Below are 72,089 nucleotides of genomic sequence, written 5' to 3'. Positions count from 1 at the left end.
ACTCAGCCACCACAGCCCCACTGCGCCAGCTCCTGCGAAAGGATGAGCCCTGGGTGTGGTCACAAGCCTGTACGGAAGCTGTTCGCCTCCTCAAATCGCAGCTCACGTCGCCTCCAGTGTTGGCTCACTTTGACGTCGCCAGCCCCACCCTCATCACCTGTGACGCGTCCGCTGCAGCTGTGGGGGCAGTGCTGTCACAGATACAGAATGGAGTGGAGAAACCAATCGCCTTTGCCTCCCGAGCCCTTAGCCCCACCGAATAGAAGTACTCAGTAGGCGAGCATGAGGCGCTGGTGTGCATCTGGGCATGTGAGCGGTGGCACCTGTACACGTATGGCCGTGCCTTCACCCTGCGAACCGATCACCAGGCTCTCACTGCCCTGCTGTCAACATCCGGCACAGGCCACAGACCACTGCGTCTACACCGCTGGTCTGACCGCCTCCGCCAATACAATTTCAGTCTCCAGTTCACACCAGGACGTGACAATGTTGTTGCAGATCTGCTCTCCCGCACTGTCTCTGCCCCAACCCCACTCGTCGGGTCTGAACATGTGGAACAGGATATCGTCCAGATGCTGCACACGCCTCTCTAAACCACAGTCTCTCTCCAGGAGCTCAAAGAGGCCTCTGAACAGGATCCGGCCCTCTCCCAGCTGTGCACCTTCATCAGAGATGGCTGGCCTCGCAAGGTGCCTGAGGAACTGTCTGCCTACTCCAGAGTTAAAGAGGAGCTCTTCTGCTGGAATGACTCCTGTGTTGCATGTGAGCGCTGCACTGTGGTCCCAAGTGCCCTTCGTGCACATGTTTTATCCATGGCGCATGAGGGCCACTTGGGCATAGTGAAGCTCAAACAACGATGCCGAGACCTAGTGTGGTGGCCGGGTATCGACAGGGAAATCGAGGCCCTGGTCAAGGACTGTGCAGCCTGCCTTGTAAGTGGCAAGACTGGCCACCGAGCTCCCCCACCCCTGCAACCCCTTGCCTGGCCCTCTCAGCCCTGGGAGCACCTGCAGCTGGACGTCTGCAGGGAGATCCATGGTGTCCCCCACCATCAACGGTTCCTAGTGGTGACCTAGGACCTGCACTCAAAATGGCCAGAGGTCACTGCCGTGGGCTCCGTCGCCTCTCGGGTCATCATTGATATCCTTGAGTCCCTCTTCCCCCGCTGGGGGCATCCAAAGGCAATCACCACAGACAATGGCCCCCAAATGGTCTCTTCGGAACTCTCCTCTTACCTTGAGAGCAAGGGCATCCGTCACATTCACACAGCGTACTACCACCCCGAGTCAAATGGTGGGGTGGAGCGTTTTAACCAGACACTGAAAAATGGCCTCAGAGCACACCTATCCAAGGGGTGTGTGTTTGACAAGGCCCTCCTCCACACACTGCTGCACTGCAGAGCCTCCCAGCATTCCACTACAGGGGTCTCACCCGCATCCCTCATGCTAGGCCGTGAGCTCATGCTGCCCCTTGGCAGGCTCCGCCCCTCGCTAGCTCAGAGCCCTGCTCCACCGGCTCAAGCCACAGTCGCTAGACAGCAGGAGAAGATGAAAGTCCGCTTCGACCAGTCGAAGAGGGCCAAGGCGCCCAACATCTCAGTCTCCGATTGGGTCAGAGTCCGCAGGCCTCACCGCAATAATAAGATGGCGTCATTCTGGTCCTCCCCTCTCCAAATCAGCCGCCAACTTGGACCAGCCACTTTCTGCCTCACTGACGGCTCTCGGTGGCATGCCAGCCGCCTTCGGAAGGTGCCAACACCCCCCCTGATGCGGGATTATATGGACCTAACCCCCAAGCCTTACCCCCAGAGTGGCGGGATGCACATGTGACTCAGCCAGCCAACCCCCAAGCAGATGTTGTGCCTCAGCCTGCTCCTCAGCAGTCCCCACTTCGGCCTGCTCTTCACCAGTCCACACCTCGGCCTGTTCGTACACGTTCTTGCCCTGGCCACCTACAGGACTTTGTCACTATGTTTCATGTTTGAAATTCTGTGAGGGGGGAGGAAATGTTATGTCTGACATTGGTGATAGGTACTCGATTGCCTTGGCCTGAGCACATGGAGTTTGATAGTGCTGTTATCATTGTATTGTGTACAGGTATTCGATTGCTTTGGCCTGGGAGTGTGTGTGTGGTAGCCATTAAAAAAGCAACATGAACTGAACTCTGCTTACGCTCTCTGGATTATCTTTGCAAATGCAACAAACACACTTCTTTTCCTTTCATGATAAGGGATTGTCTGTTCGGCAATGCTCTCACCTTTAGAACACTCTCACTCCCTTCACCAAGCAGACAGTATACTGCTATTTAAAGGGAACAAATAGGGCATCTCTTTGAAGGGGCCTGACTGAGTCTTTATAGAGTGCTCACTTTTATTAAAGAAATTCTGGGTGGATTTTCCACCAAGTGGACTTTGGGCAGCTGGCTAGAGGAACACACTGGTTGGCTGCCCAGTAGTCCTGGTCTATTTTAAGGGCTGGGCCTCATTAGCATTGAGACAGTGGTCTGTAGCCAGAGATTGAGTGCCTCAGGTTTAGTCCTGCCGGCTCTGAGCCATTGAGATATTGGGCGGAATTGCCAGCCCCCGAGCCCAAAGAAGGTAGGTCCTTGTGGGGTGGGCCCCAATGTCTGAGTGGGGGAGCCGGAACGGCAGCGACTCGGGCTGGTCTTGTGGAGACTGGAGGAGCACTCCTGCTCCTCCTGGCCCACAAAAATAAAGAGGAACTTACTTTTGGACTCCTCTTCATTGCAAGAGGATTTGAGTACAGGAGCAAGGATGTCTTACTACAGTTATACAGGGCTTTGGTGAGACCACAGCTGGAGTACTGTGTTCAGTTTTGGTCTCCTTACCTTAGAGAGGATATACTTGCCAGAGAGGGAGTGCAGCGAAGGTTCACCAGACTGATTCCTGGGATGGCAGGACTGTTGTATGAGGAGAGTTTGGGTCGACTAGGCCTGTATTCACTAGAGTTTAGAAAAATGAGAGGGGATCTCATTGAAACGTATGAAATTCTGACAGGGCTAGACAGACTGGATGCAGGGAGGGTGTTTCCCCTGGGTGGGGGGTCTAGAATGAGGGGTCACAGTCTCAGGATACAGGGTAGGACATTTAGGACTGAGATGAGGAGAAATGTCTTCACTCAGAGGGTGGTGAACCTGTGGAACTCTCTACCACAGAGGCTGTGGAGGCCAATTCACTGAATATATTTAAGAAGGATATAGATAGATTTCTAGACAAAAAAGGCATCAAGGGGTATGGGGAGAGCGTGGGAATATGGTATTGAGATAGAGGATCAGCCATGATCATATTGAATGGTGGCGCAGGCTCGAAGGGCCGAATGGCCTACTCCTGCTCCTATTTTTCTATGTTTCTAGAGCAAGAGAGACAGATATTGCAGGTAAAATGAGAGAAAAAGAGTGAGACAGGGACAGAAGAAAAATAAAAATTTGTAAAAAATAAGTGTACAAAATACCAAAAGAAATTCAGGAAATGAGAGTTCAATCAAAACAAGGACAGGAAAATTCTAATAAAAACGTCAGAATATACAAGTAACCAGTTTCATTTTTTCCCCTGCATGTTTTGGTGGCAGTTTCAACAATAAACCATTTGTATCATAATAAAATTTAAAAGAAAAGCCCCATTTCCTCTTGCGAATCTGTGAATGAGACTGTGGCTGGAGCTTGCTCACACTCACTCACTCACACACTCTTGCTCTATCTCTCTATTTTCTTTTGCAGAAAACTCAAAAGTTACTAAATTGCTTGGGATGAGGGCTGCTTTTGTGCTTATTGAGCTGGCTGCATGGCTCATTGTGGTGTATTTATGAAGAGCTGTCACGGATTTGACAGGGTGATGAATTGGCCTGCGCGTTTCCTCGGTGCTGTGACTGACTACAGCATAGGGCCCCAGAGGTGCCACACTCCACAATCAATTTCCCCACAAATAAACGCCTGATCCCTACAGGAATTAGAGCATTAGGGAAAACAAAGAGAAAAAAGAAATAATCCTAAACATCTAAGTAAAAGCGTGTTTTTTTCCCCCTAAATACCCTAACCTGAAATGCTGGTTCAGAATATCAAAACCACAATGGTGATTTGAAGTTGAAATATGGAAAGTGTGTACTGCTATGGCAGCATATTTTGGGGCAAAATGGTGATATTTGAATCAATTTTATGAAGAGAAAGAGTGAAAAATCGCTTCTGCTAAATTCATTTCATGGAATTTTCAAATGGAAGCAACTGCCCTCAATAAGATCAGCCCTCGCAACCTTTACTCACCGATACTTCAGTGCAGAAAATTAACATTATTTTCCCTTTTTAGATAACTTTAGCAAATTTTAAAGTCTTCTCAAACTCATGTCCTTCCAAGTAGTTTTATTGTGTGGGGGAGGGGGGAAGATGTGAGAAAATGTTGTGGATTGAGATGACCCAAGGTACTGCAAAAGGAGTTGGCAATGCACAATTAAGGAAAGAACTTGCGTTTATACTAACCTCAGGATGGCCCAAAGCGCTTTACAGCCAATGAAGTACTTTTAAAGTGTAGTCATTGCTCAAATGTAGAGAAATTCAGAAAGCAATTTGTGCACAGCAAGGTCCCACGAACAGCAATGAGATACATGACTAGATGGTATGATTTAGTGATGTTTGTTGAGGGATAAATGTTGGCCAAGACAGTGGGGAAAACTCCCCTGCTCTTCTTCGAATAGAGCTATGGGATCTTTTACATCTACCTGAGGCAGATAGGGCCTCAATTTAGCATCTAATCCAAAAGACGGCACCTCCGACAGTGCAACATTCAAGAAAAACAACAACTTGCATTCATATAGTACATAGTAAAACGTCCCAAGGTGCTTCACAAGAGCCATAATCAAACAAAATCTGACACCGAGCCACATAAAGAGACATTAGGACAGGTGACCAAAAATTTGGTCAAAGAGTTAGGTTTTCAGGAGCATCTTAAAGGAGGAGAGAGAGGGGGAGCCAATGTAGGTCAGCGACTACAGGGGTGATGGGTGAATGGTACTTGTGCAAATTAGGATCTGGGCAGCTCAAGTTTACGGAGGGTGCAAGGTGGGAGGCCGGCCAAGAGAGCATTGGAATTGTCGAGTCTAGAAGTAGCAAAGGCATGGATGAGGGTTTCAGCAGCAGATGAGCTGAGGCAGGGGTGGAGATGGGTGATGTTACTCGCTCAGTACTGAACTAGTGTTAGCATAAATTTTGTGCTCAAGTCTCTGGAGTGGGGCTACCATTGAGCCAAGGCTGATGTATGGGTGGATTTTAGATTCTGTACTCCCATTGCAGAGCTTCTCTTGCTGAGAGCTGACTGTCTGGTCAGGTGCTTCCAGCGAGGAGAGGGGCACGTTGGAAAATCACCCCGAGTTTTTTTGCATTCAATTTAATAGTCAGAAAATCAGGGATTGTGGTCCTGAAAATTTCCCAACCAGTGACCCCTGCAAGTGCCATTCCACACTGGGAGCGCCCAATAGGGGAATCAGCCCTATCAGAAATTTCTCATGGACTTTAAAAATGTCCTGTTTTAATGAACAGAAAATCCATACGATGTGCTGACTTTCATTCCCAGGTTCGTCATATGCACTCCTGCCATGCCCGGAGTGCAAATGTATTAAGTCTACCCTATATGATCCATCAAGAATGCTCCTTCCACAGACCATGCATGACCCACCATGGACGCTACTCCAATCATTACTGGGGTGAAATCACATTGCACATTGCTGGTTTCAAATATACTCATATAAAATTCTTATGGCTGCCAATTTAATAAAGGTGCTACCCATTTAAAGTAAACAGATTAAGAACCAAAGGCAACATGAAAGAACCAAAGGCGACATGAAGAAAAACTTTTTTACACAGCGAGTGGTTAGGATCTGGTATGCACTTCCTGAAAGGGTGGTGGAGGCAGACTCAATCGTTGCTTTCAAAAGGGAATTGGATAAGTACCTGAAGGAAATAACATTGCAGGGCTATGGGGAAAGGGCGGGACTAGCTGAAGTGCTCTTGCAGAGAGCCGCCACAGGTTCAATGGGCCAAATGGCCTCCTTCTGTGCTGTAACCATTCTATGATTCTATAATTATTGTTTTCGCTAAAATAGCGGACATAGGAATTTACATGAATTGCCAAGAAATTGGATTAGACCCGAAACTGGGCGGTATTAAGGGCCAGTGCTATTTGCCTGTGCTTATTGAAAGTGGTCCAGGCAGCACGCAAAATTTGTGCTGCCTGCTCAGGATTGCAGTGCTGATCTCAACGCTAAATGTGTTGCTGATTGGCTTAGCACTGAGCAGGAGGACTAATATTAGGTGCAGTCTAATGACCAATAATGTTTGGCCCAGACTCTCTGCACTACTTAAAGAGGAGGTGCTTTGTTGTAGCAGCATCTCATTGTCAGTCCGGCTGAAGGCATGGCTCAGCAATATAGAGAGAGAGCACAAATGTTTTCGGATGCTGCACTCGAGGCCTTGATCGTGGCAGTTCAAAGAAGACAGGCTGCACTGTTGCCGTAGGTTGGCTGGAAACCATCCAAGGCTACTTGCGGAGGCTTTCTGTTGAATAATTACTTTGCATCAGTACTTACAGTAGAAGAAGACCAGAGCACGCCAGAAATCCCAAGGAAACTAATATTAAAAATAACAACAGAAAATGCTGGAAAAACTCAGCAGGCCAGGCAACATCCGTGGAGAGAGAAATAGAGTCAACGTTTCAGGTCGAAACCCTTTGTCAAGACTGAAAAAGCACAGGAAATGAAACAGATTAAAAGGCCAGATTGGGGGCTGGGAGAGAACAAAAGAGAAGTGAAGAGACATTAAGAAGTATTCAAAACGAGGCGAGATGGTGATAGGACTAGTGGAGACAAAAGATGGCTCTAGATTAAGTGTGAAATGCGCTGGCAGAATGGGAGACAACTGCCGTGTGGGGGAGAGAAAAAAAAGGGGGGCAGGGCCAAAACAAAAGTGTGGATAAAAAATAAGTAAAAATGTAACGGGGGCCGAGGTTATGATCTGAAATTTTTGAACTCGATATTGAGTCCGGAAGGCTGTAAAGTGCCTAATCGGAAGATGAGGTGCTGTTCCTCGAGCTTATGCTGAGCTTCCATGGAACAATGCAAAAGCCCAAGTATGGTGAGGTCTGAGTGGGAATGGGGCGGTGAATTAAAATGACAGGCAACCGAAAGCTCGGGGTCATCCTTACGGACTGAACGTAGGTGTTCCGTAAAGTGGTCACCCAATCTGCGTTTGGTCTCCCCAATGCAGAGGAGACCGCATCGTGAGCAGCGAATACAGTATACTAGATTGCAAGAAGTACAAGTAAATCACTGTTTCACCTGGAAGAGGTGTTTGGGGCCCTGGACAATGGGAAGGGGGGAGGTATAAGGGCAGGTGTTGCATCTCCTGCGCTTGCACGTGAAGGTGCCGGGCGAAGGGGAAGGGGTGCTGGGGGTGATAGAGGAGTGGACTCGGGTGTCTCGGAGGGAGCGGTCCCTATGGAATGCTGAAAGGGGAGGGGAGGATGCGTTTGGTGGTGGGATCACGCTGGAGGTGGCAGAAATGGCGGCGGATGATCCATTGAATGTGGAGGCTGGTGGGGTGAAAGGTGAGGACAAGGGGAACCCTATCGTGGTTCCGGGAGGGAGGGGCAGAGGTGAGGGCAGAAGTGCGGGAGATAGAACGGTCACGGTTGAGGGCCGTGTCAACTAAGGTAGAGGGGAATCCTCGGTTGAGGAAAAAGGAAGACATGTCGGAAGCACTGGTGTGGAAGGTGGCATCGTCGGAGCAGATGCAGCGGAGATGGAGAAACTGGGAGAATGGAATAGAGTCCTTACAGGAGGCGGGGTGGGAGGAAGTGTAGTCCAGGTAGCTGTGGGAGTCAGTGGGCTTGTAGTGAATGTTGGTCAATAACCTATCCCCAGAGATGGAGAGGGAGAACGGAGAAGTCGAGGAAGGGAAGAGTCGGAGATGGACCATGTGAAGGTGAGGGAAGGGTGGAAATTGGAGGCAAAGTGAATGAAATTGTCTAGTTCAGGGCGAGAGCAGGAAACGGCACCGATACAGTCATCGATGTACCAGAAAAAGAGGTGAGGGAGGGGACCCGAGTAGGACTGGAACAAAGACATATCCTACGAAAAGGCAGGCATAGCTAGGACCCATGCGGGTACCCATAGCAACACCTTTGATTTAGAGGAAATGAGTGGAGTTAAAGGAGAAGTTGTTCAATGTGCGAACAAGTTCAGCCAGGTGGTGGTGGATGGGGACTGGTCGGGCCTCTGTTCAAGGAAGAAGCGGAGCACCCTCAGGCCACCCTTGTCGGGGATGGAGGTGCAGAGGGATTGTACGTCCATGGTGAAAGGGAGGCGGTTGGGGCCAGGAAACTGGAAACTGTTAAAGAGGCGGAGGGTGTCCGAAGAGTCGCGGATGTAGGTGGGAAGAGACTGGACAAGGGGAGAAAAGATAGAGTCGAGATAGGAAGAGATAAGTTCCGTGGGGCAAGAACAGGCTGAAACAATGGGTCTACCAGGGCAGTCCTGTTTGTGGATCTTGGGAAGGAGGTAGAAGCGGGCTGTGAGGGGTTGGGGAACTATGAGGTTGGTGGCCGCGGGGGGAAGCTCTCCAGAGGAGATCTTCTTATCGTGTCCACGGACAGTCTATACATAGCCCAGCCAGAACTGGACACATTTTTGCGCCTTGTTGTTGAATTCGGCAAGATCTGCAACAGTGCAGGGTTCCTCTAACGGTGGGCATTGCAGGAGATGTTGCATAGTCTGTGCCTCAGTTCCACATTCACAAGTTGTCGGGCTGGTTAAATATCCCCATTTGCTTAGTGACACCTTTGAGCAACCTACACCGGTCCTAAGTCTGTTAAGGCACTTCCAGGTTGTCCAGTTGCAATTAGCTCCTGGGGGAAGGCTTTCATCAAGTAAAATTTCCATCGCTGGGGGTTGTTCAAGACTGGCAAGCCGGTCTTTCCACAAGGCGATGTGAGCTTCAGATGAGGTTGATTGTAATGGAACAACACTGTTCATGAAGCTCTTTCTTGACTTTAGGCGGCTGGGTGTAGGTGTATGACAATGCAGAGGGTGTCCCTCATCTGATGTTTGACGGAGTCGTTCTTTCTTGCTGGCTACCGTTCTTCTTATATCAGGGGGAGCGATACCCGCCAGGATATATAGGCTGTTGGTGTTTGTTGGTTTTAAGCAACCTGTGATAAATCGGCAGCTTGCATTCAGAACGGCATCCATCTTCTTGGCATGAGTAGACCTTTCCCATGCAGGGCAGGCGTATTCAGCAGTGGAATAGCAAAGAGCAAGTGCACTGGTTCGCAATGTTTTCGGGCTTGTTCCCCATCTTGTGTTCATGAGCTTATTCAGGATGTTGTTTCGTACTCTCACTTTTGCCTTTGTCTTCTCAATGTGGTTCTTGAAGGTGAGGCATCGGTCAAGGGTGACTCCTAAGTAGATAGGGTGCTCGCAATGCGTCAGTGTTGCTCCACACCAGGTTACTTTCAGCTGGGGTTTGGCTTCATGGTTTCTGAGGTGGAATGCACAAACTCAGGGGTCAAGGTAGAAGCGTTCACGTCGCGGCCCTGTTTCAACCAATTCTACCACCACCACGCACAGCATGCCTGAAGACGGAAGTAGTCGTCGATGTCAGAAACACGGGTCTTTTTCAAGACCGGCATTGACTGTTATATCTGCTAACATTGAAAGGTTCTCTATAGCTAAACAAAACATCCTCCAGAGGAGATGAGGTCAGTGACAGTCTTGGCTAATATTAAATCAGGGACAGGGACTCAATAAAATTAACGTAAGTAAAATAACAGTAATGAAGAAAATAATGGCACTAAAGAGTGACAAGTTCCCAGGACCAGATGGTTTCCATCCCAGGGTTTAAAAGGAAGTATGTGAAAACATTACAGATGCCCTAATTATACTTCCAAAGTTCTCTTGATTCAGAAACAGTTCCTTTAGATTGGAAAATTGTGCATGTCACTCCACTATTTAAGAATGGCGAGAGAAGGAAACCAGGGAATTATAGACCAGTTAGCCCAACATCTGCTGTCAGGAAATTGCTAGAGTCTATAATTAAGGATAGGGTGACTGAACACCTCAAAAATGTTCAATTGATCACAGAGAGCCAGCATGCATTTGTGAAAGGTAGGTCATGCCTGACAAACCTGATTGACAGGGGAATGTCTACGGATATTATTTACATGGACTTCCAGAAGGCATTAATAAAGTCCCACATAAGAGTCTGTTAACTAAGGTAAAAGCCCATGGAATTGAGGGCAAATTATTGACCTGGTTAGGAAATTGGCTGAGCGGCAGGAGACAGAGCGAGAGGATAATGGGTAGGCACTCAAATTGGCAGGATGTGACTAGTGGTGTCCCACAGGGATCTGCGTTGGTGCCTCAACTATTCACAATATTTATTAATGACTTAGATGATGGCATAGAAAGTCATATATCCAAATTTGCCGCTGACACAAAGATAGGCAGTGTAGATGAAAGCATAAAATTACAAAGGACTATCGACAGATTAAGTGAATGGGCAAAACTGTGGCAAATGGATTTCAATGCAAGCAAATGTGAGGTCATCCACTTTGGAATGATTAGTATATGGAAATTGACAACCTACCTCTCCTGAGGGGGTTGCGCACACGTAGCCTAACGTGCTCCAGTCAAATGCGGAAGTCGGTGGGTTGGTGCCGGCTTCTCGATACGCTGTCAAATTCATCGGATTTAACCCCCACACCCAAACCCACACGCTCTTCCACATTAAAATTCAGCCCATTGTCCCTTGGAGGTGATAAATCAAGCTCCTGATTGGTGGTTGAAAGAGTTATTAAAAGGTTGGAAGGTCCCCATGGCGACACTTTGAAAAACAGCAGGGAAGCGAGTTCTTCCAGTCTTCTGGCCAACAATACTCTCTCAACCATTAGATTCATTGGTCAATGACCTCATTCTTGATTGTGGGTCATTGCTGTTCATCTACATATTATACAGTAAATGCACTTCAAAAAGTAATTCATTTGGTTTAAAATGCTTTGGGACATCCTGAGGGATGTGAAAAGATGCAATAGAAGTGCAAGTTCTTACTTTTCACTGCAAGTTTCTAACAGATTACTCTCCATGAGCATTTTGCTCTAAGTGTCAGTTGACCGTAAATATATAAAATGCCTTTGTAGGTAAATGTACTGCCTGCTGTAGTACTGAAACACACAAACAGGAAGTGCCAGGTTTAATCCCCAGTCTGTGCCGAATTAGCTGATCTCAGCCACAGCAACTGAACAGGCTCTATAGACCTGATTTTAACACAGGTCATGAGGGTACGTCTGGCCGGGGGGCGGGGGGGGAACAGGGTGGGAGGGAAACCGCCATGATGTAATTTTAACCCAGGCCTCATTCTCAAATTCGAGGACAGACTCCCGCCTTAACCCGGTCAGCAGGCGGGAGCGGGATTTCAGGCATCAGGGGGCCACAACCGGGAACCCACGGGAACAGTCCCCAGCGTAAGGTGATGGGGGAGGAAGTGCGGAGGCAATTGCAATTACGATCGGGAGGGGAAGGGAAGCACAGGGCAGGGGAGACTCAAGGTTTGTGGGGCCCGGAGGACCACTGGTGCGCTTCTTGGCCCACAAGGAAACCTTAAAAAAAAAAATCAAAATTTAACCTGACCTGGGCCTTTTCTGGCCACAATTCCACCTGCTGCCAGCTTGCCCTGGCAGCTCTGACACAGAGTGCTACTGGACCAATCGGCTGTAAGATCCCGTCAGGGTTCAAATGACACCATCGGACCCCAGCATTTAAATATTGATGAGGTACGCGTCTGCCTACAGCGGAAGCCTTCCCGTGACTGAAATTTGGTGGCGCTCAAATGGCGGTGGGCGGGAAGGCAGCAGGTATTGCACGAACGCCATTTTAACCACCTGCCCACCCTATTCCCGCCAAGTGGGCAGGGTTAAAATTGGGCCTTATGATTCACCTTAATACACCTGAACTTGAAAGTGGTAAAATCGGCCAGAGTTCCTATTCCTGATGGGAATCTAGTGACGCCCCCTGCTGGAATGTGTGGATGTGAGATGAAGACGTGATCAGGCCTGGCTATGATACAGAATATGATAGCTCTCTATGCTTGAACATGATGAATGGTTACTTAAGTGAAGTACCAGAGTGTTGCCAGTGACTGTTGAAATCTCAACACGAACCCCAACAGGAGTCAAGGGGCTAATCCAGTAACATAACCACTATGCTACCTACCTTATGTGCTGCTATTTCTTTTTCTCAGCCTTTCTTTTCAGTATATCCAATATAAACTCAATTTTCACAGCCTTACAGGACTGCCCTTTTAAACCCTAAGTAAGCACAAAACACACATATATTCACACTCACTTTAACACATACACATTCATGCTGACATATACACGTCGCTTATGCACACACTCTCACACATTCACACTGACATTCACAACCCCCCCCACTCACACACACGTTCACGCATATATATATTCTCACACATTCAAAAGGCACATGCCTACACACTCTCATGCACACTCACACAAAAACACACAAATGCATATACACACCCTCACACATAGATATGCCTGCACTTGCGTGCATGCATACACACTGATGCAATCACTGTATCTTGTCCGAGGTAATGGAAAATGTTACTTTGTGATCCTTGACCCAGCAAGAGCCAGCAGCTTCAAGAAAGAAGGGAAGAAAATGGAGAATTATTAGGAATAATTTAGCGCCTTGACATTCTTAGAACATTCCAAAGTGTTTTGCAGCCAATGAGGTACTTTTGAAGTGCAGTCATTGTTCTTACATAGGCAATTGCAGACAGCATGGTCCCACGAGCAGCAATCAGATAAATTTCCTGTTTTTGGTGGTGTGGCTGGGGAATGAATGTTGGCCAGGACACTAGAAGAACTCTCTGCTCATCTTCAAATACTGCTATGGGATCCTTACTGTCAACATGATCAGATAGACAAGGGCTAGGGGGAGTGTTTGCTAGTGCTGTGGGGGAGGGCTTAAACTAAATGGCAGGGGGTTGGGAACCTGTGCAGGGAGACAGAGGAAAGGGAAGCAAGGATAGAAACAAAAGACAGGAAGGAGAAAAGCAAAAGTGGAAGGTAGAGAAATCAAGGGTGTAAATCAAAGAGGGCCACAGTACATAATAATTCTAAAAGGACTAAGAGTGTTAAAAAATCAAGCCTGAAGGCTTTGTGTCTTAATGCGAGGAGCATTCATAATAAGGTGGGTGAATTAGCTGCGCAAATAGATGTAAACGGATATGATATAATTGGAATTATGGAGGCATGGCTCATCCAGGGGTATTCAATATTCAGGAAGGACAGGAAAAAAGGAAAAGGAGGTGGGGTAGCATTGCTGGTTAAAGAGGAGATTAACACAATACTAAGGAAGGATATTAGCTCTGATGATGTGGAATCTGTATGGGCAGAGCTGAGAAATACCAAGGGGCAGAAAACGTTAGTGGGAGTTGTATATAGACCCCCAAACAGTAATGCTGAGGTTGGGGATGGCATTAAATGGGAAATTAGAGACGAGTGCAATAAGGGCACAGCAGTTATCATGGGTGACTTTAATCTACATCTAGATTGGGCTAACCAAATTAGTAACAATACTGTGGAGGAGAAATTCCTAGAGTGTATACAGGATGGTTTCCTGGACCAATATGTCGAGGAACCAACTAGAGATCAGGCCATCTTAGACTGGGTATTATGTAATGAGAAAGGATTAATTAGCAATCTTGTTGTGTGAGGCCCCTTGGGGAGGAGCGATCATAATATGATAGAATTCGTCGTTAAAATGGAGAGTGAAGTAGTTGACTCAGAGACTAGGGTCCTGAATTTAAATAAAGGAAACTATGATGGTATAAGGCACGAATTGGCTAGGATGGATTGGGGAATGTTACTTAAAAGGTTGATGGTGGATAGGCAATGGCAAACATTTAAAGATCGCATGGATGAACTACAGAATTTGTTCATCACAGTTTGGCATAAAAATAAAACAAAAAAGGTGACTCAACCATGGCTAACAAGGGAAATTAGGGATAGCATGAGGTCCAAGCAGAGGACATATAATTTGGCCAGAAAAAGCAGCAAACCTGAGGATTGGGAGCAGTTTAGGATTCAGCAAAGGAGGACAAAGGGATTAATTAAGAGGGGGGAAATAGAATATGAGAGTAAGCTAGCAGGGAACATAAAAATTGAAAGTAAAAGCTTCTATAGATATGTGAAGAGAAAAAGATTGGTGAAGTCAAGCATAGGTCTGTTGCAGTCAGAATCAGGGGAATTTATAATGGGGAACAAAGAAACGGCAGACCAATTAAATACATACTTTGGTTCTCTCTTCAAAAAGCAGGACACAAATAACCTCCCAGAGGTGTCGGGGAACATAGGGTCTAATGAGAGGGAGGAATTGAATGAAATCAATATCTGTAGGGAAATGGTGTTAGGGAAATTGACCGGATTGAAGGCCGATAAATCTCCAAGGCCTGATAATCTACATCCTAGGGTACTTAAGGAAGTGGCCCTAGAAATAGTAGATCTTCCAAAACTCTATAGACTCTGGAACAGTTCCCATGGATTGGAGGGTAGCTAATGTAACCCCACTATTTAAAAAGGGTGGTAGAGAGAAAACGGGGAATTATAGACCGGGAAGCCTGACATCGGTAGTGGGGAAAATGCTAGAGTCCATTATAAAAGATGTAATAGCGGAGCACTTGGAAAACAGTGACAGGATCGGACAAAGTCAACATGGATTTACAAAAGGTAAATCATGCTTGACTAATCTACTGGAATTTTTTGAGGATGTAACTGGTAGAATAGATAAGGGAGAACCAGTGGATGTGGTGTATTTGGACTTTCAGAAGGCTTTCGATAAGGTCCCACATAAGAGATTAGCATGCAAAGTTAAAGCACATGGGATTGGGGGTAAGGTACTGTCTTGGATAGAGAACTGGTTGGCAGACAGGAAGCAAAGAGTTGGAATAAATGGGTCTTTTTCCGAGTGGCAGGCAGTGATTTGTGGGGTACCGCAGGGATCACTGCTAGGACCCCAGCTTTTCACAATATATATAAATGATCGAGACGAGGGAACTAGATGTAATATCTCCACATTTGCAGATGACACAATGCTGGGTGGGCATGTGTGCTGTGAGGAGGATGCAGAGAAACTCCAGTATGACTTGGACAGGTTGGGTGATTGGGCAGATGCTGGGCAAATGCAGTATAATGTGGATAAATGTGAGGTTATCCACTTTGGTGGCAAAAACAGGAAGACAGATTATTATCTGAATGGCAAAAGGGGAAGTACAACGAGACCTGGGTGTCCTTGTGCACCAGTCGCTGAAGGTAAGCATGCAGGTGCAGCAGGCGGTTAAGAAGGCAAATGGTATGTTGGCCTTCATAGCGAGCGGATTCGAGTACAGGAGCAAGGGTGTCTTGCTGCAGTTGTACAGGGCCTTGGTGAGACCACACCTTGAGTATTGTGTGCAGTTTTGGTCGCCTTATCTGAGGAAGGATGTTCTTGCCATGGAGAGAGTGCAGCGAAGATTCACCAGACTGATACCTGGGATGGCAGGAATGACGCATGAGGAGAGATTGGGTCGATTAGGCTTATATTCACTAGAGTTTAGAAGAATGAGAAGGGGGTCTCATTGAAACTTATAAAATTCTAACAGAACTAGACAGACTGGATGCAGGAAGGATGTTCCCAATGGCGGGGGAGTCCAGAACCAGGGGTCACAGTCTAAGGATAAGGGGTAAGCCATTTATGACTGAGATGAGGAGTAATTTCTTCACCCAGAGAGTGGTGAACCTGTGGAATTCTCTGCCACATATGGCAGTTGAGGCCAATTCATTATATATATTCAAGAAGGAGTTGGATATATTTCTTGAGGCTAAAGGGATCAAGGGATACGGTGAGAAAGCAGGGACAGGGTACTGGCGGAGCGGGCTCGAGGGGCCGAATGGCCTATTCCTGCTCCTATCTTCTATGTTTCTATGTAATCTCTTATCTAAAAGATAGCAAGAAGAAAAAGAACTTTGGGTCAAAAAGAAGGAAACAGAGGATGGCCACAAAGGGATACTCTTCAAGCGGTCTGTGTGCACAGTACTATAGATAACTGTGACTACATTTCAAAAGTACTTCATTGGCTTGGAGACTCTGCTTTCGACTAATGTGGCCAGAAATTTGTGGCCAGTGTCCACTGGTTGGAAAGTCGTGGGCCTGAATGGGCTGCTGAGAGGCAAGACTCATTTCTTGTAAATTTATCTCTATAAGATACATGTGCTGATGACCTGTGTGAGGGTGGCATCTCCAAGTTTTTCAGATGATACAAAAATTAGAAGCAAAGCAAATAATGGGGAATTATGCCACCAGTATCTGAAGAAGGTCTAGGAAAGTGAGCCAGTTGACAGCAAATGCATTACAATGGGGGTAAATGTAAATATAAAATTACTGGGAGCAAGGAAGCAAAATAGAGAGTATGGATTGAATGGAATAGACTCGCAGCACTAAATAGGGAAAGGGATTCAAACATTATTGGGAAATAAATATGTTAAAAAAAACAGCAAACAACATAGTGGCCCAGAAATTGGTGTCGGGGGCTTCCCGCGGGTGCAAGCCCCCGACCTACACTTACATAGCGCGCCGACAGTTGAAGCCTGGGCCTGCGTGCATTTCCTCTCTGTGGCCCGGTTCAGCTCCCGGCGCGCTGTGCTTGCGTGATCCAGCAGCGTAGTTAGTTCGATGAGCCGGCTGGGATCACATGAGCACTGGGCAACCAATCGGAGGTTGCAAAAGTTCATTCATGAATCACAGAATCACAGAATCACAGAAACCCCACAGTGCAGATAGAGGCCATTTCGGCCCATCGAGCCTGCACCGACACATATCCCACCCGATCCCCGTAACCCCTGCACCAACACATATCCCACCCTATCCCCGTAACCCCACGTGTTTAATCCCCCTAACACTAAGGGTCAATTTATCATAGCCAATCAATCTAACCTGCACATCTTTGATAGTAAGAACTGTCAAACTCATGAAAACTCCGGGCGCACAAAACAGCACTTAAACTTCAAATAAAAGTTTTTAAAAATCCCACTAATTAAATGAACTATTAATAACTGTAAAAAAAACTATTTTAAACAATTATTCAAATTTCTGAAAAATTTTTTTTTTAGGAAATCGGGTCTAAAAATACACTTACCTTACTGTAAAGTCTTTAAAAATAATAAACCTGTGGAAAAAAAATTCTAACTTTAATTATTAGACCACTTACCTTTGAAAACTAAGTCCTTACGTCTGCTTTTATCATTCGTAAAAAGTTGAGGCCTTCACGCACGGGCAAACCTTTAAAAATAAAGGAATTTCAGCGTGCACGCGCAGACTCCTGCACGCACGCGTTCGACCTCTGAACCCCTTGGTTCAGAGGAAAGGAAATGCTGGTTTTCCGCGCATGCGCTGCGCATGCTGAAAACCGGCAATTCCATCGGGCCCACGCGTGAGTACCCCGTCCGTACTCACGCGTTGGGATCCGAATTACTGGGCCATTATATTTGGATTTCTAAAAGGCATTCAATAAGGTGCCACATAAAAGGTTATTACACAAGATTAGGGCTCATGGGGTTGGGGTAATATAGTAGCATGGATAAAGGATTGGTTAACGGACAGAAAACATAGAGTAATGATAAACAGATCTTTTTCAGGTTGGCAGGCTGTAACTAGTGGGGTGCCACAAGGATCAGTGTTGGGGCCTCAGCTATTTACAATCTATATTGATGACCTAGGTGAAGGGACAGAGTGTAATGTATCCAAGTTTGCTGATGATACAAAGCTAGGTGGGACAGTATGCTGTGAGGAGAACACAAAGAGGCTGCAAAGGGATATAGATAGACTAAGTGAGTGTGCAGTAAGGTGGCAGATGGAGTATAATGTGAGGTTATTCACTTTGGTAGGAAGAATAGAAAAATAAAATATTTTTTAAATGGTGAGAAACTTTCAAATGTTGGTGTTCAGAAAGATTTGTGTGTCCTCGTGCAAGAAACACAGAAAGCTAGCATGCAGGTACAGCAAGCAATACGGAAAGCATTTTGACCTTTATTGCAAGGGAGTTGTGGAGTATAAGAGTAAGGAAGTCTTGCTACAATTGTACAGGGCCTTGGTGAGACCACACCTGGAGCACAGTTTTGATCTCCTTATCTAAGGATATACTTGCCTTGGAGGTGGTGCAACAAAGGTTCACTAGATTGATTCCTGGGATGAAAGGGCTGTCCTATGATGAGAGATTGTGTAGAATGGGCCTATACTCTCTGGAGTTTGGAAGAATGAGGCATGATCTCATTGAAACATACAAGATTCTGAAGGGGATTGACAGGGTAGATGCTGAGAGGTTGTTTCTCCTGGCTGGAGTGTCTAGAACTAGGGGGCATAGTCTCAGGATAAGGGGTACACCATTTAAGACTGAGATGAGGAGGAATTTCTTCACTCAGAGGGTTGTGAATCTTTGGAATTCTCTGCCCCAGAGGGCTGTGAATGCTGAGTCATTGAGTATATTCAAGGCTGAGATAGATTTTTGGACTCTAGGGGAATCAAGGGATATGGAGAACAGGCGGGAAAGTGGGGTTGAGGTCGATGATCAGCCATGATCTTATTGAATGGCGGAGCAGGCTCGAGGGGCCGTATGGCCTACTCCTGCTCTTATTTCTTATGTTCTTATGTTCTTATACTGGTTACAATAGGAGAAACAGAAAACTAATTAGAAGAGCTCTTCTTGTTACCGTATTGAGTTCTGTTAGATCCCATTTGAAGCGTTGTGTGCAGTCATCTTACCATAGCAAGGATAGAATGGTTCTGGAAAGGGCCCAACTTAAGGCACCAAAGATAACGTCAGGTCTCAGGGACATTCTGCGAAAAAAGATTAAGCAGTTTGGGTTTGAGGAAATGTTGATATGGCTTAAGGTTTCATAAGATTCTGAAGGGCATTCATTGACAAAGCTGACCCAGTCAAATTGTTCACACTGACGAATGGCTGAAAAGTTAACATTGCAAATTAATAAATTTGCAGAGATAAGCCCCCAGGCCACGCTGGGAGCATATTTTGGCAATTCGAGTGAAGAGGGAAAATCTCTTGTAAAGTTAAGGCACATGGGATTGGGGGCAAGGTATTGACTTGGATAGAGAACTGGTTGGCGGACAGAAAGCAGAGAGTAGGAATTAACGGGTCTTTTTCCGAGTGGCAGGCAGTGACTAGTGGGGTACCGCAGGGATCGGTCCTTGGACCCCAGCTATTCACAATATACATTAATGATCTAGATAAGGGAACTAGATGTAATATCTCCAAGTTTGCAGACGACACAAAGCTGGGTGGGCGTGTGTGCTGCGAGGAGGATACCAAAAAACTCCAGGATGATTTGGGCAGGTTGGGTGATTGGGCAGAAGCATGGCAGATGCAATATAACGTGGATAAATGTGAGGTTATCCACTTTGGTGTCAAAAACAGAAAGGCAGACTATTATCTGAATGGCAATAGGTTGGGAGAAGGGGAAGTGCAACGAGACCTGGGTGTCCTTGTGCACCAGTCGCTGAAGGTAAGCATGCAGGTGCAGCAGGCGGTGAAGAAGGCAAATGGTATGTTGGCCTTCATAGCGAAAGGGTTTGAGTACAGGAGCAAGGATGTCCTGCTGCAGTTGTACAGGGCCTTGGTGAGACCACACCTTGAGTACTGTGTGCAGTTTTGGTCGCCTTATCTGAGGAAGGATGTTCTTGCCATGGAAGGAGTTCAGCGAAGATTCACAAGGCTGATCCCTGGGATGGCAGGAATGACGTATGAGGAGAGATTGGGTCGATTGGGCTTATACTCGCTGGAGTTTAGAAGAATGAGAGGGGATCTCATCGAAACTTATAAAATTCTGACAGGTCTGGACAAACTAGATGCAGGTAGAATGTTCCCGATGGTTGGAGAGTCCAGAACCAGGGGACATAGTCTAAGGATAAGGGGTAAGCCATTTAGGACAGAGATGAGGAAGAATTTCTTCACCCAGAGAGTGGTGAACCTGTGGAATTCTCTACCGCAGAAGGCGGTTGAGGCCAAGTCTTTAAATATATTCAAGAAGGAGTTAGATATATTTCTTAGAGCTAAAGGTATCAAGGGATATGGGGAGAAGGCAGGTACGGGGTACTGTGTTTGGAAGATCAGCCATGATCTCATCGAATGGCGGAGCAGGCTCGAGGGGCCGAATGGCCTACTCCTGCTCCTATCTTCTATGTTTCTATGTTTCTATGTTTGTGGGGCCACGGATCTCTGTTCCCCAATGCCCAACGTTTTCCCCACCGGGAGCGTAAATTTTTAAATATTGCCTTTAAGCGACAATTGGGAGTAAACAGGAATTCAGTGAGAACTTCTTCACCCAAAAGGTAACAAAATTGCAGAATAAGTTACCAGATAGGTCATTAAAACAAATAGGGCCAGAGTTTGCTGCAGTGGGGCATCTCATGGCATGCCCCGCTAGTCAGACTTACAATTGCACATTTAGATTTTTAAAAAATTTGCCCCCAAAGTTGCTGGAAGTGCGAGCTGATAATGGTGCAGCGAGGGCAACAGGGAATCTGATACCTTGGTGAACAACGGGACAAACAGTCTATCTCGTTAACCAATGAGATTAAAGGATTGAGAAATAAACAGAGAAAGGACTGAGATGGAGAGTGAATTGGAGTGGGTGAACTCAATGTCAAATCAGGTACAGAAAGAGAAATAGAGGGAAAAGAAGATTGGATTAAGAGAGAGAAAAAAGAGACAGAAAGGAAAAGTAAGAAAAACATTAAAACATTTAGGGGAAAAGTTCGGTTGCTTTGCGCCTCCCGTTAGTGCCCTAGGAGGGCGCTAACGGGTTACAAAGCAAATAGCGCTCGGGCACGGCACCGCCAACGCCTCCCGCGAAATTCAGCGGGAGTTTAGAGGCGGCGGCAACCGTTAGCGCCCCGCGGTGCTGTGCCACTGGCGATGACATCATCGCCGTGTGCAGCACCCAGCTTGCGCCCCGGCCACGATCTTCGGTATGTCCGACGCGGTCAAAGGGGCCTACCTGCGGCCGGGGTGGCGCTAATTAAAGGCAAGGTGCCGGGCGGCCACTTTTGTTGCTGGCCGCCTGCCAGCACCAGCCCCCGTTGCCGTCCCCGGCCTCCCCAGCAGCACCCCCGCGGAGTGCCGGCTGCACTCCGTGAGCCTGGCACTCCTCTTAAGTGCCGGGCTCTTTTGCCGGCACTCCTATCCCTGGTGGCCCAGCTGGACCCCGGGTCACACTGCGCAAGGCCCCTTCCCTTTAAGAAGGGGAGGAAGCCCTGGATTACCACGGCGTGACCCACGAAGCACTGCGATATTCCCTCGCAGCGCCCCAAGAGGGAGGCGGGACGCTTCCAGTAGTGCCCCGCTTCCCTCTTGGGGCGCTACCGATGAATTTCGGCCACGGGGGCGCTAACCTTTTCAGGGTGCTAAAAGTAGCACCCCGGTGATGTTAGCGCCCCAAATGGGGCCCAAATCAATTTTTCCCCCTTAAAGTTTGGCACTTTAAATTCTCCTTAAACAGTTCACAACCTGAAGCATTGGGACTCCACACTTATAATTGTTTACTTTCTGGGCAAGAGAAGTTGATTCGCAGATATTAACAATTATCATGTCGTTAAAAGTGTACTTACACTGATAATTTCTAGACTTAACTTTCTTCGCCGCGTTTACTGGGCAATTCATGTGCAAATTCAGACACTTCATGAAAATCACAGGGAGGTTAAGTGTAGATGCCGTTTTCACAAAGCAGCTTGTAATTCGCCGTTCACAGGTTGCTGGCCGATTTGCACATTAATAATGGCGTGCGTCATTCAGATGCCATTACTTTTTCAGCAAAATCTGGCCCAAAGTATCATTGTGTTCAGGAGAACATCGATATTTCGGTGCTTGAGGGATATGGTGAGAAGGCGAATAGGTAGAGTTTAAATTAAGTAAAAAGTGACAGGATTAGAGTACAGTATATATCCTTGGTTGTAAAATAAGAGCTACAAAAGTCTGAGTCGATTATTTTTATATGATTATGCTCCTGTGAGGCGCCTTGGGACGCTTTACTATGTTAAAGGTGCTATATAAATGCAAGTATTCATTCTTATTGCTTCTTGCTTCTGGCTTAAAGGGAAAAAAAATGGCAATACACACCAAATTGTATTTTGCATTAAATCCACCAGTTGTCAAGGCATATATTTCAGTGCTAATTATTCAACAGTTCACAGCTCAAAGTGATAGAGAGATAATGGGCAGACACTGGGTGTGGATAGAATCAGGCTCGCCCTTGAGGTGTCCAAGGTGGAATAACCTGTTGCCATTCACGCTCTGGAATCACACAGGAAGAACAGCCACTAGGTTCCAGGCACAGAGCCAGGAACGGAGGGAAGAAAAGTGAGGAAAAAGAGAACAAAAAAAAAAGAGGCAGAAAGACACTGCTGAGCTCGCAGTTTGGCCTGTGCTCCACTCTGGGTGCAAAGAAAGTTTCTCAGGTTAACCTTTTTTTTCAGAAAGTTAAAACCTAGAGAGTCAGCAGGATTAGATTTTTTTTAGGTTTTTTTTCCAACTGTTCTCACAGATCTCAGCACTGGGAGACTGTCAGCCTGTGAAATCCGTCCTTAATGTGGTGTAAGATTGGATTCCTACTGCCCCATCATGACACCAAATGTGCAATTTGCACAATATTCTGAAATATAAGTCTGAAATCTCTGAACTTGATATATTGCCTGTGCTTTCGCCAGCAAACCGTTTTGGTCCCCCCGTGTCTTTTGATTTCCATTGAAATACATTGAATATTTCAGACTCTTTTTTACCGATTATTTATGCATTTAAAAAAAAAACGAATCCCCATTTTGTCAGATCATGTGGGAAGTCCTTCATGCTAGAAAACCTCTGAGTCCTGTCATTTTAGAAATATTAGATTTTTGTTTTAGTGTAGTTTGGTGGATAAGTCTGTCTACCTCTTTACAGTGCAACATTTTCAAAAGAGCACACTTTTTTCAACTATGTTTTGTTTAGGGAGGGAGTGTTTATGTTGGTGCTGGATGTTTGTGTTGGGGAAATGAAATATTCCCAGCGCGCCTTGTCTACAACAAACACTCTCAGGTTACCAGCACCATTCAGTTTGATTGTAGTCACAGTATGTTATGAATCCTTGATTTCTCTGAGGCTTTTGACAAGGTTGGCCACACCGTCCTCCTTCACGATCCCTCCTTCATGGTCCACTGCCCTCTCACGGTTCCATTGCTGCCAGCATATCACAGAAATCACAGAAACCCCACAGTGCAGATAGAGGCCATTTCGGCCCATCGAGCCTGCACCGACACATATCCCACCCGATCCCCGTAACCCCTACACCAACACATGTCCCACCCTATCCCCACGTCTTTAATCCCCCTAACACTAAGGGTCAATTTATCATAGCCAATCAACCTAACCGCACATCTTTGGACTGTGGGAGGAAACCGGAGCACCCGGAGGAAACCCACGCAAACACGGAGAGAATGTGCAAACTCCACACAGACGGTCACCCGAGGCCGGATTCGAACCCGGGTCCCTGGCGCTGTGAGGCAACAGTGCTAACCACTATGCCACCTGGAATGGCTTCCCTTCCCATGTTCTATAATTAGCCCCCTCCTATTTCTCATCTATATTATGTCACTTGACAATATTAGTCATAAACATAGGGCCAGCTTTTGTACATACATTGTCGATACCCAACCTTACCCATCTACTACCATCCTTAATTCCATGAATATTATTATTTCACCTCTCCACCTCTCTCTCCTCCTTTAAGATGCTGCTTAAAACCTACCTCTTTGACCAAAAGTTTGGTCTCCTTCTTTGGCCCAGTGTCATTTTTTTTGTCTGATTACAGTCCTGTGAAGTGGCTTGGGACGTTTTACAATGTTAAAGGTGCTATATAATTGCATGGTGTTGTTGTTGCTTCCACCACACTGCCTAACTGGTATGAGGTCGTGAATAAACCAAAGCTTTCTAAAGCTCAACCTTGGCAAAATTAAACCTATTCTGATCGACCCATGCCAGAAACTCTGCATCTTCGTCTACCCATCTCCTCCCTGGAAAACTGGTCAAACTCAATGCAATTCTATACAAGTTCAGTGTCCTGAGCTGAGCTTCAAAACTGCCTACTTGTACTTTTAAATTATCACCTGTCTCAGTCTTTACCTTGCCTCCACTACTGCTGCAATCCGCACTCAGCCTATTGTTATTTTCAGACTCGACTTATCCTCACCAACCTCCTACGCTCCACGCAACAGAAAATACAACTCATCCAGATTCCATGATCCTTTCCTACTAAATTCTTTTCAACTATCGCCCACCTTGCTGACTTTCATAAGTTCCTGGTTCCTTACCACATCAAATTCAAAATACTTATGTTTGTTACAAATCATTCTACAGCCTCACTCCTCCCAACCTCCACAATCTCCATCTGCTTGCACCCCGACTCTTCCAACTTTGGTCTCTTCTGTCTCCCAACCCTACCTCCATGAACTCCGTCATTAGTGATAAAACCTTCAGCCCTCACACTCTGGGCATTTCTTCCCAAACACCTCTCTTACTACATCTCTCCTAGCATCTGCCAAATTTACCTCCTACTCGAGCTTGGGTTTGATCCCCAACTGTGAAGCATCTAGGGAGCTTTGCCACATTAAATAAAAATGTAAGTTATTTTACAGCACAGTTGGAGGCCGAGTGAAGCTCTTTCTACTCTGCCCCAACAACATACCTGAGCCCCAGAACATCCATCAACGTATCCCACATCAGCCATGGTATAGCCTCCCTCCATATTACAACAGTGACTACACTCCAAAAAGTACTTCATTGTCTGTAAAGCGCTTTGAGACATCCGGTGGTCGTGAAAGACGCTATAGAAATGCAAGTCTTTCTTTCTTCTTTCCATGAGATTGCCAATTTAGTGCTAAGATAGGATCTGCTTTGTGCTGTGGACCCATACCCACTCGGAACTGAATTGAAAATGTCCAAAAGGAAAATACTGCGGATGCTAGAAATCTGAAATAAAAACAGAAAATTCTGGAAATTTTCAGCAGGTCAGGCAGCATCTGCGAAGAGAGAAACAGAGTTAACGTTTCAGGTCGATGACCTTTCGTCAGAACTGTCAAATCTGAAACATTGGGCTGGATTTTCTCAATGGAGACGAGTTGGAAGCGGGACTGCTGCTCGTCATGTCAATGCCCCGCCCTCGTCTGACCAACCAGAGGGATTTTCCCCTGATTGACCTTGTTAAGCCCGCCCTGCGGGCTCAGCAGGCCGATTAGGGAGGAAATCACTGACAGAGCACGTCAACATCTGACATGTTATCTGTCAAGACTTCTTGAAAGAAGAAATGTCAGCGTTTGACAGCTCTGTGAAGCTGTCAAACACTGACATTCTCTGTAGTTTGATGAGTGCTTGTGTTCAGGACTCATCAAACCTTTCAATTTGTCGATTTCAGATGGCTGTTGATTCGGAGGATCCAATAACCAGTCTGTGAAATCGACAATGAGGATGTCGGGTCTCCCGATCCAGAGAGGATGAAGACTGTAGGAAGAAAACAAGGTAAGTGAACATTTTTTTACACTTATCACTCACCTTGCATACTTACCACTCCACACTTGCACTCACCACTCACCTCTACATCTTACTTCCAGGTACCTCCGAACACCGCAGACCTCCTTCACGTTTCCTCCAACCTGGCGGGATTCTCCGAGGTTCGGAAGCCTTCACATGTGAAGGTAAAATAGCACTAATCCTAAAAGTATTTAATGCCTTTCCCGTCTCCAGGAGACGGGACCTGAAAATCTTCCCGCCTCCTGGCAAAAGGGCATGGCGGCGGGATGGGGGCGGGTTTGCCATCTGCCCCCACTTTCTGCTACTTTACCGGCAGTCTCGCCTCCATGCCCGCCTCCTCGGGGCTTGGAAAATCTAGCCCATTAACTCTGTTTCTCTCTCCACAGATGCTGCCTGACCTGCTGAGTATTTCCAGTATTTTCTGCAAATGTCCAACCTTATTTCACATAGGACCCTTACAGTCAACAAACAGATTGGACTTCCAAACCATTAGTCTAGGCTAATTGGATTTGAAAGCGGGTTTCAGAGGTGGAAAGTCAACACCTAACATCATCCAGCCCCCACAAACAAATAAGAGGCTACAGGTACAACTATTGCAGTATTTAGATGTGAGTCTGGCTAACTCTGGCGTATCCAGCATGTCTTATAGATTTGCACACATAGAAATTAAAATTTGAGCTGTACATTTTTCATAGGTGCATTTTTTTGTACAGAAATATAAGAGTAAAATCTCTGAACTTGATATATTGCCTGGGCTTTTCCAGCAAACCTTTTTGCTCCACTCATTTCAGAAAGACCCAATTAATTTCATAGATGCCTCAAAACTTTAAGTAAGACATTTTTTATCTAATTCAGTGGGTCTGTCCATCTTTGTGGAACTTCTGGGACTACACACAGGGATAAAGGGAGCTATTACAGGATTTCTTTTCACACCAAGCATCATTAGAATATGCAATTCATCACCACAAGTGGCTCTGGAAGCCAAATCAACCATAGCACTTAAAAAAGGAAAATAATAAAGACTACAGGAAAAAAAGCAAAGAAATGGGATTAGAGTAGACAGGTGCAATGTGGAGCTAGAAAACAGAAGGTTGAGCTTGCTGATTTTGGATTCTAAAGGGACTAGATAATATAGACCATGACAAGCTGTTTCGCCTTGTCCTGGAGAGTAGAACCAGAGGACACGGCCTGCGCTTGAAGGGGGGTAAATTCAAAACTAATCCTCAGAAACAATGGCCCCAATATTTACGGGGATGCAGGGAGGGAGCAGGTGGGGAGCAGGCAGTTTTGCATTTGGGAAACCCGGAAAAAGGGCTGGAGGGAAGATTGGAAGGATCATGGGAGATATGAAGGGTCAGGGAGGAGATCAGAAGGGTCGGTGGGAGATCAGAAAGATCGTGGAAGATTGGAAGGGTTGGGTGGAGATCAGAAGGCTCGGAGGGGAGGTCGGAAGGGTCGGAGGGAAGATTGGAAGGGTCGGGTTGGAGATCAGAAGGGTCGGATGGGAGATCAGAAGGGTCAGAGGGGAGATCAGATGGGTTGAGCGGGAGATCAGAAGGGTCGGAGGGGAGATCGGAAGGGTCAGGCTGGAGATCAGAAGGGTCGGGCGGGAGATCAGAAGGGTTGGGTGGGAGATCAGAAGGGTGGGTGGGAGATCAGAAGGGTCGGTGGGGAGATCAGAAGGGTCGGAGGGGAGATCAGAAGGGTCGGGCGGGAGATCGGAAGGGTCGGAGGGGAGATCGGAAGGGTCGGAGGGGAGATCAGAAGGGTCGGAGGGGAGATCAGAAGGGTCGGAGGGGAGATCAGAAGGATCAGGCGGGAGATCAGAAGGATCAGGCGGGAGATCAGAAGGGTCAGGCGGGAGAGCAGAAGGCTCGGGTGGGAGATCGGAAAGGTCGGAGGGGAGATCAGAAGGGTCGGGCAGGAGATCAGAAGGGTCAGGCGGGAGATCAGAAGGGTCAGAGGGGAGATCAGACGGGTTGAGCGGGAGATCAGAAGGGTTGGAGGGGAGATCAGACGGGTCGGGCGGGGAGATCGGAAGAGTCGGAGGGGAGATCGGAAGGGTCGGAGGGGAGATCAGAAGGGTCGGGCAGGAGAACAGAAGGGTCGGGCAGGAGATCAGAAGGGTCGAGCGGGAGATCAGATGGGTCGGCAGCAGATCAGAAGGGTCGGAGGGGAGATCGGAAGGGTCGGAGGGGAGATCGGATGGGTCAGGCGGGAAATCAGAAGGGTCGTGCGGGAGATCAGAAGGGTCGGAGGGGAGATCGGAAGGGTCGGAGGGGAGATCGGAAGGGTCGGAGGGGAGATCAGAAGGATCGGAGGGGAGATCAGAAGGGTCGGGCGGGAGATCAGAAGGGTCGGAGGGGAGATCAGAAGGGTCAGGCGGGAGATCAGAAGGGTCGGGCGGGAGATCAGAAGGATCGGAGGGGAGATCAGAAGGGTCAGGCGGGAGATCAGAAGGGTCAGGCGGTGTGGTAAACCACTGTTAACCCTGTACAAGTCCAGGCATGTCTCAGCCCCTGGCTCCACCCCTAAGCCTGGGTATAAAGGTGACTCACCACCCTTCCCCCGGGAGCTCTTAGGATGGATTCACTAGCAGAGGCATGCTCTAGTTCTTAGTCAATAAAAGCCTACTTCATTTAAGTCCATCTCGTAGTCTTTGGTATTGTTGATAGCGCATCAATTTTATTGACTAATTTTCAACATGGAGCAAATCTTGAAGCCGGAACGTTTAGACCTGGATCCTCAAGCAGCAGATGCAGCCAATAACTTTGAACACTGGCTGAGCTGTTTCGAAGCCTTCCTGGAGGCCTCCAGCACTACTGTCACTACAGATGACGCGAAACGGCTTGTCTTGAACTCACGGGTGAGCCACCGAGTCTACTCAATCATCCGAGACGCCACTACTTACGCGGCCGCCATCGCGACGCTAAAGGAACAATACGTGAGGCCTGTTAATGAGGTCTACACCAGACACCTCCTGGCTACCCGAAAACAGCGCCCCGGGGAATCGGGCGCTGAATATTTACTGGCACTGAGAGTCCTCGGCCGGGACTGTAATTGCAAAGCGGTGACGGCCAAGGAATGCACGGAAGACCTGATCCGAGACGCCTACGTAGCCGGCATCAGGTCCAACTATACTCGGCAGAGGCTGCTGGAACAGAGGGGGCTCGACCTGCAGAAGACGGTGGCCCTCGCTAACTCGTTAGACGTGGCCCTCCAGAACATGGACGCCTACCCCCCTGACCGGATGGCCACGTGGATGCCACGGGAGCAGCCATCTTGGGACCTGGTAAGGCCACAAGCCGCCAGCAGCCCAACTACAGCTGCAATGACCAGAGGCCAGAAATGCTACTTCTGCGGCCAGGCCAAGCACCCGAGACAGCAATGCCCAGCAAAGGACGCGACCTGCTCCAAATGCGGCAAGAAAGGCCACTACGCGAGAGTGTGCAAGGCGAAATCGACCCCCAATTCCAGCAGCGCCGCGTGTGAACCGTACAGGCCGCCATTTTGGACCCCACCAACCACGTGTGAGCCGTGTGGGCCACCATTTTGGACACCATCAGCCGAGGGGGAGCCGCCATCTTGGACACCATCTCGGGACCAGGCCCTCGGTGCGGGCGAATACTACAGCGACCCATCGACCTCGACGATGGCCTCCATCACCCTGGACCAATCTAGGCCCCACCAACTAGCCAGATCCATGATGAACGTAAAGGTAAATGGCCATGCCACAAATTGCCTTTTCGACTGCGGAAGCACGGAGAGCTTCATCCACCCCGACACGGTGCGACGCTACTCCCTATCGGTTATGCGCACACGCCACCAGGTCTTTATGGCCTCAAAGTCCCATACGGCGGACGTCGGCGGCTACTGTGTAGCGACTCTGACAGTGAACGGCGTGGAGTACAGAGAGTTTAAATTCCTCGTCCTGCCACAGCTCTGCGCTCCCGTACTGCTAGGATTAGACTTCCAGTGCCATCTGGAGAGCGTCACGATGGCATATGGCGGGCCCCTGCCCCCACTTACAGTCTGCAGCCAGCAGAATTTAAACACGGCGCCGCGCAAAGTATGCAGCCTGTCCACCCTGAAGGTCAAACCCCCACCGTTGTTCGCTAACCTCGCCAAAGACTGTAAGCCAATTGCTACTAAAAGCAGGCGGTACAGTGCCGGGGATAGGAGCTTTATTAAATCAGAAGTACAAAGACTCCTGAGGGAAGGGATTATCGAGGGCAGCACCAGCCCATGGCGAGCCCAAGTGGTGGTAGTAAAGACCGGCGAAAAACAGCGCCTGGTTATTGATTACAGCCAGACGATCAATCGATACACGCAATTAGACGCATACCCACTTCCCCGCATATCTGACATGGTCAACCAGATAGCACAATACCGGGTATTCTCGACGATTGATCTGAAGTCGGCATACCACCAGCTCCCCATCAGGCCTGAGGACCGCCAGTACACGGCCTTCGAGGCTGACGGTCGCCTCTACCACTTCCTCCGAGTCCCCTTCGGCGTCACCAACGGGGTCTCGGTCTTCCAAAGGGAGATGGACCGGATGGTTGACCAGAACGCGCTGCAGGCCACCTTCCCCTATCTAGACAACGTCACCATCTGCGGCCACGACCGGCAGGACCATGACGCCAACCTAGAAAAATTCCTCCGTACGGCCCAACGGCTGAATCTGACATACAACAGAGAAAAATGTATGTTCCGCACCGCGCGCCTCGCTATTCTTGGCTGTGTGGTGGAAAACGGAGTCATCGGCCCCGACCCCGACCGAATGCGCCCCCTCCTGGAACTACCCCCCCCACTGCCTAAAAGCCCTGAAGAGATGCCTAGGGTTCTTCTCTTACTACGCCCAGTGGGTGCCCAACTATGCAGACAAAGCCCGGCCCCTCATCAAGTCAACCTCCTTCCCCCTGATGGCAGAGGCCCGTGCGGCCTTCACCCTCATAAAAGAGGACATTGCGAAGGCCACAATGCATGCAGTGGATGAGTCCATCCCTTTCCAAGTGGAGAGCGATGCATCCGACTTCGCCCTAGCCGCAACCCTTAACCAGGCGGGGAGACCCGTGGCCTTCTTTTCACGGACCCTCCAGGGCCCCGAAATTCGACACTCCTCAGTCGAGAAGGAGGCCCAGGCAATAGTGGAGGCTGTACGGCACTGGAGACATTACCTGGCCGGTAAACGTTTCACCCTGCTCACTGATCAACAGTCAGTAGCATTTATGTTTAACAACAGACAAAGGGGGAAAATCAAAAATGATAAGATATTGCGGTGGAGGATCAAGTTATCCACCTGCAACTACGATATCTTATACCGGCCCGGGAAACTTAATGAGCCCCCAGACGCCCTATCCCGTGGGACATGTGCCAACGCACAAGTCGATTGGCTACGGACCCTCCACAATGATCTCTGCCACCCGGGGGTCACCAGGTTCTTCCACTTTATTAAAGCTCGCAACCTGCCTTACTCCATCGAGGAGGTCAGGACCATGACCAGGAACTGCCAGGTCTGCGCCGAATGCAAACCGCTATTTTATAGGCCAGACAGGGCACACCTGATTAAAGCCACCCGCCCCTTCGAACGTCTCAGCGTCAATTTCAAGGGGCCCCTTCCCTCCTCTGACCGCAACACGTACTTCCTCAATATTATTGACGAGTACTCCCGTTTCCCCTTCGCCATCCCCTGCCCGGACATGACCAGCGCCACAATCATCAGGTGCCTCCACGACCTGTTCGCCATATTTGGCATCCCCAATTACATCCACAGCGACAGGGGCTCGTCGTTCATGAGCAACGAGCTGCGCCAGTACCTGCTCGAGAAGGGCATAGCCACGAGCAGGACTACCAGCTACAACCCCCGGGGTAACGGACAGGTAGAGAGGGAGAACGCAACGGTGTGGAAGACCGCCATGCTCGCCCTAAAATCCAAGGGCCTCCCAATCTCCCGCTGGCAAGATGTCCTCCCCGATGCGCTCCACTCCATACGCTCACTGCTCTGTACTGCCACAAATGCCACACCTCACGAGAAGATGTTCGTCTTCCCCAGGAAATCCACCTCGGGGACATCACTACCGCCATGGCTGACGTCTCCGGGACCCGTCCTGCTCAGGAAACACGTGAGGAGCCATAAGACGGACCCCCTGGTCGAAAAGGTTCACCTCCTCCACGCCAACCCACAGTACGCCTACGTGGCGTATCCTGACGGGCGGGAGGACACAGTCTCAATTCGAGACCTCGCACCCTCAGGTACCACCCGAAACACCATCGATCACCATCCACTACCTCCACCCACCACCACTACCCACGACGCACCACCGGGGTGTCTACCACGAACTGACGACATGCCGGTGCCATCCCTACCCCGAGAGGACGACACGCCAGTGCTCCGTCCCACGCGAGAAGCGGCCGCGGGCAAAGAACCGCCGCAACCGGCACCACGAAGATCATTACGGCAGACAAGACCCCCGGAGAGACTTTTGTATACGAACTTTTGAAACACTTCACCCCGCCGGACTCTTTTTTAAATGAGGGGTGAATGTGGTAAACCACTGTTAACCTGTACATGCCTGTGTGGTAAACCACTGTTAACCCTGTACAAGTCCAGGCATGTCTCAGCCCCTGGCTCCACCCCTAAGCCTGGGTATAAAGGTGACTCACCACCCTTCCCCCGGGAGCTCTTAGGATGGATTCACTAGCAGAGACATGCTCTAGTTCTTAGTCAATAAAAGCCTACTTCATTTAAGTCCATCTCGTAGTCTTTGGTATTGTTGATAGCGCATCAGGCTGGAGATCAGAAGGGTCGGAGGGGAGATCAGAAGGGTCGGAGGGGAGATCAGAAGGGTCGGAGGGGAGATCAGAAGGATCAGGCGGGAGATCAGAAGGGTCAGGCGGGAGAGCAGAAGGCTCGGGTGGGAGATCAGAAGGGTCGGGCGGGAGATCAGAAGGGTCGGGCGGGAGATCAGAAGGGTCAGGCGGGAGATCAGAAGGGTCGGGTGGGAGATCAGAAGGGTCAGAGGGGAGATCAGAAGGGTCGGGCGGGAGATCAGAAGGGTCGGGCGGGAGATCAGAAGGGTCGGGCGGGAGATCAGAAGGGTCAGAGGGGAGATCAGACGGGTTGAGCGGGAGATCAGAAGGGTCGGAGGGGAGATCGGAAGGGTCGGGCGGGAGATCAGAAGGGTTGGAGGGGAGATCAGAAGGGTCGGGCGGGGAGATCGGAAGGGTCGGAGGGGAGATCGGAAGGGTCGGAGGGGAGATCGGAAGGATCGGAGGGGAGATCGGAAGGGTCGGGCGGGAGATCAGAAGGGTTGGAGGGGAGATCAGAAGGGTCGGGCGGGGAGATCGGAAGGGTCGGAGGGGAGATCGGAAGGGTCGGAGGGGAGATCGGAAGGATCGGAGGGGAGATCGGAAGGGTCGGGCGGGAGATCAGAAGGGTCAGAGGGGAGATCGGAAGGGTCAGAGGGGAGATCGGAAGGGTCGGGCGAGAGATCAGAAGGGTTGGAGGGGAGATCAGAAGGGTCGGTGGGAAATCATAGGCTGCAGCCGGTGAGTGCTGAAGAGGGAGGGAGGGAGGGATCGGAAAGGTACGATCGGTGGGATCGTGGCTCAGAGGTTGATTGGATTGAACGATGGGGGGGGTGATCCGATTGTGGGAGGGGAGAATGGCCGATCGCGAGAGTGGGAAAAAATGTTCCCCCTAATTATTTTGGGTGCGCGATCCCTTTAACAGGCTGCACAGCCCATTCAAAATTTTGCGCATGCACGATTTCTCCCATTGAAAAGCCGGTGAGCAGCCTGCGCAGGACTTCCAGGTGACCGCGCAGCCATGCAGTCGGGAGCAGGTTAGCTAGGTGGGCCAGGGGAAAGTACTCCTGCTCCTCTTGGCTGACAAGCAGTGCTCCCATTAGCTGTCGGGTTTCCAAAGGTCCGGGAATCCCACCGGCCAGGGTTAAATTTAAAATGGAGCTAAAATCTAAGGCGCACCGCCTTCTGGGAGCGGGTTGCTCGCCCACCCCATCCCACCTCCGTTAAAACCAGAAGTGGGCTGGTTCGAGGTGGGTTGAGTTGAGATTTGACTGGGAATGGGAACTCAACATCCAGGGGTATTCGATATTCAGGAAAGATAGGCAAAAAGGAAAGGGAGGTGGGGTAGCATTACTGGTTAAAGAATGGATTAACACAATTGTAATGAAGGATATTAGCTCTGATGAGATGGAATCTGTTGAGTCTGTGACTTCAATTGCAGTTAAACTGAATAACAGGACACAGACTACAGAAGTAAGTAAACAGGTCTTTAGTGAGTGAGGGTCCTCTTTTTTGTTTGAACCCAAAAAACCCAATTAGACTAAAAATAAACAAAAGTTCAACTAAATCTTAACAAATCAAATTAAAATTTGGTTTTCCGAATTGATGATGCACTCCAGTCCCCGTGGCACCCACCGGTCGCGGAAACACTCAAGCGCACCGGCGGACACCGCGTGCTCCATATCCAGGGCCACCCGGGCGCGAACATGGCCGCGGAAGAGAGGCAGGCAATCCGGCTGGACGACCCCCTCGACCGCCCGCTGCCTGGACCAATTGATTGCTCTTTTAGCCAGGCCCAGGAGCAGGCCCACAAGGAGGTCCTCCAGCCTATCCGCTCCCCTCCGCACCGGGTGACCGTAGATCAAGAGCGTGGGACTGAAGTGCAACCAAAAATCGAGGAGCAGCCCCTTCAAGTAGTGAAAGAGGGGCTGCAACCTCTCACACTCCATATAAACGTGAAACACGGACTCCTCCAGGTCGCAAAAAATGCAGGCGGCCTGGGAGTCCGTGAACCTGCTTAAAACCTTATTGCACGGGACCGCTCCGTGCAACACCCTCCAGGCCAAGTCCCCGATGGAACAAGGGAGGACTCCCACGTAGAGAGCGCTCCATTGGGGACCTCCGCCACCACCAGTCGGCAAGACGCCACGCCAAGGCGTGTCCGGACGGCAGACGAAGATGGCAAAGTGGAGAGTGTGCAGGAGCAGCCCGTACAGGAAACCCCTCCGCGCAGAATGAAAAGGCACGGAGGGTATTTCCTTGAGACGGCTCAAGTTGTGAGGCGTCAGCTCCCGAGGGGAGTTTCGGGGCCGGGCGCCGATGAGGAATTCCGTCCGGACGGGGGTAAGCTCGGACGGGATCGCCCCACGTGCTTGAGCCGCCTCAATACACCTAGTGGAGTCGGGGCCCAGTGCCGCTTTCACCGATTCGATGGCTTCGGCCGCGAGCCGGACGTTGGCCCAGGACAGGCGCCACGCCAGCTCCTCCGGCGCCATCCAGCCCACTCCTCCGCCATCGAGCAGGTCCCCGACTCTGGTCACCCCGCCAGGCACAGCCCTGCCCTCCGCCAGCCGCCCGAACCCGCGTTCGCGGAGGTGCGGATTCCTGGGCAGCGGCTCACGAAGGAGAGCCGCCGCTCCTGACGGGGGAGAGCTCCGCCTGGAAGCGACGTAGTTCCAAACCCATAGTAGTTCCAAGTAGAAGACAGGCAGCTCCCGCAGGTCGGCACGCCTGCCGCCCACTTTCACAAACAGGAGCTGCGTGTCGTAATTGAGGCCGTGCAGCTGGCGGAAGAAAAACGTCGCCAGCACACACCATCTCGGAGGATTCTCGACGTACAGGTATCTCTGCAGCGTCTGAAGATGGAAAGTCGCAGCCTGGGTGCGAAGGCACACCAGCGCCTGACCGCCCTCCCTAAGCGGGAGACACAGAACCGCGGCAGAGACCCAGTGCTTCCTTTTGTCCCAGAAGAAGTCGATGAGCTTCTTCTGCATCTTGGCGACAAACGCAGGGGGAGGGATCAAAGTGACCAACCGGTACCACAACATGGCGGCCACCAGCTGGTTTATGACCAGCGCTCGACCCCTGTAGGACAACACGCGGAGCAGTCCTGTCCAGCGTCCTAGGCGAGCGGTGACTTTGGCCTCCAGCTCTTGCAAGTTTGCCGGCCAGGCGTCCTCGGCAGGGCTAAGGTAGACTCCCAAATAGAGGAGGTGCGTGGTGCTCCAGGCGAAAGGCCTGAACTCCTCCGGCAGGGAGTCCACCCGCCACTGACCTACCAGGAGTCCGGAACATTTCTCCCAGTTGATCTTGGCGGAGGATGCGTCCGAGTAAATCTGCTGGCATTCCCGCATCCTCTGCAAGTCAGCGGGGTCCGTGACCATGAGGAGCACGTCATCGGCGTAAGCCGAGAGAACCACCTCCACGCCCGGCCCTTGCAGAGCCAGTCCCGTCAACCTCTTCCGCAAGAGGCGCAGGAATAGCTCCACGCAAATGGCGTATAACTGACCGGACATGGGGCATCCCTGACGCACCCCCCTCCCGAAGCGAAGGGGCGCCGTCAAGGACCCGTTAACTTTAATCAGATACTCTGCGGCGGCATACAGAAGTCGGATCCGGGCGACGAAATGCGTCCCGAACCCGAATGCGCGCAGAGTCCCGAAGAGATACTCGTGATCCACCCTGTCGAACGCCTTCTCCTGATCCAGGGAGAGGAAGGCGACCAACAGACCAGCCCTCTGGGAGTGGTGGACCAGGTCCCGGACCAGATGGATGTTATCGCTGAAGGTCCAGCCCGGGACTGTGTAGGACTGGTCGGGGTGGATCATGTGGGCCAGCACGGTGCCAAGGCGAGCAGACATGGCCCTGGCAAAGATTTTATAGTCCGTGCTGAGGAGGGAGACCGGGCGCCAGTTCTTAAGGAGGCGTAGATCGCCCTTCTTAGGCAGCAGGACAATGACCGCCCTGCGCCAAGAGAGGGGCATCTCCCCGGTCGCCAAACATTCCCCTAGGACCTGCGCGTAGTCGCCCCCCAAGACGTCCCAGAACGTCCTGTGGAACTCCACGGTCAGCCCGTCCAGCCCCGGGGACTTTCCCATATCGAGCTGGCGGAGGGCACCGGTCAGCTCCGCCAGGCTTAGCGGAGCGTCCAATTTTTCGGCGCCCTCCGGACTGACCTTCGGCAGGTCCTCCCACAAAACTCTGCGTGCATCCCCGCTGGACGGATCCGGAGAGAACAGAGCCCCGTAGTAGGCGCGGGTCTCCACGCTGATTCCCTCCGGATCCGAGACCAGGGATCCGTCGTCGGCCAGCAGCCCCAAGAGCTGCTTACGGACCCCCCGTCTTTTTTCCAGCGAGTAGAAGAAGGGGGAGCCGCGGTCCAGGTCCCGCAGGAGCTGGATCCGCGACCTCACGTACGCGCCTCGGGACCCGACGAGCTGCAGGTCCTTCAGCGCGCCCTTCTTCTCTTCGTACACCTTCCGCATGGCCGGGTCCCCGACAACTTGACCGAGACGGGACTCCAGGTCGAGCAATTCCTTCTCCAACCGCCCGACCCGGGCCTCCTGCCTTTTGGTCGACCCCTTCGCGTACTCCTGACAGAAGAGACAGACATGAGCCTTGCCCACGTCCCACCACAGCCTCAAGGAGGGGAAACCCCCCTGCTTCCTTCTCCAGTCGGCCCAGAACCGACGAAACAAATCCCGGAACCGTGCGTCCTCCAGCAGCAGGTTGTTAAAGTGCCAGTACGCGGACCCACCCCTGCGCGCGCAGCGGAACGAGCTCCACCCACACCAGGTGGTGGTCCGTGCACGGCACCGGCCGCATGGAAGCCGCCGGAACGCAGGAGACATACGCCCGGGAAATGTAGAGGCGGTCGATTCTGGACCCTCCTCCTCCAGACCGCACGCTAGTGAAGGAGCTGGAGTCGGGATGAAGATTTCGCCAGACGTCCACCAAGTCAAAGGACCCGACCAGGTCCCTCAACTTCTCCATCGCAGCTGGGCATCGCGGGGGACCCGGATGGTCCCTTGCCTCGAGGGTGCAGTTAAAATTCCCCCGAGGATGACGCACTTGCCCACGTCGATGGAGCCCAGAAGAGCGGACACTTCTTGAAAGAAGCGCACTTGCTGCGCATCGGCCTGAGGGGCGTACACGTTCACTAGATGGAGCAGCACGCCCCCCAGGCAAACAGTGACCTGGAGCAAGCGGCCCGGCACGTGCTCCTTGACCCTCAAGATCTCCGGCTAAAAATGCGGGGCCAGCAAGATAGCCACCCCGCTGGAATTGTTGGAGAGGTGACTCATGCTGACCCCTCCTTGCCACTCCAGGAGCCACATGGCTTCGTCTCCCGGAATGGTGTAGGTTTCTTGCAGGAAGCACACCGCATACTTCCCGTCCCGAAGGACCGAGAAGTTATTGAATCTGCGGCACGCCTCCCTGCTGCCGTTGATGTTGAGGCTGGCTATGGTTATCTTCATGTCAGAAGCATAGTGCAACCTCTACCTACACCTAACAGGGGGAGGAAGTGCAGCCGCTGGTCAGCCGCCACTTCCTCAGCAGCCCAGTGAGAAACGTTCTGAGCCGACGCAGCTCAAGCGGGTTCACACCCTCGTCCGCGCCCATGATCTTAACGGCGGCGCGGACGGATACGATGAGCAGCGCCAGCTCCGACCACCTGTCGAGGGCCAGCCAGACCTTATTGCGCTGACCCAGGCACGTGGCCATAAAATCCCAGAGTTCCCTTACGGGAATGAGGGGAGACTCGGCAAGGGGCATGAGGTCGTCCATCGCCTCGTCAGCGCTGGAGTCCGAATCGTCCTCCGTGCCCATCACTGAGTCCCCGTCCTCCTCCAGGGGGTCGTCACCAGCGGCCGGCCCGTCCATCGCGCAGTGCACAGCGAACGGCTCGGCCGCACCAGCCAGCCCCGCCTCCGCCCGGATCCCACCCCCAGGATCAGCGGCAGAGGATTCCTCCCTGGGCTCCTCTAGGGGTGCTGGGCCAGAAGACGGCGGCGGTTCAGAGCTCCCCTCCGCCCCAGATGCCGGAACGACCGGAGAAACCGGGGAGAGAATAATTCCCAGCTCCTCCAGTACGTCCGGCACCAGAGACGCAGCCAGGGGGCCATCCTCCTCCCCGCCACCAACCTCCGACCCAGCAGATGGGGTGTTCTGAATTAAAGCCTCTACCAGGTCGAGCAGCCCCTGGGAGATGTCCGGGTCTCATTGGGCGAGCTCATTATCCTCGAGCTCGCCCGACCCAGACCCCAGGCCGCCCGACCCGGCGAGGGGTAACGGCACCGATAGAACGTCAATTTCAGTTTCCGCCGCGGGTTGTTCCGTGACCCCCCCCCCATGGGCAGGGTCTCGTCCCCACCCCCGGGAGGCACGTGCCGGACAGACACATCTGCCTCAGCCTCCCGAGGGACAGGCGACCCCTGCCGATCGCTGGTGATGACGACAGCGGGGGGGGGGCGCTGTACCCGCGGCGGTCGATGACTCCCCCTGCTCGGAGGGACCTTCCTCCTCCCGGTCCTCCTCCTCTTCCAGGGGGTCACGCCTTCTTTTTAGCATGGAGGGAGCGAGGGAGACCTCCGTGTCTGCAAAGGCCTCCTCCTCAGCTCCCTCCGGCGGAGCAGGTTTGTCGGGTTCCTCGGGCCCGAGCCCATCTGCAGGTATCGGCGTTACCGCTGCGGCGGTTGCGGCCACAGTCTCGGGCACGAGGCGCCTCCCGCTCACGTCTGCCCCGATCAACTCCACGAGGAGCGCGGGTGTAAGGGGCTCAAGGGGCAAGGGCTGGCCATCCACGGGGGGACCCGCCCTAAGGTGTTTATTTTTTCCCTGCGCCTTCCTTCCGGCCGGACACGCTCCCTCCCCCCCCGCCGGAGGCCTTGGTGGCATCGGCCCCCGACGTCAACCGCGCATCAGGCATTCTTGACGCGCGGGCAGATCCGGGGGGAGGAGAAGCGGCGGCGCCAGCCTCGGCCGCACGAGATGATCCGGCGGCCTTGGAGGCGGGGCAGTTTTTCCTGATGTGCTCCACCTCCTTGCAGGCGTGGCACCGCACACCGTCCGACGTCCAAAAGACGCGATAGGCGGTCCCCTCGTGGAGGACGACGAACGCCCCGTGGGTGTCCTCCTCCCGCGCCAGCTGGATAAACAGCTGGCGCTGGAAGGAGAAGATGTGGCGAAGGCTGGCCTCCCGGAAGCCGAGCGGGATGGGCATGATCCCCGACCTCACCTCCCTAAGTAGACGCAAATGGGGAAGGAGGAGCTCACCAGGAACATAGGGCGGGACGTTGGAAACGACGATCCTCTGCGCGCTGGCCTCGAGAGGATCCACCGGCAGGAAGGTCCCGCCCACGGTGAGCCCCTTGGTGACGGCCAGGGACACCGCCCGCTCCGACCGCAGGAAGAACACAGCCTTCCCATACATTTTTGAGGCCGCGACGATGGCTGAGGGGCCGACAACCCCAGCCATGGCTTTAACGCAGGCCTCAATGGTCATAGTGGGGTGAGTGTAGCTCTTCACCCCAAGCTTTCTTGTTATTAATCTGAATGGTGACGGGGCAGCAGAAGCAGCGGGAGTAGCTGTGGCTGTGGCTGCCACTCCCGCATAAGTCCTGACTTGCCCCGCCACCGGCGAAGATGCAGTCGCCATTCTGGGGTGCTTTTATAAGGGCTACACTCACCCCAAGTCACAGGCCTGAAGGTTTTAATGGCCTCGGGTAATTTTTTTGTCCTCTATTGAGCAGAGCTGATTAAAATGAAGACACACCTCTCCACTTATTGATTTAAATTGGGAGAGGGGCCTTCTCCCCTCTGCTCAATAGGCAATTAATAAAAAAGAGATGAAACTGAGGTGCCTTAGAGAAACAGGCAGAGAGAGACAAAGAGAGAGAGAGAGGGGGGTGGGAAAGAGGGAGGCCGCAAGGGCAGTGTTGCCACTCAGGATGGAGGGTGGGTGTTGGCAGGGGTGCACTCTCCGATGGGATTTAGAAGTCTTTGGTGGTGGTGGTCTTCTGGCAGGGGGAGAAGATGTCTTCACTTGGGAAAGCTGGAGATGCCCAGGCTCAGTCCTGCAGCAGGTCTTAACGATGCAATTAATAGGATTAAATTAAAGACTTCACCTAGGCAGCTCCAGCTCTCCCAGGCTGGGCAATAGAAAGGGGTGCTAATTAGTGGTGTGCGTGGCCTAGCTTTTAACAAGAGCCACACACACACACACTACACCCCTTGATGATCTGGCCTTGTTTCTTCTTTTCTCCCCCCACCTAAAATACAAAGTCTTTGGGAGAGTGCCTCAAATAACACCCACCTGTAGATGTTCAGAAAGATGTTTCTTCCCTCCTTCCAAACAGTTGGTTGTCTTCTGCTGATGTTGGTTTCTCTCCCCTCTCTCCCTCTCCTGAAGTGGAGGCCAATTTGGGGAGCCAGTGATAGAAAAGGCCTCTCCCCTAGTTGGTGTTGATGCTGGCCTCCTTTCTCCTTCTCCTCCTCTGTCCTATCTCTCCAGGCACCTCAGTTGCTGTGATGATGGTGGAGGAGGTGGACGTGGTGGTCTATCGTTCTCCTCCACTTCCTGGTCAGGAGACCACAACTTTCCACTCTCCACTCTCTTGGTTTGGCTGCTCCTTCTCCTCCTGCTGATTGAGGCAGCTGCACAGCCAGAAATACACTGAGGTCTTCAGTGATTGAGGCTCCCTCTTTTTATTTGAACCCAAAAAAAACCCCAATTAGACTGTAAATAAACAAAAGTTCAACTAAATCTTAACAAATCAAATTAAAATTTGGTTTTCCGAATTGATGATGCACTCCAGTCCCCGCGGCGCCCACCGGTCGCGGAAATACTCAAGCGTACCGGTGGACACCGCGTGCTCCATCTCCAGGGCCACCCGGGCGCGAACATGGCCGCGGAAGAGTGGCAGGCAATCCGGCTGGACGTCCCCCTCGACCGCCCGCTGCCTGGACCAATTGATTGCTCTTTTAGCCAGGCCCAGGAGCAGGCCCACAAGGAGGTCCTCCAGCCTGTCCGCTCCCCTCCGCACCGGGTGACCGTAGATCAAGAGCGTGGGACTGAAGTGCAACCAAAAATCAAGGAGCAGCCCCTTCAAGTAGTGAAAGAGGGGCTGCAACCTCTCACACTCCATATAAACGTGAAACACGGACTCCTCCAGGCTGCAAAAAATGCAGGCAGCCTGGGAGTCCGTGAATCTACTTAAAAACTTATTACACGAGACCGCTCCGTGCAACACCCTCCAGGCCAAGTCCCCGATGGAACAAGGGAGGACTCCCGCGTAGGGAGCCCTCCATTGGGGACCTCCGCCACCACCAGTCGGCAAGACGCCACGCCAAGGCGTGTCCGGACGGCAGACGAAGATGGCAAAGTGGAGAGTGTGCAGGAGCAGCCCGTACAGGAAACCCCTCCGCGCGGAATGAAAAGGCACGGAGGGTATTTCCTTGAGATGGCTCAAGTTGTGAGGCGCCAGCTCCCGAGGGGAGTTTCGAGGCCGGGCGCCGATGAGGAATTCCGTCCGGACGGGGGTAAGCTCGGACGGGATCGCCCCACGTGCTTGAGCCGCCTCGATACACCTAGTGGAGTCGGGGCCCAGTGCCGCTTTCACCGATTCGATGGCTTCGGCCGCGAGCCGGACGTTGGCCCAGGACAGGCGCCACGCCAGCTCCTCCGGCGCCATCCAGCCCGCTCCTCCGCCGTCAAGCAGGTCCCCGACTCTAGTCACCCCGCCAGGCACAGCCCTGCCCTCCGCCAGCCGCCCGAACCCGCGTTCGCGGAGGTGCGGATTCCTGAGCAGCGGCTCACGAAGGAGAACCGCCGCTCCTGACAGGGGAGAGCTCAGCCTGGAAGCGACGTAGTTTCAAACCCATAGTAGTTCCTGGTAGAAGACAGGCAGCTCCCGCAGGTCGGCACGCCTGCCGCCCACTTTCACAAACAGGAGCTGCGTGTCGTAATTGAGGCCGTGCAGCTGGCGGAAGAAAAACGTCGCCAGCGCACACCATCTCGGAGGATTCTCGACGTACAGGTATCTCTGCAGCGTCTGAAGACGGAAAGTCGCAGCCTGGGTGCGAAGGCACACCAGCGCCTGACCGCCCTCCCTAAGCGGGAGACACAGAACCGCGGCAGAGACCCAGTGCTTCCTTTTGTCCCAGAAGAAGTCGATGAGCTTCTTCTGCATCTTGGCGACAAACGCAGGGGGAGGGATCAAAGTGACCAACCGGTACCACAACATGGCGGCCACCAGCTGGTTTATGACCAGCGCTCGACCCCTGTAGGACAACACTCGGAGCAGTCCTGTCCAGCGTCCTAGGCGAGCGGTGACTTTGGCCTCCAGCTCTTGCCAGTTTGCCGGCCAGGCGTCCTCGGCAGGGCTAAGGTAGACTCCCAAATAGAGGAGGTGTGTGGTGCTCCAGGCGAAAGGCCTGAACTCCTCCGGCAGGGAGTCCACCCGCCACTGACCCACCAGGAGTCCGGAACATTTCTCCCAGTTGATCTTGGCGGAGGATGCGTCCGAGTAAATCTGCTGGCATTCCCGCATCCTCCGCAAGTCAGCGGGATCCGTGACCGTGAGGAGCACGTCATCGGCGTAAGCCGAGAGAACCACCTCCACGCCCGGCCCTTGCAGAGCCAGTCCCGTCAACCTCTTCCGCAAGAGGCGCAGGAATGGCTCCACGCAAATGGCGTATAACTGACCGGACATGGGGCATCCCTGATGCACCCCCCTCCCGAAGCGAAGGGGCGCCGTCAAGGACCCATTAACTTTAATCATACACTCTGCGGCGGCGTACAGAAGTCGGATCCGGGCGACGAAATGCGTCCCGAACCCGAATGCGCGCAGAGTCCCAAAGAGATACTTGTGATCCACCCTGTCGAAGGCCTTCTCCTGATCCAGGGAGAGGAAGGCAACTGACAGACCAGCCCTCTGGGAGTGGTGGACCAGGTCCCGGACCAGATGGATGTTATCGTTGATGGTCCGGCCCGGGACCGCGTAGGACTGGTCGGGGTGGATCATGTGGGCCAGCACGGTGCCAAGGCGAGCAGACATGGCCCTGGCAAAGATTTTATAGTCCGTGCTGAGGAGGGAGACCGGGCGCCAGTTCTTAAGGAGGCGTAGGTCGCCCTTCTTAGGCAGCAGTACAATGACAGCCCTGCGCCAAGAGAGGGGCTTGTCCCCGGTCGCCAAACATTACCCCAGGACCCGCACGTAGTCGCCCCCCCAAGACATCCCAGAACGTCCTGTGGAACTCCACGGTCAGCCCGTCCAGCCCCGGGGACTTTCCCCTAGAGAGCTGGCGGAGAGCGCCGGTCAGCTCCGCCAGGCTTAGCGGAGCGTCCAATTTTTCGGCGCCCTCCAGACTGACCTTCGGCAGGTCCTCCCACAAAACTCTGCGCGCATCCCAGCTGGACGTATCCGGAGAGAAGAGAGCCCCGTAGTAGGCATGGGTCTCCACGCTGATTCCCTCCGGATCCGAGACCAGAGATCCGTCGTCGGCCAGCAGCCCCAAGAGCTGCTTACGGACCCCCCGTCTTTTTTCCAGCGAGTAGAAGAAGGGGGAGCCGCGGTCCAGGACCCGCAGGAGCTGGATCCGCGACCTCACGTACGCACCTCGGGACCCGACGAGCTGCAGGTCCTTCAGCGCGCCCTTCTTCTCTTCGTACACCTTCCACAGTGCCGGGTCCCCGATGACTTGACCGAGACAGGACTCCAGGTCGAGCACCTCCTTCTCCAACCGCCCGACCCGGGCCTCCTACCTCTTGGTCGACCCCTTCGCGTACTCCTGACAGAAGAGACGGACGTGAGCCTTGCCAACGTCCCACCACAGCCTCAAGGAGGGGAAGCCCCCCTGCTTCCTTCTCCAGTCGGCCCAGTTCCGACGAAACGAATCCCGGAACCGTGCGTCCTCCAGCAGCAGGTTGTTAAAGTGCCAGTACGCGGACCCCCCCCCGCGCGCACAGCGGAACGAGCTCCGCCCACACCAGGTGGTGGTCCGTGCATGGCACCGGCCGCATGGAAGCCGCCGGAATGCAGGAGACGTACGCCCGGGAAATGTAGAGGCGGTCGATTCTGGACCCTCCTCCTCCAGACCTCACGCTAGTGAAGGCGCTGGAGTCAGGATGAAGATTTCACCAGACGTCCACCAAGTCGAAGGACCCGACCAGGTCCCTCAACTTCTCCATCGCCGGCGGGCATCGCGGGGGACCCGGATGGTCCCTCGCCTCGAGGGTGCAGTTAAAATCCCCCCCGAGGATGACGCACTCGCCCACGTCGATGGAGCCCAGAAGAGCGGACACTTCTTGAAAGAAGCGCACTTGCTGCGCACCGGCCTGAGGGGTGTACACGTTCACTAGATGGAGCGGCATCCCCCCAGCCGAACAGTGACCTGGAGCAAGCGGCCCGGCACGTGCTCCTTGACCCCCAAGATCTCCGGCTGAAAATGCGGGGCCAGCAAGATAGCCACCCCGCTGGAATTGTTGGAGAGGTGACTCATGCTGACCCCTCCTTGCCACTCCAGGAGCCACGTGGCTTCGTCTCCCGGAACAGTGTGGGTTTCTTGCAGGAAGCACACCGCATACTTCCCGTCCCGAAGGACCGAGAAGTTATTGAATCTGCGGCGCGCCTCCCTGCTTCCGTTGATGTTGAGGCTGGCTATGGTTATCTTCATGTCAGAAGCATAGTGCAACCTCTACCTACACCTAACAGGGGGAGGAAGCGCAGCCGCTGGTCAGCTGCCACTTCCTCAGCAGCCCAGTGAGAAACGTTCTAAGCCGACGCAGCTCAAGCGGGTTCACACCCTCGTCCGCGCCCATGATCTTAATGGCGGCGCGGACGGATACGATGAGCAGCGCCAGCTCCGACCACCTGTCGAGGGCCAGCCGGACCTTATTGCGCCGACCCAGGCACGTGGCCATAAAATCCCGGAGTTCCCTTACGGGAATGAGGGGAGACTCGGCAAGGGGCACGAGATGGTCCATCGCCTCGTCGGCGCTGGAGTCCGAATCATCCTCCGTGCCCATCACCGAGCCCCTATCCTCCTCCAGGGGGTCGTCACTAGTGGCCAACCCGTCCACCGCGCAGTGCGCGGCGAACGGCTCGGCCGCACCAGCCAGCCCCGCCTCCGCCCGGATCCCACCCCCAGGATCGGCGGCAGAGGATTCCTCCCTGGGCTCCTCTAGGGGTGCTGGGCCAGAAGACGGCGGCGGTTCAGAGCTCCCCTCCGCCCCAGACGCCGGAATGACCGGAGAAACCGGGGAGAGAACAATTCCCAGCTCCTCCAGTACGTCCGGCACCAGAGACGCAGCCAGGGGGCCATCCTCCTCCCCGCCACCATCCTCCGACCCAGCGGATGGGGTGTTCTGAATTAAACCCTCTACCAGGTCGAGCAGCCCCTGGGAGATGTCCGGGTCGCATTGGGTGAGCTCATTATCCTCGAGCTCGCCCGACCCAGACCCCAGGCCGCCCGACCCGGCGAGGGGTAACGGCACCGATAGAACGTCAATTTCAGTTTCCGCCGCGGGTTGTTCCGCGAACCCCCCCACAGGCAGGCTCTCGTCCCCACCCCCAGGAGGCGCACGCCGGGCAGACACATCTGCCTCAGCCTCCCGAGGGACAGGCGACCCCTGCCGATCGCTGGTGATGACGACAGCGGGGGGGGGCGGGCGCAGTACCCGCGGCGGGCGACGACTCCCCCTGCTCGGAGGGACCTTCCTCCTCCCGGTCCTCCTCCTCTTCCAGGGGGTCGCGCCTTCTCTTTAGCACGGAGGGAGCGAGGGAGACCTCCATGTCTGCAAAGGCCTCCTCCTCAGCTCCCTCTGGCCGAACAGGTTTGTCGGGTTCCTCGGGCCCGAGCCCGGCCGCAGGTATCGGCGTTACCGCTGCGGCGGTTGCGGCCACAGGCTCGGGCATGAGGCCCCTCCGGCTCGCGTCTGCCCCGATCAACTCCGCGAGGAGCGCGGGTGTAAGGGGCTCAAGGGGCAAGGGCTGGCCATCCACGGGGGGACCTGCCCTAAGGTGTTTATTTTTTCCCCGCGCCTTTACTTCCGGCCGGACACGCTCCCTCCCTCCCGCTGGAGGCCTTGGTGGCATCGGCCCCCGATGTCAACCGCGCATCAGACGTTCTCGACGCGCGGGCAGATCCGGGGGGAGGAGCGGCGGCGGCGCCAGCCTCGGCCGCACGAGATGATCCGGCGGCCTTGGAGGCGGGGCAGTTTTTCCTGATGTGCCCCATCTCCTTGCAGGCGTGGCACCGCACACCGTCCGACATCCAAAAGACGCGATAGGCGGTCCCCTCGTGGAGGACGACGAACGCCCCGTCGGTGTCCTCCTCCCGCGCCAGCTTGATAAACAGCTGGCGCCGGAAGGAGAAGACTTGGCGAAGGCTGGCCTCCCGGAAGCCGAGCGGGATGGGTTTGATCCCCGACCTCACCTCCCCAAGTTGACACACATGGGGAAGGAGGAGCTCACCAGGAACATAGGGCGGGACGTTGGACACGACGATCCTCTGCGCGGTGGCCTCGAGAGGATCCACCGGCAGGAAGGTCCCGCCCACGGTGAGCCCCTTGGTGACGGCCAGGGACACCGCCCGCTCCGACCCCAGGAAGAATATAGCCTTCCCATACATTTTTGAGGCCGCGACGATGGCTGAGGGGCCGACAACCCCAGCCATGGCTTTGACGCAGGCCTCAATGGTCATAGTGGGGCGAGTGTAGCTCTTCACCCCAAGCTTTTTTGTTATTAATCTAAATGGTGACGGGGCAGCAGAAGCAGCGGGAGCAGCTGTGGCTGTGGCTGCCACTCCCGCATAAGTCCTGACTTGCCCCGCCACCGGCGAAGATGCAGTCGCCATTCTGGGGTGCTTTTATAAGGGCTACACTCACCCCAAGTCACAGGCCTGAAGGTTTTAATGGCCTCGGGTAATTTCTTTGTCCTCTATTGAGCAGAGGGAGCTGATTAAAATGAAGACACACCTCTCCCCTTACTGATTGAAATTGGGTGAGGGGCCTTCTCCCCTCTGCTCAATAGGCAATTAATAAAAAAGAGATGAAACTGAGGTGCCTTAGAGAAACAGGCAGAGAGAGACAAAGAGAGAGAGAGAGGGGGGTGGGAAGGAGGGAGGCCGCAAGGGCAGTGTTGCCACTCAGGATCGTGGGTGGGTGTTGGCAGGGGTGCACTCTCCGATGGAGTTTAAAAGTCTTTGATGGTGGTGGTCTTCTGGCAGGGGGAGAAGATGTCTTCACCTGGGAAAGCTGGAAATGACCAGACTCAGTCCTGCAGCAGGTCTTAACGATGTAATTAATGAAATTAAAGACTTCACCTGGGCAGCTCCAGCTCTCCCAGGCCAGGCAATAGAAAGGGATGCTAATTGGTGGTGTGCGTGGCCTAGCTTTTAACAAGAGCCACACACACACACACTACACCCCTTGATGATCCGGCCTTGCTTCTTCTTTTCTCCCCCCACCAAAAATACAAAGTCTTTGGGAGAGTGCCCCAAACAACACCCACCTGTAGATGTTCAGAAAGATGTTTCTTCCCTCCTTCCAAACAGTTGGTTGTTTTCTGCTGATGTTGGTTTCTCTCCCCTCTCTCCCTCTCCTGAAGTGGAGGCCAATTTGGGGAGGCAGTGATAGAAAAGGCCTCTCCCCTGGTTGGTGTTGATGCTGGCCTCCTTTCTCCTTCTCCTCCTCTGTCCTACCTCTCCAGGCACCCCAGTTGCTGTGATGATGTTGGAGGAGGTGGAGGTGGTGGTCTATCGTTCTCCTCCACTTCCTGGTCAGGAGACCACCACTTTCCACTCTCCACTCTCTTGGTTTAGCTGCTCCTTCTCCTCCTGCTGATTGAGGCAGCTGCACAGCCAGAAATGCACTGAGGTCTTTAGTGATTGAGGCTCAGGGCTGAACTGGGATACACTTTACTCTGCAGGGTTTATATACCGGCGTGGTCACCACCGGTACTACAATGTACAGGAGCCATCAAAAAGTAGTCCATCACCTTAAGGTATCCTCTTAAGGTGGTACAGGTTACATACACTACAATTCCTCCCCTTTTAGCTTAACAGTGTACACCCCAAATTAAACATTACATGGATAACATATATACAATTTACACACAACTGTTCAAAGATTCAGTCTCTGAGGAGGCCTCCTGATCCGGCCCGGATAACGCCTTTCAGGGGTCTCTGGTTCTCATTGCTGGGGTGACTCATCCACTTGATCTCCTATGGATTGAACATCATCAGGTACGTTCGAGTCTGAGGTAGATGCTACAGGCTCAATAAGTTCTTCAACTGGTGTCTCTGCCGTAGACATGGGGTCGACCCTTGTTCTCGATTCCACAAGTTGGTCAGCATGATGTCGTATTACGTTCTCTCCCACGTCTACCGTGTACATCAAGGGTCCTTGTCGTGCACGAATTGTTCCAGGTTGCCATTTATCATCCCTATCGTCCCTGGCCAACACTGGTTGTCCTATTTCGAAACTACAAGTGGCCTTGTTATTTACATGCTGGAATTGCTTGTTTTCGACTTCCCTTCGCACATTGGGTTTTAACAAATCCAACCGGGACCGCAACCTTCTGTTATAGAACATTATGGCAGGGCTTTGATTTGTCACTGAATGCGTGGCGTTTCGATACGCCATCAGGAAATTGTCCACCTTGTGTTGTCGTGGAATATGGTCTTCACTCATGGCCTTTATCGCCTTTTTGAACATTTGAACAAATCTCTCGGCCAACCCATTTGTAGCTGGATGATATGGGGCAGATGTATAGTGTTTCACCCCATTCTTTTTCATGAATTTCTGGAATTCTTCTGACATGAACTGTGGTCCGTTGTCTGAGCATATTTGCTCCGGCAACCCATTCCTTGCAAATATGGTTCTTAGAACTGCGATCGTCTTCTCAGAGGTAGTGGTCAACATCTTAATCACTTCTGGCCATTTAGAATGTGCGTCTACTGCTATCAAAAACATGGAATCCATGAATGGACCTGCAAAGTCGATATGCACACATTGCCATGGGGCTGAAGGCCATTCCCACGGATGCAGCGGTGAAATTGGAGGTGCATTTTGAACTTTTTGGCACCCTGAGCAGCTTTTAGTCAGATCCTCTATTTGTTTGTCGATACCTGGCCACCACACATAAGCCCTAGCAAGGCTTTTCATCTTGACTCCCCCCAGATGACCTTCGTGCAATTCATTCAGAACTCTCTCTCTTAATTTTGGAGGAATAATCACCCTTGTTCCATACATCAATGTTCCTTGACATACGGACAGCTGTTCTCGTCTGGCTGAGAATGCTGGTAACAGTGGTTCGCCATGTGCTGGCCATCTCTTCACTGTCAAGTCGTAGACCCGAGACAGTGTCGAGTCATTTCGGGTCTCTCTCTCAATACCCGCATTGGTGACTGGTAAGCATTCGATGATGGTCGAGTGAAATATCTCTACAGGGTCAACTGCCGGTGCCTCTTCCACTGTAGGTAGTGGCAGGCGCGACAGCCCATCAGCATTACCATGTGGTTTTGTACCTTTGAATTCAATATCATATTGATGTGCCCCTAGGAAAAGGGACCATCTCTGAAGCCTCTGCGCCGTCATTACCAGAACACCCTTCTTAGGGTTGAAAATGGAAACTAACAGCTGGTGATCTGTCAGCAGCGTAAACTTTTGGCCTTGCAGGTAATGGTTAAATTTCTTAACTCCCCACACGAGGCTGAGAGCCTCCCTATCTATCTGAGCATAGTTGCGCTCAGCGGAGGTAAATGATCTGGATGTGAAAGCGACTGGCCTTTCCAAGCCATTTGGCAACTTATGTGAGAGCACTGCCCCGATACCATATGGAGAAGCATCACAAGCTAAGCGAATAGGCAGCGTTGGGTTAAAGTGAGCCAACACTTCCTTAGAGGTGATCAGTGCTTTGCTCTTTTGAAAAGCCCGCTTACAATCATCGCTCCACTTCCATGGTATTCCCATTTGCAAAAGAGTGTTTAGCGGGTGTAACACCGTGGATAAATTTGGAAGAAACTTATGGTAATAGTTAACCAACCCGAGGAACGACATCAACTGGGATACATTCTCCGGTGCAAGAGCTTTTACAACAGCTTCGATCTTGTCAGGTGACTTATGGAGCCCCTCCCGGTCAATGACGTGGCTGCAGTACGAGATTGGTTTTGAAAGAACTCGCATTTCTGGCGATTAACTCTGAGCCCATATTCTTTCAATCTGATGAGCACCTGCTCCAAATTCGCGAGGTGATCGTTATCGTTATCTCCTGTAATCAGGATGTCATCCAGGTAGCATTATGTGCCTGGAATTCCCTGCAATACCTGCTCCATGGCCCTTTGCCAAATCGCTGGAGCTGATGCCACTCCAAAAACCAGTCTATTATACCGATATAAGCCCTTATGCGTGTTGATCGTGAGATACTGACGTGACGCTTCATCAACTTCCATCTGTAGGTACACCTGCGCCAGGTCTATCTTAGTGAAGTGTTTCCCGCCAGACAGCAAAGCGAAGATATCTTCAATCCGCGGAAGCGGATATTGCACCGTGTGAAGAACCGGATTAACAGTGATCTTGAAATCGCCACAGATGCGAACCTTCCCAGGTTCCCCCGGCTTGTTGCTCAACGAACGCTTCATGACAGGAACAATGGGTGTAGCCCATTCGCTCCAGTCCACCTTGGACAGTACCCCTGAACATTCTAGCCCTTCCAGCTCTGCTTCCACAGCAGGTCGTATCGCATAAGGCACCAGTATGGCTTTGAAAAATTTTGGGTTTGCATGTTCTTCAACCTTGATGGTTGCCGTAATTCCTTTCAGTGTTCCAAGTCCCTGTTGGAACACCTCCTTAGCATCGTCTAAGATTTTGGACAGTCATTTAGGTTTGACGTCGTCCTCCTTACAGGCATCTACAGTCAGTGCTTGTATGGAATGCCAGTCCACATTTATTCTCCGGATCCATTCCCGTCCCAGTAGTGGCGGACCTCCATCAGGTAACACATACAAGTCCATTTTCTGAAATTCTTTACCATTGTAGACCACGTTTACTTTTATCTTTCCTTTGGGGTATACTATTTGCCCCGTGTATGTTTTCAATACAATCTCCGTATCCCTCAGGGGAATGTGCGAGAATAACCTTTTGTAATCTTGCTTATTCATGACCGTTAATGCCGACCCAGTGTCCAATTCCATCTTCACTTGGACTCCTGCTATCCGAAGCGTGACCCAGATAGTTTGGTGGTCTGCTGTGTCACCCACATTATGTATTTTCAGACAACCCAGTTGCTTACTGCTGGAGTCTGAATCCGTCTTCTGTTCATCCGAACTGTTCTCTGTCACCTTGTGTACTTCTTTGTACTTCTCCTGCGGTGACTTTTTGCTGCTGGTCTTCTTTCCTGACCGGCATACTCTCGCTATGTGACCAAGTTTGCCACATTGCCTGCATTCTTTATCTTTGAACCAGCACTGGTTCTGGTCATGCGTTGTCCTTCCACAACGATAGCACTTTACTGTGCCCAATGCCATTTCATTGGTGCTGAATTCCAATGGCCTTTGCTGTATCTCTGCAGTGCCTCGTGCTGCTGCCTCGTGGGATGCTGCAATGCTGAAAGCTTTGTCCAGCGTAAGATCCTTTTCCTCCAGCAGTCGCTTCTGGGTTCCTTCCCTTAGGAGCCCACACACAAACTTATCTCTCAGTGCGTCTGCTAGTCCTGTTCCAAACTGGCAGTACTTTGATAACTTGCGCAGTTCTGTTAGGAATTCAGCGTTGCTTTCTTCTTTAAGTTGAATTCTTTTGTAGAATTTAAATCGCTCCGCTATCAGCAGTGGCGTGGGATTTAAATGCTCCTGCAGGATAGTAACAATATCCGCGAAACTCTTCCCTACCAGTTTGACTGGTGTTACAAGGTTCCTTAATAACCTGTACGTCTTCGCACCCATTGAGTTTAACAGGGTTAGTGCTTTCTTATCCTCCGGTACCTCATTCGTTGTACAGTAAACTTCGACGCGTTCCACATAAGTGGCCCAATCTTCCACATCGCTATCAAAAGCAGTGATGTTACCCGTTTTTGGCATCCTTGCTGAGTTTCTCCTTCCCCTTTGGATATTATTATTTTTTTTTTTCAAAATGGCGGCTTTTCCCGCGCTTGGCGGCTTTTCCCGCGCTTGTCTTCTTCCCCCGCCGACTCAAAATGGCGATTCCCGCGCTGTTGCCGTCCACGCCTCCCAGCGGTCCTTTATTTTCCCCTGCATTGCTGCTCTTGTTCCCCCGCCGCTCCCGCGGTCCCTGTGGCCATAAACGCTTTTCTGGCTGCTGCGCATCTCTGCCCGATTGCAGTCCAGCCCCTGACACCGGCTGTGGTCGTGTTCTCCACCCTTTTCGTCATTTTCCCTCCCCTTCTCCCCTGACAACTCGCCCGACTTCCCCCCCATGCCGCTCGATCGGGCTTACCCGCTGCTGTCGTAGAAGGGATGCTCACTGATGCTTGACTTCGTGGTCAGCAAACCAACCCGGGTTTCCGATGACCTCCAATGCGATGCAGGATGTTGAGGGCGGATGCCCTTTTTCGACGCCCGTTCCTGAGGATGAAGCTTCCTTTGATGCAAAACTGCCGCAAGGTAAGATCAGACTCGTCGCCACTGTTGAGTCTGTGGTTTCAATTGCAGTTATACTGAATAACAGTACACAGACTACAGAAGTAAGTAAACAGGTCTTTAGTGATTGAGGGTCAGGGCTGAACTGGGATACACTTTGCTCTGCAGGGTTTATAGAAACATAGAAACATAGAAGATAGGAGCGGGAGTAGGCCATTCGGCCCTTCGAGCCTGCTCCGCCATTCAATGAGATCATGGCTGATCATCCAAATTCAGTGCCCTGTCCCTGCCTTCTCCCCATATCCCTTGATCCCTTTAGCCTTAAGAAATATATCCAACTCTTTTTTGAATATATTTAATGAACTGGCCTCCACCGCCCTCTGTGGCAGAGAATTCCACAGGTTCACCACTCTCTGGGTGAAGAAATTCCTCCTCATTTCAGTCCTAAATGGCTTACCCCTTATCCTTAGACTGTGACCCCTGGGAAAAAAATGTTAGTGGGAGTGGTTTATAGACCTCCAAACAGTAAGGCGGAGGTTGGGGATGGCATTAAAAGAGAAATTAAAGAAGCGTGCAATAAGGGCACAGCAGTCATCATGGGTGACTTTAATCTATATATAGATTGGGCCAACCAAATGAGTAACAATACTGTGGAGGAGGAATTCCTGGAGTGTTTACGGGATGGTTTCCTGGACCAATATGTTGAGGAACCAACCAGAGATCAGGCCATCTTAGACTGGGTATTATGTAACGAGAAAGGATTAATTAGCAATCTTGTTTTACGAGGCCCCTTGGGTCGGAGCGATCATAATATGATCAAATTCTTCATTAAGATGGAGAATGAAGTAGTTGACTCGGAGACTAGGGTCCTCAATTTAAATAAAGGAAACTACGATGGTCTGAGGAGTGAGTTGGGTAGGATTGATTGGGGAATGGCACTCAAAGGGTTGACGGTGGATAGGCAATGGCAAACATTCAAAGACCGAATGGATGAACTACAGAATTTGTTCATCCCAGTTTGGCATAAAAGTAAAACAAAAAAGGTGACCCAACCGTGGCTAACAAGGGAAATTAGGGATAGCATAAGGTCCAAGGAGAGGGCATATAAATTGGCTAGAAAAAGCAATAATCCTGAGGATTGGGAGCAGTTTAGGATTCAACAAAGGAGGACAAAGGGATTAATTAAGAAAAGGAAAATAGAATATGAGAGTAAGCTTGCAGAGAACAGAAAAACTGACTGTAAAAGCTTTTATAGATATGTGAAGAGAAAAAGATTGGTGAAGTCAAGCGTAGGTCCCTTGCAGTCAGAATCGGGGGAATTTATAATGGGGAACAAAGAAATGGCAGACCAACTAAATACATATTTTGGTTCTGTCTTCACAAAGGAGGACACAAATAACCTCCCAGAGATGCCGGGGAACATAGGGTCTGATGAAAGGGTGGAACTGAAATAAATCAGTATTTGTAGGGAAATGGTGTTAGGAAAATTGATGGGACTGAAGGCCGATAAATCCCCAGGGCCTGATAATCTACATCCCAGGGTACTTAAGGAAGTGGCCCTAGAAATAGTAGATGCATTGCTGGTCATCTTCCAGAACTCGATAGACTCTGGAACGGTACCCATGGATTGGCGGGTAGCTAATGTTACCCCACTATTCAAAAAAGGTGGTAGAGAAAAGGCGGGGAATTATAGACTGGTAAGCTTGACATCGGTGGTGGGGAAAATGCTAGAGTCCATTATAAAAGATGTAATAGCAGAGCACTTGGAAAGCAATGACTGGATCGGACAAAGTCAACATGGATTTACAAAGGGTAAATCATGCTTGACTAATCTACTGGAATTTTTTGAGGATGTAACTGGTAAAATAGATAAGGGAGAACCAGTGGATGTGGTGTATTTGGACTTTCAGAAGGCTTTCGATAAGGTCCCGCATAAGAGATTAGCGTGCAAAATTAAGGCACATGGGATTGGGGGCAAGGTATTGAATTGGATAGAGAACTGGTTGGTGGACAGAAAGCAAAGAGTTGGAATAAACGGGTCGTTTTCCGAGTGGCAGGCAGTGACTAGTGGGGTACCGCAAGGATCGGTCCTAGGACTCCAGCTGTTCACAACATATATTAATGATCTGGACGAGGGAATTAGATGTAATATCTCCAAATTTGCAGACGACACAAAGCTGGGTGGGAGGGTATGCTGTGAGGAGGATGTCGTGAAACTCCAGCACGATTTGGACAAGTTGGGTGATTGGGCAGAAACATGGCAAATGCACTATAATGTGGATAAATGTGAGGTTATCCACTTTGGTGGCAAAAAGAGGAAGGCAGATTATTATTTGAATAGCAATAGATTGGGAGAAGGGGAAGTGCAAAGAGACCTGGGTGTTTTTGTACACCAGTCGCTGAAGGTAAGCATGCAGGTGCAGCTGGCGGTTAAGAAGGCAAATGGTATGTTGGCCTTCGTAGCAAGAGGGTTCGAGTACAAGAACAAGGATGTCTTGCTGCAGTTGTACAGGGCCTTGGTGAGACCACACCTTGAGTATTGTGTGCAGTTTTGGTCGCCTTACCTGAGGAAGGACGTTCTTGCCATGGAAGGAGTGCAGCGAAGATTCACCAGGCTGATACCTGGGATGGCAGGAATGACGTATGAGGAGAGATTGTGTCGATTGGGCTTATACTCACTGGAGTTTAGAAGATTGAGAGGGGATCTCATCGAAACCTATAAAATTCTGTCAGGCCTGGACAGACTAGATGCAGGAAGGATGTTTCTGATGGCTGGGGAGTCCAGAACCAGGGGTCATAGTCTAAGGATAAGGGGTAAACCATTTAGGACTGAAATGAGGAGGAATTTCTTCACCCAGAGAGTGGTGAACCTGTGGAATTCTCTGCCACAGAGGGCAGTGGAGGCCAGTTCATTAAGTATATTCAAGAAAGAGTTGGATATATTTCTTAAGGCTAAAGGGATCAAGGGATATGGGGAGAAGGCAGGGACAGGGTACTGAATTTCGATGATCAGCCATGATCTCATTGAATGGCGGAGCAGGCTCGAGGGGCCGAATGGCCTACTCCTGCTCCTATCTTCTATGTTTCTATGTTAACATTTTAACATCCCACCCGACCCAAACCCACCCAGGTTTGGGGATTTAAATTCTCCCCAATATTTCAGTGAGCAAATGGTCAATCTATGGAACAGCATCCCTGGAGAGACGATGGAAGCTGTTCGTATTGATTAATTCAAATACAAATCCTTTAAGGCCCTCCTTAAAAGCCACCTTTTTGACCAAGCTTTTGGTTATCCTTCCTATTATCTTCTTCTTTGGTTTGGCATTCATTTTTGGACTACACCTCTGTGAAGCACTTTGGGATGTTTTTCTATGTTGTTGTTGATGACAACACAGCACAAAACCACCCATAACTCAGCACAGCCTTACATTAAATTGTCCACCTTTCTTAGAAGTGCAACAAGGATGGCTAATTTGGGAAAGGCTAAAAATGTCACATTGGTGCAGTATGGGATGTTCTTCGAAGCTTGTGTTTGAAACACAGGGGGGGTTGATTTTCTTTGTGTACTTTGAGCAGCAAGACTGAAAACATGTTTATGAAGGATGCTTCATGATTTTGCTACAAAAAGCACGCAGGGGAAATCTTTCCCCATTTTTGGAGCACAGCGCAGCAGAAGCTTTACTCTGCACCTGACCAGGAAGCTGTAAAGAAAGAAAGATGCATTTATATTGCGCCTTTCACAACCACCGGACATCCCAAAGTGCTTTACAGCCAATTAAGTGCTTTTTGAAGTGTAGTCACTGTTGTAATGTACGACTGTATGAGGGTGATGCTGGATTGGAAAATAAATCAAATAGAAGCCAGCACAGTCGGTCAAAGATGTTAAAAAAAAAAGTTACTTGCTCGGCAATGTGATGTTTCTTTTATTAATAGACTTGTATTCAATTCTAAATTTGTTTAATTACTGCCACAGAATAAAAAATAATGCAATAAAATGAATTTCATTAGCTAAGCTCCTTTAGTAATCCGAGGGGATCATTTTTCACGTTGATGTGTTATTTTTAAATTCCCCTGGTGTTTATAACACTTGCCTCGAACAGATATAACAGCGTAAGATCACATCTTTAGAGCTGGCAGCGTCTATCAGGAGAGAGTAATTTTATATCCATAACCGATTACTAGGCAGTAATCTCATCGAGGGGTTCAGGCGACATCATAATTGAAGAGGTTTATAACTGTCATCTAAATCCTGAGGTGGGATTACTGTCGGGGAATCACTTCCAGCTATCTGTTATTTCCCAGGATGCATGGCAGTGTCTTTCACTCCATTTCTTTTTGCTGAGGGCTATAATGTCAAGATTTCGCGCTCGAGGTTCTACTGTCAGGAATACTAAAAGACTTGCATTTATATAGTGCCTTTCAACCCCTCAGGACATCCTAAAGCACTTTACTGCCAATGAAGTACTTTTGAAGTGTAGTCACCGTTGTACTGCAGGAAATGCGGCAGCCAATTTGCACGCAGAAAGCTCCCACAAACAACAATGTGATAATGACCATATAATCTGTTTTTTTTAGTGATGTTGATTGAAGGATAAATATTGACGAGGACACAATCAGGAACAGGAATTCCAATTTTTTTTTATTATTCATTGATGGGATGTGGGCATCGCTGGCTGGCTAGGCCTGCATTTAGTGCCCATCCCTAATTGCCCTTGAGAAGATGGTGGTGAGCCGCTTCTTGAACCGCTGCAGTCCATATGGTGTAGGTACACCCACAATGCTGTTAGGAAGGGAGTTCCAGGATTTTCATTAATTTGTGTCTAATGGTCCCGCCTCCGTCCCGCCTCCAAACACTAAATTGCCTCTATAATGCCATTTTGAAAGGCCTTAGCGATTTTAACCCTTTTCCCACGTGAAACACGCCTGTTCTGAAACACGACGGTGAAACCTGACGGGAGCACAATTGGATTGCTGACTATCAGCTGCAGCTCAACCATTAAAGAGGAGATTTGTTCAGCCATCATGTGCAGGTAGCAGGACTTTGTAGTCTCAGGTCTGGGGGAACTTTTAGAAGGCATAACCACAGCTGTGGAAGTTTGGAGCCTGACACCCATCTCCAGTGTGACCTCCTGGGAAACCCCTCTCGCCACCTTCACTGAGCGATTCCTCAACTGAGGCATATACCAGAAGCATGGAAGCCATTTATTTCCTTCCCTTCTGGACATTAGATGAGGACAAAGACCAGCCGCGGTACCAGCAGAACCAGGAACAACAGCAGCAGCACCAATAGCAGCAGCAACAACAGGAGCACCAAGCTGCTGCTCACCCACCTGAAGCTGCACAGGCCAGAAGGGGCCAGCGCATGGAAGCCCGTCGGCGCAGGAGATACCCCATAAACAGGGTCTACAGACATAGGGTCAGCTACCTCAACATGTCTGAGCAGCAGTGCCAAAGGCGGCTCCGACTTTTGTGAGAGGTAGTGGGTGACATCTGCGCAATGCTGCAACAAGACCTGCAGGTAGAGGACCAGGTGGACAACCTTTACCAGTGGCCATCAAAGTCACCACCGCACTCAAATTTTGCCTCAGGCTCATTCCAGGGATCAGCAGCAGACATCAGCAGCATCTCCCAGGCGGCCGCACACACTTGCATCATGCAGGTAACCGATGCTCTCTTTGCCATCGCGCACAATCACATCCATTACACCAAGGATCAAGCAAGTGTCACGGCACGTGCGGTTGGATTAGCTAATCTGGCAGGCTTTCCAAGGGTGCAGGGCGTCGTTGACTGCACACATGTGGCCCTTAAGGCACCTCATCTCAATCCAGGTGTTTTTGTCAACCGCAAGGGCTTCCACTCCCTTAATGTTCAGCTGGTGTGTGACCACAAGAAGGAAATTTTGCATGTTTGTGCCAAGTACCCTGGCAGTTGCCATGACTCCTTCATACTGCACCAGTCTAGTGTGCCTCCGCTATTCAGTCCACCAGACCAACTTAACCGATGGCTACTTGGGAACAAGGGCTATCCCCTGAAGACGTGGCTAATGACGCTGTTGAGGAGCCCATCCAACGAAGCTGAGGAGACCTACAACTCCAGCCACATGTCCACCAGAGCCATAATCGAGCAAACCATCGGTTTGATAAAGATGCGCTTCAGATGCCTGGGTAGATCAGGTGGAGCCCTGCAGTACTCAGCAGCCAGGGTCTCCAGAATTGTCGTGGTTTGCTGTGCACTTCACAACATGGCACAGCATCGTGGCTTGCAGATTCCTGAGGACCAAGTGGCTCGTCACATATCCTCCTCAGATGAGGAGGAGGAGGAGGAGGAGAGTGAAAACGAACATCTTGCAGAGGCCCATCAACCAGCAGCAGCAGTACATGCAAACATTGCTGCCCGGGATGCAAGGAACACACTCATCTTGGCCAGATTTGCTTAGCCTAGCCAATCAAGCACTTTTGCCTCGCAGCTTCTTACTTGAGCATTGACAATGGCCAAGGACCAGCGGACCACCATACTGACAATTGCAAGTAATCCTAAGCCCTCAATGTGAAAGTCCCAATCGCGAAATGACACATGCCACAACTACAGCAGTAGCCATCAGATTTTTTATTTACATTATTCATCTGATGGCTTTTTCACAGAAAACATCAAATTTCACCCAAGTGACTACCCTTGTGACTATTTGTGCAGTAACTTTCTCTTACACATGCTCCTATGTGGTGCTTCCCCTGTGACTTCAGCAGATGTGGAGGCCCCTTGCTCACTTTCCTGCTGCTCCTGCCTCGACACCTTTGGCAGGCGTCCTCTGGGGTTGCGAACCTGTGAGGGCTCAGCAACAGTCTGCTGCTCCTGTGGCTGTGCAGGGGTTGAGACGCCGATCTCAGTTGGGTGTGGACTCTGGTGGGGCTATGACCGAGGGCTCTGCAGTGGCATGGAAGTGTGAGCGCTTGGAGAGGAGCCCCCACTTCCTTGATGTCTGCCACCAACTTCCCTCTCATGGGTCAGGTCCCCCTCAGCGCTTGCAAGTGGCTTGAGAGCACCTTGCTGCACATCGGGGGGGCCATGGGGACCCGTATTTGCACTGGCAGTCCTACTCAGAAGGACTTCCATGAAGGTTTGGTTTCTCTGTTCAATAGATGACCATCGCTCCTCCAGAGATGTCATTCTATTCAGAACACTCACCAAGTTTTCTGCACTCTGGCGACTTATCACCTCCATGGAGGTTGCCATCCTTTCCATGGTGATGCGTTCATGCGCCAATGACTCCACAAAGGCTCTGCTCATGTTCACTATGGACTCCTCCATTCGCTCCACACTCGCAGTGACCCTGGAGACAAAACCTGCCAGAGACTCCTGCATCTGTTCCTGGAGTTCCAGCACCGCTGATCTTATGGATGGACCCAGAGGCAGAGGGTCGACATGCAGCTGAGCCGAGCTGGCAGAGTCCTGCGCCCTCCGACTAGGACACTCCACTGCTGTCCCTGTCTCCACCATCTGCTGATGCTCACTTGTGAGCTGTGATACACCAGGTGACAATAATACTCTATGTCCCGAAGGTCCCACCGAGGTGTGAGTGCCTGCGCTGGTGCTGGGTGCGCTGAATTCTGCTGATGCTGCGCCCTCAGAGGTTGTAGCTTCCTCTGAGGAGTCTTGAGGCTCATGCTCTTCCTCCTGGTTAGTGGGGACGAGTGCTTGCGATGGTCCTGTGTGGGAGTAAAGGAAAGAGTCAGAGATGTGATGCCAAGGTTACATGCACATTGCATATTGCAGATGATCATAAGTCCATCTGTTAGAGCTTCAGAATCATTATCAGCGACTCATGCAATGTCAATGAGAGAGATGGAAAACTATTCTGTCACCAGCTTGCTGTGATGCACCCCACTCTCTCTGTCCCACACTTGCGCCTCTTCCTCCACTCCTACGATCTCCAGGACCACCTCCTCCCAGGGGGTGAGGTGGGCTATTGAGGGTGGCCCTCCTACTGTCCTCGCTCTTTCTCGCTTATTGTGAGCTCTCTTTCCTGCAATGAGGGAGACAAGTGGCGGTTGAGTGAGAATGAAGGAGTGAGTGTAGAGATTCCATAGCATAGATACTTAGAAGGAGACACAGATGGAGTGAGGTGGCAAGACCAAGGGCCCTCCCTGTGTGTTGTAAGTTGTTTTCATAGCATCACAGTGATAGGGAGTGTGAGGGCTGCATAGTCGAATAGTTAGGTGAATGTGACCATAGAGAGAGAGGGAATGGGTAAAGGTGCATGGATGTCAGTGTCAAGTGGGATGTGGAGGAAGAGATTGCTAAAGCTGAATGCTGGTGAGGAGAGGCAATGGGGATCAGATTGAGGGTGTTGGGAAATTCATACTCACTTTTCCAGTGCGCAGAAGGCCATGAAATCTCTTCCTGCACTGAATCCAGGTTCTGTGGGTTACTGATAATGAGTTGACCTCCTCTGCCACCTGGATCCACACAGTCTTGGCCTGCTGGGGAGGCTTCTTCCTCCCTGATGAAGGGAAGAGCACCTATTTATGAGCTCTTGCTCCCTCAACTAAAGCCTGCAAGTCAACGTCATCAAACCTGGGAGCAGACCTAAGTCTCTCGCTGGTCATTCTGCCTCCAGGTCCCTGTAGCATGAAAGGCCAAAAGGTTGGCAGTCTGCAGAAGAAGCAAGGCTTGTTGCAGACCTTAAATGCAGCAGCAATGATGACATCATCGGAGGCGACTTTCAGACTGGAAAAACTTATTTGCCATGGGTTCCCACACATTGGAACTCAATTGGCCAATTAAGTTAAAATCGCATCAATCTCCCACATCGATTTAGATTCGGGTGGATAACACGAAATGTGGATTACACGACCCCAGCCCACCCCTGAATTAAAATCCAGCCCGAAATGTCAATCACTGACGTCACCAGTAACCAGGTGTCCCTTAATTGGCCTGCTGAGCCCGCTGGGCGGGCTTAACAAGGTCAATCAAGGGAATATAGTGTGGTTTGGCCACAAGTCGATGGAGGCGGGACTACAACCCAAAAAGTGGGAGTCCCGCCTCCATCATGTCCCCATTGACAAAATCCAGCCCTTTATGTATACATGCCTTGGCTCAATTATCCACTAACCTCTAACCCCACTTTGCCTGAAGACTACACTTGGTCGTGGCTCCCTGTGTGCAACACAGAGGGCAATCAATATAATAATTTCTTTTCAAACTTTGGCAGAAAATTGAGTCGCGGCCCCTTTGGGGCACTAACTTTGCCGGGGCGCTGCTTTTAATGCCCCAAAAAATTAGCGCCCCCACGGCCGATATTCATCGGTAGCGCCCCAAGAGGGAAGCGGGGCACTACTGAAAGTTACTGGACGTGCCCCGCCTCCCCCTTGGGGCACTGTGAGGGAGTATCACGGCACATCGCGCCGCGGTACTGCAGGCCTTCCTCCCCTTCTTAAAGGGGAGGGGCCTTGCGCAGCGCGACCCGGGGCCCAGCTGGGCCACCAGGGATCGGAGTGCCAGCAAAAGAGCCCGGCACTCAAGAGAAGAGCCGGGCTCACAGAACGCAGCCGGCACTCTGCGGGGGGGCTACAAAGGAGTCCGGGGACGGCAACGGGGGCAGGTGCTGGCAGGCAGCTGCAGGTAGGCCCCCTTGACCCCGTCGAACATAGCATCCGGCAGTAAGTCAGGGGACGCTACCGAAGATCGTGGCCAGGGCACGAGTGGGGCGCTGCGCACGGCGATGATGTCGTCGCCAGTGGCGCAGCGCTAACGGTTACCGCTGCCGCCATTAACCTCCCACAGAATTTTGCAGGAGGCGTTGGCGGCGTCATGCCCGGGCACTTGTTGCTTTGCACCCCATTAGTGCCTCTTAGGGCACTAACAGGAGGCTCAAAGTAACCACATTTTCCCCCCTTACGTCTACACACACTTCCCTCATAAAACCCTCCATCTACCTTTATAATGGAACCTACCTATACAAACTTGTCACACTGTAATTTGATGAGGTAATAGAGAGGGTTGATGAGAGCAATGCAGTTGATGTGGTGTACATGGACTTCCAAAAGATGTTTGATAAAGTGCCACATAATAAGCTTGCCAGCAAAGTTGAAGCCCATGGAATAAAAGGTACAGTGGCAGCATGGATACAAAATTGGCTAAGTGAGAGTAGTGGTGAATGGTTGCTTTTTGGACTGCAGGAAGGTATACAGTGGTGTTCCTCAGGGGTTGTTACTAGGTCCACTGCTTTTCTTGATATATATTAATGACTTGGACTTGAGAGTACAGGGCACAATTTCAAAATTTGCAGATGACACAAAAATTGGAAGTATAGTGAACAGTGAGGACGAAAGTGTAGTTTATTTTTTATTCATTGATGGGATGTGGGCGTTGTAATGATATCAGCAAATAGTGATGGTATTTGCCTGTTTGATTATGATGCCTTACCAGCATATTTGCCTGTTTGATTACTTATGCCTGACCAGCAGAGGGCATGTGAGAGACAAGCAGTTTAGTTTTAGTTTCGTTTTAGATGGATCTCTAACATGATGTCTCCTGTAATGCTGTTAACTGAGTTGAACATACTTCAGATAAAAAGTCATTCTCTTTCATGAATGTGTCGTCATTGAACCCACATACAAATCGATACATGGTGTCAGAAGAAGTGATTGAAAGAGATGAAGAGGAAAAATCTGAAGTTAAATCAGCTCTCCACATATTCGCAAGCCAAAAGAGAACATCGTTACTTACCATTGGAGAATAGCTAACGAAGTGAAAAAATGGAAGGTTTACACCCACCGGCGAAGCTTCAGTTGACAGGTAATGTGGCTGAAAATTGGAAGAGATTCAAACAACGTTTGGAGTTGTATTTAGCGGCAATCGGGGCTGACGAGAAAAGTGATAAAATGAAAGCGTCAGTGTTCTTACATGTCGTGGGTGATGAAGCGCTGGAGGCGTATAATAACTTCACATTCGCTGCTGATGGAGACAAAATGAAGCTGGATAAAATAATGGAACAGTTTGAGGCCTACTGCATACCTAAACGTAACGTGACGTTTGAGAGGCATAGATTTTTCGCATGTGTACAGAAAACGGGAGAGACTATTGATCAGTATGTGACTGAACTGAGAAACTGAAGCAAAACATGTGAATATGGGGGACTGACAGACTCGCTGATAAAAGACAGACTGGTGTGTGGTATTCCAGATAATGGTCTAAGGGAAAGACTGCTAAGAGAGCAAAATCAAGACCTGGGAAAAGCCATAGCACTGTGTAGGGCTACAGAGACTGTGAAGTCGCAGGCAAAGGAGCTGTTCAGTGACAGTAGCTGCAACATGGATGCAGTGAGAAAGAACGGACACAAACCGTTTAATAAAAAGAGCGCCAATGTGAAAAAAGAGGCGTGGCCAGCGAACAAAAATGAAAGGGGCAATCGAAAGTCATGTAGTCGATGCGGTACACAGCATCCACCAAAAAAGTGTCCAGCATATGGTAAAACATGCAATAGTTGCAACAAAAACAACCATGATGCCCAATGCTGTAAGAACCAAGCGCAACAAAGCAAGGTCCATGCAGTAGATGAAAGCAAGATAGAGGAGTTCTACGTGGATGTTGTGTCTGAAAACAAAAAAGAAAAAAGAGACTGGATGTTGACACTAAAAGTGAATGACACACACATTCCATTTAAATTGGATACTGGAGCACAAGTTAATGTGATATCAGAGACTGATTTTAAGAAAATTAGACCCAGATCAAAGATACATGGAATAAAAGTGAAAGTGACAGGATACTCAGGTACTGATATACCAGTGAAAGGAAGATGCATTGTCAAAGTGACACACAAGGACAGAGAGCACACGTTAGCATTCATCGTGGTGCCAAAGGATGTGCAGGCCATACTAGGTTTAAAAGCCTGTGAGAGACTGAACCTGGTAAAGAGAGTCCTCGTTGTGGAAAACGAAGGAGAGACAGTCTATGATGAACTCATGAAAGAGTACAACGACCTATTTCAGGGTCTAGGCTGCCTTCCAGGAGAACACACGATCAGAGTAGATAAAAGTATGCCAACGGTCATACATCCATGCAGAAAAGTTCCGTTTGCTCTTCAAAAGCAACTGAAGGCAGAGTTGGACAGAATGGAAAGCCTGAACGTGATTCAGAAGATAGATGAGCCAACTGAGTGGGTGAGTTCCCTCATCGTTGTGGACAAAAAGAATGGAAAGCTCAGAATTTGCCTGGATCCAAGAGATCTAAACAGAGCAATAAAGAGAGAGCACTTCAAGCTTCCTACACGTGAGGAAATCATGGCACAGTTTGCAAATGCAAAGTATTTCAGCAAGTTAGATGCATCATCAGGATTTTGGCAGATGAAACTGGACGAAGCAAGTTCAAGACTGTGCACGTTCAACAGTCCATTTGGCAGATACAGATTCCTAAGGTTACCATTTGGCATTGCCTCAGCTCCTGAAGTGTATCACAAAACTATCCATATGATCTATGAGCACCTGGAAGGAGTTGGTACATCAATGGATGACATCATAGTATGGGGAACCACGAGAACTGAGCATGACGAGAGACTGAAAAAAGTGCTGGAAGCAACAAGGAAAACAAACCTGAAGCTGAATAGAGAGAAATGCCAGCTCGGGGTAACAGAACTGACATTCGTGGGAGATATCCTTAGCAGTGAGGGCATCAGACCAGATCCCAGAAAGGTGTCAGCCATTGAGAATATGCCAAAGCCACAATGCAAAAAGGACGTGCAGAGGTTTAATGGAATGATCAACTACATGGGTAAATTCATATCCAACCTCTCAGAAAAGATGGCGCCACTGAGACGACTAACTGAAAAGAACATAGAATGGGAATGGAATCATGAGCATGAGAAGTCATGGAGTGGATCTAAAGAAACTGCTCACAGAGGAACCAGTTCTGAGGTTTTATGACCCAGCGAGACCCATCAAGATATCATCAGATGCATCACAGAGTGGGCTCGGTGCCGTTCTTCTGCAAAAATATGACAACTGGCAACCTATTGCATATGCATCGCGCTCAATGACAGATGCGGAGACGCGATATGCTCAAATAGAAAAGGAGCTGCTCAGCATCACATACGCCTGTGAAAGATTTCACCAGTTTGTGTCAGGACAAGCAATCAGTGTAGAGACTGACCATAAGCCCTTGATTGCATTGTTCCAAAAGCCACTAAATAGCTGTCCGTTTAGAATACAAAGAATGATGATCAGGCTGCAACGCTATACACTGAATGTTGCGTACACTCCGGGTAAGCTGATGTATACAGCAGACACGTTGTCCAGAGCTGTTGACCCAAGAGAGCCCGCAAACACCAAAATGGATGAAAAAGTGAACGCCTACGTGGACATGATCACAAGTGCACTGCCCATAGCAGATGCAAAAATGGAGCTCATAAAGACTGAGACAAACAAAGATGAAACAATGAGACGACTGAGGAAAAGCATCTTGGATGGATGGCCCAACATGAAGCAAGACTGCTCACCTGACATGGCAGAGTACTGGAACTGCAGGGCGGAACTATCAGTGGTCGAAGACATCATCTACAAAGGAAGTAAAATAGTTATCCCAAAGAGTCTGAGAAAACAGATGCTAAAAAGGATCCATGGAGGACATCTGGGAATCGAAAAGTGTAAGCAAAGAGCACGAGAGGTGATGTACTGGCCACGAATCAACCAAGGTGTGACAAATGAGGTGTCAAACTGCACAATATGCCTGAAATATCGAGCAAGCAATCCGGTAGAACCACTAAAGCCACACCCAGCGCCAGACAGACCTTACCAGAAGGTAGGCGCTGACCTTTTTGTATGTCAAGGGAAGGACTCTCTTGTAGTCACAGACTATTACTCCCTGTATCCAGAGGTTTGTAGACTGTACACCACCACTGCAGATGCTGTGATAACATGTATGAAAGCCATATTCTCCAGACATGGCGTGGCAAGCGAGGTCTTCACAGACAACGGACCCCAGTTTTACAATGCAAGTTTCCGACACTTTGCCAAAGAGTGGGACTTTGTCCACACAACGTCAAGTCCTCACTATCCACAGTTCAATGGACTAGTGGAAAAATCGGTCCGGACAGTGAAAAGACTGATGTACAAGGCAAAAGACAGTGGAACTGACTTCTACCAGAGCATGCTTGTATACCGCACAACGCCGCTTGAGTGTGGTATGTCACCAGCCCAACTCCTTATGGGACGTCTGCTAAGGTCAAACCTACCCATCCCGGAGAACCTCCTGAAAACAAAAGAGGGGGAGAAAGTGAGGAAGTTCAAAGAACAACAGAAAGAAAAGCAAAAGTACTACTATGACAGAGGAACACAAAACCTATGTGAACTCCACACTGGTGACCAAGTAAGTTTCAAAGACAAAACAAACATATGGACTCAGAAGGGAACTGTCCTGAGTGAAGTTCAACCAAGATCATACACCATTCAGACAGATGAGGGTGCTGTTCTGAGAAGAAGTCATCAGGATCTTCTCATGGGACCAGCCACAGCAGGTCAAAAGACTGATACTGTTGAACAACCTGATCACACAGCAGGTCAAAAGACTGATACTGTTGAACAACCTGATCACACAGCTGAGAAACCATCATCTGAGGCAACAACTCAGATTCAAGGACAATCAATCAGAAAATCCTCAAGACACGTGAAGCCTCCTGAGAGACTCATTGAGCAAGTTTAAGGACTCTTGTTATAGAAGGAAGTAATGTTATCTTATTCTTTCTTCAAGTTCTAGTGTATTTACATATTTCATGTGAACACACAAAGCAAGGTTAAAAAACCTTGATAATGATAATGATAATGTAAGTTCATTAAGTGTTACAGTTAAAATGCAGATTAATACAAAGAAAACATGTTGTTAGTTAAAAGTAAAATACTTTTGTTTTAAGAAAGGGAGATGTAATGATATCAGCAAATAGTGATGGTATTTGCCTGTTTGATTATGATGCCTTACCAGCATATTTGCCTGTTTGATTACTTATGCCTGACCAGCAGAGGGTATGTGAGAGACAAGCAGTTTAGTTTTAGTTTTGCTTTAGATGGATCTCTAAGATGGTGTCTCCTGTAATGCTGTTAACTGAGTTGAATATACTTTAGATAAAAAGTCATTCTCTTTCATGAATCTGTCGTCATTGAACCCACATACAAGTCAATACAGGCATCGCTGGCTAGGCCTGCATTTTGTGCCCATCCCTAATTGCCCTTGAGAAGATGGTGGTGAGCCACCTTCTTGAACCGCTGCAGTCCATATGGTGTAGGTACACCCACAATGCTGTTAGGAAGGGAGTTCCAGGATTTTGGCCCAGCGACAGTGATGGAACGGCGATACAGGTCCAAATCAGGATGGTGTGTGGCTTGGAGGGGAACTTGTAGGTGGTGATGTTCCCATGCGTCTCCTGCCCTTGTCCTTCTAAGTGGTAGAGGTCGCGGGTTTGGAAGGTGCTGTTGAAGGAGCTTTGGCGAGTTGCTGCAGTGCATCTTGTAGATGGTACACACTGCAGCCACAGTGTGCCGGTGGTGGAGGGAGTGAATGTTGAAGGTGGTGGATAGAGTGCCAATCAAGCGGGCTGCTTTATCCTGAATGGTGTCGAGCTTCTTGAGTGTTGTTGGAGCTGCACTCATCCAGGCAAGTGGAGAGTATTCCATCACACTCCTGACTTGTGCCTTGTAGATGGTGGAAAGGCTTTGGGGAGTCAGGAGGTGAGACACTCGCCGCAGAATTCCCAGCCTCTGGCCTGCTCTTGTAGCCACAGTATTTATATGGCTGGTCCAGTTCAGTTTCTGATCAATGGTGACCCCCCAGGATGTTGATAGTGGGGGATTCAGCGATGGTAATGCCATTGAATGTCAAGGGGAGATGGTTAGAGTCTCGCTTGTTGGAGATGGTCATTGCCTGGCACTTGTGTGGTGCGAATGTTACTTGCCACTTGTCAGCCCAAGTCTGAATGTTGTCCAGGTCTTGCTGCACATGGACACGGACTGCATCAGTATCTGACGAGTCTCGAATGGTGCTGAACAGTGTGCAATCATCAGCGAACATCCCCACTTCTGACCTTATGATGGAGGGAAGGTTATTGATGAAACAGCTGAAGATGGTTGGGCCTAGGACACTGCCCTGAGGAACTCCTGCAGTGATGTCATGTGATTGAGATGAATGACCTCCAACAACCACAGCCAACTTCCTTTGTGCTAGGTATGATTCCAACCAATGAGAGTTTTCCCCTTGATTCCCATTGACTTCAGTTTTGCTAGGGCTCCTTGATGCCACACTCGATCAAAAGGACATAGACAGGCTGGTAGAATGGGCCAACACGTGGCAGGTGAAAAGTGCGAAGTGATACATTTTGGTAGGAAGAACGAAAAGAGCTCATATAAACTAAAGGGTACAATTCTAAAGAGGGTGCAGGAACAGAGTGACCTGGGGGTATATGTGCACAAATCGGTGAAGGTGGCAGGGCAGGTTGAGAAAGCAGTTAAAAAAGCGTATGGGATCCTGGGCTTCATAAATAGAGGCATAGAGTACAAAAGCAAGGAAGTTATGATGAACCTTTATAAAACACTGGTTTGGACTCAACAGGAGTATTGTGTCCAATTCTGGGCACCATACTTTAGGAAGGATATGAAAGCCTTAGCGAGGGTGCAGGAAAGATTTGCAAGAATGGTTCCAGGGATGAGGGACTTCAGTTACGTGGATAGACTGGAGAAGCTGGGTTTGTTCTCCTTAGAGCAGAGTAGGTTGAGGGGAGATTTGATAGAGGTATTCAAAATCATGAGGGGTCTAGACAGAGTAGATAGAGAGAAACTTTCCCATTGGCGGAAGGGTTGAGAACCAGAGGACACAGATTTAAGGTGATTGGCAGAAGAACTAAAGGCGACATGAGGAAAAACTTTTTTACGCAGCAAGCGGTTAGGATCTGGAATGCACTGCCTGAAAGGGTGGTGGAGGCAGACTCAATCACATCTTTCAAAAGGGAATTGGATAAGTACCTGAAGGAAAAACATTTGCAGGGCTATGGGGAAAGGATGGGGGAGTGGGACTAGCTGAAGTGCTCTTGCAGAGAGCCAGCACAGGCTAGATGGACCAAATGGCCTTCTTCTGTGCTGTAACCATTCTATGATTCTATACAATGAGATCATGGCTGATCCGGCGGTCCGGCGCTAGCGCGCTCTCCCTGCTTCGGGCGGCCCGCTCTCGCTGTTCGCTCCCGCAACCAGAGCGAGGTGTTTGGCGAGTCGGGCGGAGGCAGCGCAGCGCATCGGGACGCAGCAGCAGCCACGTCGACCCGCTAGGGCACGTCGGCCAGCTGCTCCTCAGCGGGAAGGCAGTCCTGGGAGGCGGGGAGCCAAGCATGGCGGCCAGAGGCCGGACCGGAAGCGGGAGAAGCAGGCCCGGGCCGTCGGACCGTGGAGCCGGCGACAGTGAGGTGGAGGCCGCGGCCACCGGAGGATGTGTTCGGCGAGTCGGGCGGAGGCAGGGCAGCGCATCGGGACGCAGCAGCAGCCACGACGACTCGCAGTCCGACTGGGAGGAGGGGAGCCGGGAATGGTGGCCAGAGGGTGAGTGGGAGAAGCAGGCCACCACACGTGGAGCCGAGCCGGCAACAGTGAGGAGGAGGCCGCGGTGACGAGGAGGACGGAGCGGCTGAGGGACATCGTGCTCCCACTGCCACTGGATGCCAAAGAATTGACTTTCTGAACACGGCGCTGTAAAAATAGCTGACGTGTCCCTACGGGGAGTAAGCATTCCATTGTACTTGTACTGGTTACATATGGCAAATAAAAATTGAATTGAATAATTACACCCCCTGGCCAGTGGTGGTGCTGTAGCTCCTTATTTTGCATCTTCCAGCTCCTCAGCCAGTCATGCAGAGAAACTCTTAAGCTTCAACCTACTCTACTTGTCTGGTTAGCAAAGTTTTACTACTTATTTATAAATTAGCAAAGTATGAAAATAAGGGCTCAATGTACAACTTTAAAATGGGGCCTGAATCATATCTGCATGCCCTGGTTGAATTATGCCATACCTTCTAACTCTGCTTGAGCTGAAGATTTAGCATTCACTCCCATGTGTAATGCCAAGGGAGATCGGCTATATATAAATAACACAAACCACATACACAACACAGTCTGACTTCCCAATAGCTCAGTTGGCTGGTGTATTACCCAGTTTGGAACTAATCCATACAGGGCAGGAAGGTCTAAGAATTGATCCCCGCTCTCAGCTGGATTAGCTAATCTCAACCGGGGGGTCACTTACTGTGTTTATCCTCACACATGTCGAATAGCTGTATGGCAAGGATGCAGCGAGAGGCTAGTTACCTGTGGAGATGTTATGCAGCAAGTTAGGAGAGGAGGGAAGAAACATTGTAGATGCTGGGATAGCCTGCTTCCTAATAGCACAAAGTAGCACATTTGACAAGGGCCCAAGATGAAAGGGAACACTGTAGTGGCCCAAGAATCCCCTGGGAACCTATTAACCCATCTGATCTATCAGATCATCGACCTCTGGAATAGAACTGGTCAGAGGCAACGCCTCCTTTCTCCATTATAGTTAACACAGCCAGTGTCTATTACAGTCAGCTCCTTCCAACAGAGCAAGTATAATTTGCAATGTCATGGATTCTCTCCAATTAATTAATGAATGAACCAGAAGTCACCCTTTTGTGTACAGAAATCCCATCAAACTGGAAGCCCAGGCCCAGAAAGCAGTCGAGCAATACGTCCAGGTCATGAATCCAAAATTGTGCTTACTCATCTGCTCTGGAAAGTTCTATCCCATGTTTTCATAGTCTGCCACTAAATGGTAGATAAATGAAGTCATTAAACAGCCCAGGGGAAACTTCGGCTATAGGCGCTCCATTCCCCTTTGACATTCGACCCTTGACAAATTTGCTGCTGCGTATTTCTGGACATCCATTCATGAGCCACCTAGTTGTAGGGCATCATCGGAACTGAGTTTCGGCACTGTTTCTCCTGCTGTCAGGTCTATCACAA

This window comes from Somniosus microcephalus, chromosome 7 (genome assembly GCF_052327205.1).
Source record: "Somniosus microcephalus isolate GS21.2 chromosome 7, FLI_Smic_1.0, whole genome shotgun sequence".
In the NCBI taxonomy this organism is placed as follows: Eukaryota; Metazoa; Chordata; class Chondrichthyes; order Squaliformes; family Somniosidae; genus Somniosus; species Somniosus microcephalus.
This window is presented reverse-complemented; position numbering follows the sequence as displayed.